Source organism: Morus notabilis, unplaced genomic scaffold (assembly GCF_000414095.1).
Source record: "Morus notabilis unplaced genomic scaffold, ASM41409v2 Scaffold634, whole genome shotgun sequence".
NCBI classification, from domain to species: Eukaryota; Viridiplantae; Streptophyta; class Magnoliopsida; order Rosales; family Moraceae; genus Morus; species Morus notabilis.
Genome location: NW_010359282.1, coordinates 589,093 through 660,448, shown reverse-complemented (window position 1 = coordinate 660,448; position 71,356 = coordinate 589,093). Strand labels below are relative to the sequence as shown.

General features: G+C 34.8%; 5 protein-coding genes across 7 annotated transcripts; 2 read left to right on the top strand and 3 right to left on the bottom strand.

Annotated features, from left to right (window-relative positions):
* Window positions 1-6,045: 6,045 nt before the first annotated feature.
* Window positions 6,046-9,126, top strand: LOC21404034 (photosynthetic NDH subunit of lumenal location 3, chloroplastic). Its single transcript, XM_010094007.2, has 3 exons — window positions 6,046-6,403; window positions 7,184-7,470; window positions 8,900-9,126. Exons 1-3 carry the CDS (start codon window positions 6,115-6,117, stop codon window positions 8,996-8,998), a joined length of 675 nt encoding a protein of 224 aa, XP_010092309.1. The 5' UTR covers window positions 6,046-6,114; the 3' UTR covers window positions 8,999-9,126.
* Window positions 9,127-9,345: 219 nt separating this feature from the next.
* LOC21404033 (kinesin-like protein KIN-14N) lies at window positions 9,346-14,995 on the bottom strand. 2 transcript variants are annotated; one of them, XM_024162929.1, is made up of 16 exons: window positions 14,538-14,995; window positions 14,199-14,343; window positions 14,000-14,109; window positions 13,791-13,910; window positions 13,513-13,695; window positions 12,332-12,541; window positions 12,154-12,234; window positions 11,904-12,050; window positions 11,670-11,808; window positions 11,437-11,546; window positions 11,186-11,347; window positions 10,854-11,071; window positions 10,505-10,586; window positions 10,282-10,386; window positions 10,082-10,186; window positions 9,346-9,991 (listed from the first exon to the last, which is right to left on the bottom strand). In XM_024162929.1, exons 1-16 carry the CDS (start codon window positions 14,730-14,732, stop codon window positions 9,812-9,814), a joined length of 2,292 nt encoding a protein of 763 aa, XP_024018697.1. In that variant the 5' UTR covers window positions 14,733-14,995; the 3' UTR covers window positions 9,346-9,811. The 2 variants fall into 2 exon arrangements, with proteins under 2 accessions (XP_024018697.1, XP_010092308.1); XM_010094006.2 differs by having other exon boundaries at window positions 9,347-9,991; window positions 12,160-12,234.
* Window positions 14,996-25,408: 10,413 nt separating this feature from the next.
* On the bottom strand, window positions 25,409-27,042 carry LOC21404032 (21.7 kDa class VI heat shock protein). Its single transcript, XM_010094005.2, has 2 exons — window positions 26,690-27,042; window positions 25,409-25,798 (listed from the first exon to the last, which is right to left on the bottom strand). Exons 1-2 carry the CDS (start codon window positions 27,000-27,002, stop codon window positions 25,503-25,505), a joined length of 609 nt encoding a protein of 202 aa, XP_010092307.1. The 5' UTR covers window positions 27,003-27,042; the 3' UTR covers window positions 25,409-25,502.
* Window positions 27,043-38,311: 11,269 nt separating this feature from the next.
* Window positions 38,312-38,800, bottom strand: LOC112090807 (putative hydrolase EbsB). Its single transcript, XM_024162944.1, has one exon. It carries the CDS (start codon window positions 38,798-38,800, stop codon window positions 38,312-38,314), a length of 489 nt encoding a protein of 162 aa, XP_024018712.1.
* Window positions 38,801-57,997: 19,197 nt separating this feature from the next.
* Window positions 57,998-64,370, top strand: LOC21404031 (formin-like protein 5). Of its 2 annotated transcripts, XM_024162928.1 has the most exons (7): window positions 57,998-58,723; window positions 59,307-60,018; window positions 60,105-60,882; window positions 60,970-61,172; window positions 61,650-61,885; window positions 62,958-63,854; window positions 63,961-64,370. In XM_024162928.1, exons 1-6 carry the CDS (start codon window positions 58,574-58,576, stop codon window positions 63,834-63,836), a joined length of 2,958 nt encoding a protein of 985 aa, XP_024018696.1. In that variant the 5' UTR covers window positions 57,998-58,573; the 3' UTR covers window positions 63,837-63,854; window positions 63,961-64,370. The 2 variants fall into 2 exon arrangements, with proteins under 2 accessions (XP_024018696.1, XP_024018695.1); XM_024162927.1 differs by having other exon boundaries at window positions 62,958-64,370.
* The last annotated feature ends 6,986 nt before the right edge of the window (window positions 64,371-71,356 follow it).

The window sequence follows — 71,356 nt, the reverse complement described above, 5'->3', positions numbered from 1 at the left end:
TTTTAATAAGTACGAACACGTTTATTAACAATTGTTACAATTTAATAATATTTATTTCCTTATTTTTTTTCCTTCTTATCTACAGCTCAGAAGAAACGACGGCCGAAAAGAAAAAGAAGTGATTACATGAATAAGTCTCTATATATATGTAAATAAGTATGTATATTTTTATGTATAAATGTAATCATCTAAATAAATGTGTATATATGTATATGTATATATATATATACGTGTTACAGATATACAACAACTTATAAACATATATATATATATATGTGTGTGTGATATATGTGTGTGTGTGTTTTTATACGCTTTATTTATTTAAATTACTGTTAATTATACTATTACATACCCGTGCGAATGCACGGGTAATCCACTAGTATAGAGCTATAATTTGCCTTTTTTCTTTTAAGAAATATTAATATCATTCATCTTGATTTTTCTCAAAAAATAAGCAAAACAAGGATATTTCAATCTCGCAATATATGACAATCAATGAAAAGTTTATAGTCTTGTGAATAGTCCAAAAATTTTGGTAAGCAACCTCTGTAGACCAATAAAATTTAATCCTATATTTGTTAGATGTGAAAAGCATAGTAGGATATGAAAAATATATTTGATTATGGAAAATATATGGTAGGATATGAAAAATTAAGTACAGTCGCATTTGATTCTATCTATGTCGCGTGTTTTTTAATACAATTTTGATTGGATCTAATGTTCAAAAACTTATACTGCCTACAGGAAATCCTACTATAAAAAACTACTTTCACTATTTGAGTATATACCAAGAGAACATGGAAAAGCATACAGAAATTAGCAAGGAAACCACAATGTTAAACCTGCATGGAATCTCCCATATATAATCAAGAGGCAAATTGTCTCCCTAATCTCAAGCAAATAAAAATCCAAAATAAGCCCAAATGCATTTTTATTATTATCATTATTATCTGTGTGATATTACATTATAAATTATTATCATTAACATCTAGGTGATATTATATTATAACTTGTATATAGTCATCGAAAACATAAGATTCTTTGCAAGTTGAATGCTTACGCCTTACCAATATTGCGTGATGTTAAAGTACCAACAAGAATAGGATTTAGAGACAGTTAAAAACTTAGGCCGTGTTTGGAATTAGAAAAAAAATAAAAACGTTTTTAAAACGACGTTGAGCACAATAAAGACAAAAAATGTAAATGAAAACGATTTTTTAGTTTAGTGTAAAATGAGGGAGAAATAAAAAACGACTTTTCATTTTTTGTTTTTGTTTTCTCCTCTCTCGAGCAAAGAGAGAGACACACACACACATTAATGGGTTTTTTATACTAAAAATAATCTCTTGATAAAACTAACAAACACATTTTTAAAAATGATTTTTATTTGAGATTGAAAACGTTTTCATTTTCATTTTTACACAAAAAATTAAATCATTTTAAAATGAGTTTCAAACGCACCTTTAGTGTCTAAAGTAATCTAATACTCTGTTTGTTTTGAGGATTCAAGTCTGGTTTAAGATCTTAGTTCTTAATTCGCTATAATATTTTTCTCTCATAAAAAATTAAAATTTTAAAAATTAAAATTATACACTATAATTTTTAAAATCATGAATCAAACGTCACCTAATTTCTTGAGTTACGATTTAATGTGATGAGTACACTTCTCACATCAACAAAGTTAGCACGTCTAGAAAAGCTTTCAAAGTAAATCAGGTTTATTTATTGATAAATTACACCTTTGGTCCAAATCTTCTCACAACCAATAGGTCGTGGAAGGCTTCAAATCAAGAAAGAAGCTACGGTACGTCTTATTTCTTTTGGGATGCGGCGCCGACTCATTTTTAGTCATTATATGATGATGAAAAAAAAAAAACCAATCTGAACCGATAAAGTTTCTTTTAATTAAAAAGTGACAACTTTCTTTGTTACAGATGATATCGTTTCGTATATTATTTTAGTGATTGTAATTGTGTTTAGTTTATAAATTGAAACAAAAATTTAGGAGACGTTTAGTTCATGACATTAGAATTATTTTTCATTTATGTATATTTTTTATGAGAAAAAATATTATAGCGAATTACGAATCATACTTCGAATCGGAGTACGAATCTTCCAACCAAACAACTCATTAAATTTTTTATAAAAAAAAAAATTATGAATTGTGACTCAAATCCTGATATAAACGAAGCATTCAAAAAATTATGACATATAATAGTTTTAGCTTCAAATGTATGGAACCCCATAATTGGAATCTCAAGTTGCCACCAAAATTCATGAAATTCTTCTAACTCTTAGACATATTTCAGGCTAACTATGACCTATTTAATTCGTTAATTTAAATTTATAATTTAAATTTAAATGTAATTTTATATAAAAATTTTTATTATAATAAAAAAATTAAATATAATTATTTTTTAAAATTTTTTACTATAATAAAATTTAAATTTTAGACATAAATAGTGAAGTGAACGGGCGTATGTATCCATTTTGTCATGTCAAATTACTTATCAAGAAGAGCAATCATTGGAGAGTCCGAATACTCTGTATGAGCAAGCATGTCAATGACGCCCTCCATTTTCTTTTATAAAATATAAGGTCCCCATCAATGACCACGTATATTTTGTGCAACAGTTACAACCTGGAAAATGATTGCTTAAACATCGGAATTTCTCAAAATTTTCGTTCATTTCATCGATTTAAATTTTTAATTTTAAATTTTTATTGTTAAAATTAAAAATTTTTAGAAAATATCACATTTAATTTTTTTAGCTATAGTGAAAAGTTCTTAAAAAATGTCACATTTAACTTTTTCAGCTACAGTGAAAAGCTTTCAAAAAATGTTACATTTAACTTTTTCAACTACAGTAAAAAGCTTTTAAAAAATGTCACATCTCAACTTAAATTAAAAACTTAAATATGTGAAGTGAACAAGAATTTTATTTCTTTTGTAGATCTTGGGTTATGTTATGCCCTCCGAAGATTTTTCTATTCAGCTTGATTTTTCTAGTGTCATATATAGTGTATGCCTGTATTCCCCTGCGCTCTATCCGTTAGGTGTTGGCCTTCTCAAATAGGCCCAATAAGTACTTTTTATTTCCAAAACTTACTAGTATGTCCAAAAATAATTTTACGGTCTCGTTCATTTTATCAATTTGAATTTAAAATTTGAGATTTATTACAGTAAAAAGTTTTCAGAAACAGTAACATTTAACTTTTTTTATACAATTTAAAGCTCTCAAATAATGTCACAATCTCAACTCGAATCAGCGAACTAACCGGGCCCGTTTATGTCATTTAGTCTCTCGCTATTTCTTTTGACTTTAATATTCTATCAAAATAGACTTTGAGACTGAAGCTGAAGGTCTCGCTCATTTCACTGATTTGAGTTTAGAATTCGAGTTTTGTTACAGTAAAAAGCTCTAAAAAACAATCACATTTAATTTTTTTACTACAGTCTAAAACTCTTCAATAAAATCACATCTCAACTCAAATTAAAAATTTGAATCAGTGAACTAAACAGCCAGAAGATATCATATCATCTTTACAGAGGAGAAAAAATAATATGGTGAGACATCTTAATATGCCCTTGAATGGCATAGATGGCAAGTTTACATTATTACCTAACATAAGCGCAAAAATGACATCTTTTGAGTGGCATTTTTGTATTTTCCCTCCTTTTTTTTTTTTTTTGTGGTTATCCTTTTGGCTATAACAAGGTGGGGGGTTGGTTCGGCTTGGGTGGCATTTGGTGAAATTCTCAATTGAGTCGAGCTTCTCGATTTGAGAAACTGAAAACCACTTGACTGACATCGGATGTAGCACCGAACTACCACCAACTGTCACATTGCGGTTGCGGATAGTTTCAAACCGTCAATGTGATGGAGAAATTATAAAGAGGACCAAAAAAACAAAAAACAAAAAAAGCCCACACCTCGTATTGGGAAAAGCTCCTGACAGTGAAGAAGCCCATGATGGAGGTGACTTACGAGGCACCAAAAAATAGGATAAAATTATAGATTTTATTTTTTTAAGTACTTAATTGCTTAAAAATATCATTTTTAAAAAATTTTATCACCTGACCAGTTTCAGTCTAAAAAATAAAAATATATAAATTAATATTAAAAGATATAAATAAATAAATAACTCTATTTTAAGGAGTATTTTTAAAAATTTTCCCAAAAAAATCTCATATAAGAGGTCATCACGGAGGAGTAAACTAAAGAGGTAACCGATGAGTCATCTATTTGTAGTTACACAATAGGATTGGTCTGTGATAAAATAGACATGTAGCATACTCCCACCTTTTTAGTCTATATTGGACTCATTAGAGTCGCATAATTTAAGTTTCGCTTGTTTTACTATTTGAATTATAACTCAAATTTTTTGTTACAGTATTTTTTTATATAAAAAATTAAATTTAATTATAGTATTTTTTTTCTTATAAATTTATTTTTTAACTCAAATTTTTAATTCAAACGAGCGAAATTAATGGAGCCTTAATATTTCTAAATAGTTAACCAAACATGTTGAAGTCGTCTAATTGGACTCTTCTTGTTCCGTCAAAGTTAGGGTTGTGTTGTTGACTCTTTCACGGTTAGCTATTCCCCCGGACTTCTTTTGGTTGACTTGACACGTGTATGGCCAAGATTGCGGACGGATAATTAAGGAAGGGAAAGATGGCCATAAAAAGGATAACAATGTATATACCCCTTTTTTAAGGATTTTTTAAAAACATAGCCGAAGTTTGTAAAATTAGCAAAATGGCACTTTATTTTGTTAATTTAGTGGTAAGTTATTAATTAATGATACTGATTAATTAGTCTATTGTTATATTCACTCGATAGTTTTTTTTTATCATTAATCAATATCAGTTAATGATTAACTAAAATTAATTAGTAATTAATTAATTTCAATCAACAGATTACATGTTTATTTTTTTATGGAATAGATTACATGTTTATTATTGATAAATCATTGATAAATTATACTAATAAATATTTAATCAATATCATTGATTGATTATTGGTCATTTTGCTATAAAAAAAAAAAAGAGAAGTTCAACTATTTATTTTAAAAAAATTCGTTCATTTATTTTAAAAATAGTAAAAAAAAAATACTATATACCTCTTGAACTTAATGTGCAAAGAAAACGAGAGGAGAAAAGGTTTCTTTTGCTTAATGGCATCATTCTAACAAGTAGGGGTGTTCAAAAATTCCGCCAAACTGCAAAAACAACTTAATTCAAACCAAACTGAACCAAATTATTAATTATTTTTAGATTATTGGACAGTTTACTCTTTTTTTAAGCTAATTTTTTAGGCAGTTTAGTTTGTGGGTTTGGACTCCTCAAGCCGCCCAAACCGTTCAATAATCTGCTAAAAAAATACATACATAATTTTTTTAATTTTTAAAATATTTTTTATATTTATTTTAATTTCTATTGTTCATAATAAAAGTTTTATACTTATAAAATACACCGTATCATATTTTTTTCTTGATTTATATTAAAACTTTAAATAGTGAACGGTTAGATATTTATTATTTTAAGTTATATTATAAACTTGAATCTTATTTTTATTTTTATTCATTAACGATTTTATAATTTTTATGAATTATTAAAAACTTTTTCAATCTTAAACTTAAGACGCCCAAACCAAACCGGTTAAATCGCTTATAAGTGATTTGGTTTAATTTAATTTTTATTAAAAATATCAAACAATCCAAATTGTCTAAAAGAAAAATTACTTTTAGTTTAGATAGTAATAAAAAAAAAAAAAAAAAAAAAAACCGTCTAAACCGACCGCGAACAACTTATCTCCCAGAGAAACCGGATATTTGTGACCTTTTGATGATTGTTGGTCCTTATCGACTCCAACGTGCACAGCTTTTTACTCTATTTTTTTGCCCCCTCTCTTTGAAAACGTTATTTGGCTGGCGGGACATTACGGAAAATAAGAAACGCCAAAATGACCAAATTACCCTTTACAAGGATATCCTTCCCGTGGTCACAAAGTGGCCTGCACTTTTCCAAACGGATATAACTGAAACTATAAACTTCCACTCTCATCAGAGCGCTGAAGCTCCCCATTTTCTTCACTCAATTCTTCCCCCATGGCCCGTTTGGCAAACCTGAACGGAATCTCGGAGACGCTGGCGGGCGCGCTAAGGCTTCCGAGCCTACGGAGGACCCAAAAGAGGGCAAACATAGTCGGATTTCAAGGCAAGAAAAAGGATGATCATTCTCAATCAGAACACAATGTGCAAACCACAAGAAGAAAACTAGCACTAGGACTTGCCTCCATTGCACTTGTTGGTAACACTACCTGCAACGGCGTCTCTCTCGCCGAAGACAACGGCTTCTGGATAGATGGCCCTTTGCCTGTTCCTACTGTTGATAACAGTTAGTATTCTTTTTCATCAATTCTTTACACAAGAGTTTACTAGTTTGTTAAATGTATCCCGAGCTTTATATGGTTCGTTTAGTTCGCTAATTTAAGTTTTTAATTCGAATTGAGATGTGATTTTATGTGATGATTTTTTACTATAGTAAAAAAGTTAAATATGACTGTTTCAGAGAGTTTTTTACTGTAACAAAACACGAGAGTTGATCATACAAAAAATATACTTGTAGCGTTTGTTTAATGTTATCTCTTAATCTTGTTGTCAATAATTAGTAAGTTAAAATACAGAGAACAAAGGAAAATCGATTTAATAATTGTCACAAGAATTCTTATTGTGTTGGGATTTGTTTTACTCACATTTTTAGCGATAAGATGACAATTTGGCATGAGAAATTAAAAAAAAAAAAGATTAGAAAAACTAATTTAATCATGAAATAGATCATTGCATGTTTTTTAAAGTTATTTTTTTTTAAAAAGTACAACTACAAGTAATAATTAAGGGCCCGTTCATTTTAAGTTTTGCTACAGTAAAAAATTCTCAGAAACAATTAAATCTAACTTTTTTTGTTACAGTAAAAAATTTTCACATAAAGTCACATCTCAACTCGAATCAGCGAACTAAACATACCCTAATTAAATCTGAACTATGATTGACAATGGTTCTTTTATTTGAATAGCTCGTATGAAAAAGATGTAGGTGTAGCAATAAATAATTGAATCCCATTATAAGAGAAAATAAATCATGATTAAAAATGCACTTATATTTTCTTTTGGAATAGATATAGCGAACGAGAAGACGGGCACTCGTTCTTTTCTGAAGAAGGGGATTTATATGGCAGATATTGGAACAAAAAACAGAAAGTACAGGCTGAGGAAGTGTGCCTTTGATCTCCTTGCTCTGGAAGATCTGATTGGAAAAGACACATTAAACTACGTCCAAAAGTATCTTCGACTCAAATCGACTTTCATGTACTACGATTTCGACAAGGTTATCACTGCAGCAACGGTCGATGACAAGCAACCTCTCACTCATCTGGCTAACAGATTGTTTGACAGTTTTGAGAAGGTATGTAAAAATTAACTTCTTTTTTTCACTACGGATAGAAAAAGTGATGGTTAAACTAATAGATTATTAGCTTGCGTTTGGTATAAGGCTTCAAAATCAGGGTGTTTTTAGTTTTAGAACTAGAACCGTGATTTATGTTTTAAATTTGGAGTCCAAACTATAGTTTTGGAACCGGAATCAGAATTAGAGATTTGTACCATCCAAAATCAAGAGAGATGCGGTTTTATTTTTTTGGGTGGTTCTAATTTAAAATATTACATCATGGTTCATACTTTGAACCAAAACCATCTAAACCAAACACTAGTTTTCAATAACCATTTTTTACTTTTTGCAAACAAACAAAAGTTTGAACCAGAATCATGGTTCCAGTTCTAGAACCCTCGTACCTAACGCAATCTTAACTTTTCAAAAGTACGATGCAGAATTGCTCCATGTGTTTTTAGTTTTAGAACTAGAACCGTGATTTATGTTTTAAATTTGGAGTCCAAACTATAGTTTTGGAACCGGAATCAGAATTAGAGATTTGTACCATCCAAAATCAAGAGAGATGCGGTTTTATTTTTTTGGGTGGTTCTAATTTAAAACATTACATCATGGTTCATACTTTGAACCAAAACCATCTAAACCAAACACTAGTTTTCAATAACCATTTTTTACTTTTTGCAAATAAACAAAAGTTTGAACCAGAATCATGGTTCCGGTTCTAGAACCCTCATACCTAACGCAACCTTAACTTTTCAAAAGTACGATGCAGACTTGCTCCATGTTGTAGATCAAGCTGTTGAAGAAAAAAAGACCGTCGCTACCATAAAAATTCCCTAAAACTCATACCTTTTCTTTGTTTTTTTTTTTTTTTTGGTTCCTTTTCTTCTTAAGTTTCTATACAACTACCTGTTGGATAAGTGACTCAAATTAGTTTTGAGAAAGTAACAATTTTGTGTTTTTTAATTTTTTTTTTTTTTTGGTTTCTTTTCTTCTTAAGTTTCTATACAACTACCTATTGGATAAGTGACTCAAATTAGTTTTGAGAAAGTAACAATTTTGTGTTTTTTTAGGTAAGTTATTATTTTTTATTTTTGGGCAAATATTATTAGGAGTTTATAAATAAGTGTTTTGTGTAAAGTTTTATGTGTGCTCGGAGAAAACTTTAGAGACAAAGTGCATCTTTTTGAGAGAGAGAAAAGTGAGAAGAGAGATAGATAAAGGTGTAAGGGGTTTTGGTAGAGAGAGTTTGTTGAGTATGTAACTCTAAAATAGTTAGTTAATTTTTCTCTCCCGTCCGTAGACGTAGGAAATTTTTCCGAATCACATAAATTTTTGTATTCTCTATTTTTTTATTTTAATTTATTTTTTTACTGCATGAGTGTAAGGGTGTGTTTTTTTCCTAACACTACCTAAGAAATATTTGGTTGAAAACTTTTGTTTACAGCTTGAAGGTGCTACTAAACAGCGCAATCTGCCTGAAACAGAAACATTTTACAAAGACACAAAGGTTATTCTACAAGAGGTCATGGACCGAATGGCATAGATTTGTATAATCATTTCTTTTTTCTTTTTTAGATTTGTATGGTCTTGTTTTTTTCTTTGATAAAATCAAAGCAAAAGATTGGTTACTCATCCGAATATGGTCAATAAAGTCTTCTCATTCATATTTAACCCCCATGTTTTTCTTGATTCTTACTCTTTTCTTGATCCTTCGGTGACATCAATGACATTGGAATGACATAGAGAAGAAGACTAACATGGCCGGCGCACAAGGATGGCCGGCGCACAAGGATGACACGCGCAAATCAAGAAACGGCTTGGCTTAGAAATTTAACAAATTGAAATGACTGAGAAATGAGGCAAATGGCACCCAATCTATGCTTCATAGTCACTTCATCAATTATAGAAAAGCCTTGTACATGAAAACTGCCACAATCAAAATAACCGGCGAGGCAAATGACACCAAATTCCAACTAATCCAAGGGAACCGACTGTTTTCAGTTTGAAAACCGAACCAACCGCTACACATGACAGTCGGTTTCGGTTAGGCATTTCCAACTGTCGCAGCTTCGGTTCTGCCTCTGCAGAAAACCGAACTGCGTACAAGCCTAAATTAAAGGCAGCCAAAAGCATTAAGGACATTGTTGAAGAAATTAAGCTCATTAGATTTCCAGAAATTAGAAAATCAAACCTTCCAATGGTATTTAGTACAACATGGTATTTTGCTCACTGTACAAATACACCTATGTTAGAATCACTCTGGAACTTCACTCTCTAATACTAGTGATGCAGATGCAGAGCATTGATATGCTTAGAATATATTTTTTTTCTCTCAATATAACTATACCACTGAAGATCAACCGTAGCTCAATCGCGACTCTGAAAACCGGATGTTGGTTTGACGCCGCGGAACACCAATCTCGCAAGCATTTACGCGAGAAGCAAAACGAAGCGAGCAGAGCGACTCGCCTGCAGAGGAGAGTTCAGGAGAGATGTTCACAAACATGAGAGTCTTTGAGTCACCTCCAAGGCATGGCTGTGAAGGACATTAATTTACAAGAGTTTAGGACAGAAACTCTAGAAGATGAAGAAAAAGAAACACATTACACATTCATAGAGAAATTACCTGAAGAAGATATGTAAGCTTTGAGTTTCTAAAAGGTACGTGATCCTCTTTCTTCGCCAAGGCAAATATGACGTCGCTTAAGGACGACAGACTTTTATTGATTGACTGATAAGAACAAAAGAACATTATTGTTTTAGAAACTGAAAAACTGGAAATGCACAACAAAGAAGATTATGAAAATTGTGGTGCAGATAAGATACTTGGGTTTCTTTCAGACGGTCCCCAGAAGAGCCGCTCTTAGAAAGGCGCTCACTCCCGGCAAGATCAATGAGATTCAAGACACCTTGTACTTGTTGTTCAGTGCTCTGTAGATGAAAGAATAATTTACGTATATGAAATTCATCGGTATAACACATGAAAAGAATAAAACATCCATGTATAAAACACCTTAATTGATTAACAGAAAGAGCGAAATTAAAGTACCTCATTAACACCAGATATGCGTAGTGTGAAAACAAAGTGACTTCTTGATGATTGTTCATTCATTTGGGTCTTGCCTACAGATCTAAACGAAAAAAAAAAAAATACACAATAACTAGCTGAATGGCCTCTCCTAATCACAACAAGAAAAACAAAACAAAACAATATTTTCATTGTGTCAAGTGTTATATCAGAATCAGTCGTTAGTATCAAGTGTATAAACGACACGACCTTAAACAATAAAGCAGACGCTAACAACGCAAAGGACAATATCTTGTGTAAATGCAACGAACTTCCCACTAAACAGGCATGATTACCAGAAGAAAAGTATTGATTCGTGTTATTTTGTTACCTGCTTTGTGCAGCCCGGTCTAAAAGATAGGAGACCTCTCTAGCACTACGAACATCCACAATTGTAAGATCAGATACATGTGTGTTCCCGTTCGCATCATGTTTGATAGTGTATTGCTTACCACCGATACCATTTTCTGATCGCAAAAGATCTAGGGATGATCTATTTGTAGATAGCAAATCGCGAATGGTCTCGTTGTATATCTCCAGCATCGAAACCTGGAAGTATGTTTATACACAAGCATTAGATACAGAAGTAAGATTACAGCCAGATGTTCAAACAATACATAAAACTGGCGCGCACACGGGTACACACATACAGAGTCCACTAACCTGCATTTCGTATTTCCAACCTTGTGACAGAAGTGATTGTCTAGTTTGAAATATTTGTTGCAACGAACGAGGTATCAACCCTTTTTGCTCAGGCTGTCCTGGTTTACCCATCATGGTATAAGTTTTGCCTGAACCCGTTTGCCCGTAGGCAAAAATGCAGACCTGAAGAACAAAACAACAATGAAGCAGCTAAGCCTAAGCGTGCATGACGCAGATACTACGTTTTAACAAGATTTGAATGTTGGAATCACCTTGTAACCATCAAGTGCACTTTGAACAAGCTGTGAAATTTCTTCAAAGACATCCTCTTGTGACGCCTCAGCCATGAAAACTTTGTCAAACGTGAAAGAATGTTTTTGCCCTGATTATTGACATGAACATTTTTGTTAGCGCAATAACACCAAAAGTTCAAAAGCACACAAAAGAAGAAATAGTAATCTGATATCTCTCTGTTTTTTTTTTATTTTTTATAATTGAAGCATACCACTTTGCACCAAATCAATGCCACGGCCCAGAGCTTCCATTGATGCGGGATAAGAGATAACCTTCCCTTCACCAAAAGAACCATAATCGGGCAACAATGGTCGCACTCTACAGAATACCCGAATGTTGCCTTTCAGTTCCTGTAACAAAAGACAGTTCAGAAGGATATAGACAATCTTCCTTACGAATATATATAGTGTGTGTATATATATATATAGCGGGCAGAAAGTACTACCAGAATGGTATTATGTAACTTTTTGCGCAGCATCTCTCCTTCAACAAGTTTAAATTCCGCATCCACCAGGCGACTTTGTAATTCACTTATGAGCCTTTTCTGTTCTTCATATTCTGTTTTTGTCTCCAATACAGATATGTCGGACACCTAACAAGATTCAGGATCTTTTTATGCAAAGTTCTCCAAGTTCATGCATTAAACTCCAAACCTGCATATCCTAAATTAATATGTTCAGTAAAAAATCACATACTGTCACCTGAAGTTTCTCTTGCGCATTCATTAGTTGGTCCTTCAATGTACTTATCTCGTTACTTTGTGAAAAACATTTATCCTGAAAAGAAACCAAAATAACAGTTAAGTTAATTAGCCAGAAAATTTCGATAGTCGCTACACGCATAAGATATGCAGGAAAAATGCATTAGGCAAACCTCTAGTTGATTTGTTTTTTCTGTCAGGGTATCCAATTCAGAACAAGAATTCTCCGTATATTCCTTATATTTCACGACTTCGTCTGTTAAATTCTGCACTTGGAGTATCAAGCGGTCACGATCATCTCTGACCTGTTGCAACTCCATTTTAAGGCCCGCGGCTTCATTGACCAAAGCATCCCTCTGCTTTACAGCCTCATCATGAGATACCTGTATATGATCAATTAAAAAATATTTGCTGAGTTTCCACACTAAAGGATATATTAGAGGAGAAAAGATCAGGAAGAAATAAACCTTAACTCAAAATTACATTTTTTTATTTCATTCTTTATTTTCTGCATAAACTCCATAGATGTTACTAGTCATCACAATGTATGAAGTATGCCCCATTAGTGGGAACCAAAACTTCGGAACCAAAGGCAAAAAGAGCTTCTAGAAACCTTCGTGGACATTTGGTTCACGGATTCAAAAGCATGATTCAGAACCATTCTGGGTTTACGTGTGTGTTTTTTGCGAAAGAAAACACTGTAGCGAGCCACGGACCATGATTCGAATCATGGCACGAATCCTCATCTGCAAAAGTTCCTGAAAATGAATTCCCTAACTCCAGATCTAAGATCTTAATGGTACTATACAACTCATCTTCTCGGTCCCTGTTTTTTATTTTCTAAATTGGGCAAGTTAGCAAGCTAGGAAAGTTGCCACCAAATTTTTCTACCTATAGCTTTAAGCAGTTTAGACTGTAGGTCACTAAAGGCCTATTCTTTCATAGGTTTGAACGGGAATTTAAATTTTTGTAAGAGAAACACTATAACAAAAACTAAAAGGTTGAATTATGGTTTAAACCAATGAAAAGAATGGGCCCTAATATATTTCTAAATTGGGTTCATTTCATTCACGAGAATAAACTTAAATGCCAGTTCATAATCCACAAAAGTTTTCCCTCAAGCTTTCAACCTGCCCAATGTGCAAGGCCTAATATATTTCTAACTCTCAAAGCACTCATCACTAGTCCTTGACAATGTGCAAGGCCTTTGTGACAAATCTAGCAATTTGAAAACTGAATAAGAGCGTTCATTCAATAAGCCCCACTGTAGATCAATAAAGGAGGAGTAAAAAAGGAAACATAAAAGATACAATCTAACATAATGAGAAATAGATCTAGTAAAGTAGAAACTCACTTTGCACATTGTTAGCTGACCCTTTAAATTGTTTAGGTTCTCCGTCATACTAGCCTTCTCTTTTTCTATGCGCTTAAGGTCGTCCTCAACAGTAGAGAGGTCTGTGTGTAGCTTACTGTTGTATTGCTGTAAACTAGCAATGTAATCTTGCAACCGCTTGTACATGTCATTAAGCGACAATATCTGCAGAATTCAACAGCCCAAAACGAATATTTAGGAGCTTATTGAATTTTCTAGGGGAGAAAAGGAAACAGATAAATCTACCATTATATTTCTACCTTTTGATTAGCACTTGAGAGCTCTCGCTGAGCTCGCCCAAGCTCTTCCGAGAGGCTATTCTGCGATCTCTCAATGTCGAGTCTGGCATGCCTTTCTTTTGTGAGTGTATCCATTGCTTCCTAATTGTTATATTCAAGAACTTAATTATCTTACAGAAATCAGCGAAACTAAACAAGACAGAAAAGGATTTCCACCTTCTTCTGCTTACCAATTTATCGCATTCTTCTTGCTCGAATTTCTCTTGCAAAGAAGCATAATTCTTCCTGAGCTCTTGAATTATGGAATTCAGTTCTTCTTCCTTATTTCTCAGTTGGATTTCTACAATCAAGCATATTTATTTTGAATCACTTTCAGAGGAGATTTCATTAAGAACTCAGGTGCAACAAAAGATGCTAATCTAATCATACCGGTTTCGCCGCATTTCATCTCAGCCTTCTCCAACCTATTCTGTAACTTCTCTTGCTCAAATACATAGCTTGTCTCAAGCTCTTGGAACCATTTGATGCAAAGTTTTAGCCTTTTTATGTACTCAGTCAAAAGATCACATTTTTCCTTCAGATTCAAACACCAAAACCTCAACTTATCAGTATCTAAATCAGAATGCAACTCAACTACGCAAGTCAAACTGAAACAAAACCAAAACCCCATTAATTATAACACCCCAAAAACCAAAAAAAAAAATGTTAAAAAAGAAACCCTGATAGTTTTTGGAACAGAAACCTCAAAAAAAAAAAAAAAAATAAGACCTTGAGATTAAACTTGTCCTTCCTTTTGGGCTTCTCCCTCAACAAAGCTTCAACATCTTCTCTAGTAAACTCAGTACCACCACATTCTGAACCAGCATTACTCGGCGGAGCACTACTTGGACTCATGTCGTATCCTCCATTTACCAAAGAAAACGCTTGTCTTGTTCTTCCATTTTTTGTTGCCGTACCAACCATTTTTTCCTTTTCTTTTTTTTTTTCCTTTTTTTTTTCAACCCCAAATCTCACTTCTTCTCAAACTCACTTCATCACCCCCAAAAAAAAAAAAAAAAACAAAACAAAACAAAAAACAACGCAAATGAGGAAAACAAGAGAAACCCAAGAAGCTAAAGAGAATGAAGAATGAGACTGAGGACCAAAGTGGAAAACTTGATGGAGTTTTTCAGTTGTGGTTGTTGAAATGGAGACTGGTTTTTAGTTTTCCTTGGAAGCCATTTGAAGGTGCAAGAGGAGGAGAGAGAAGGGTAGAGAGAATGGTAGAGAGAGTTTAGAAAGGTTGGTGTGGGACCGTGGATTGTATTCAAAGCTAACACACTGAGAGTGAATATCACAGCCGTTGCTTTAACGAGCAGGAAGATGGATTGATCCACGCACGCACAACAAACTTGAGACAGCGAAAGCAAATATTTCATATTAAAGGGCCGTGTTTTTTTTATCGGTAGCATCGTTAGAGTTAATAAAAATTAGATCGAAATGGAAAAAAAAAAAAATGCAGAAGATGCACTTATTAATACGAATTTAGCGCTTAAAAAACATAAACATATCAGTAGTTCATTTTTACACGTCTTATCACGAGATTTCTTATTAAACAAATAAAATTATAAGCATTTTAAGAACTTTAAATATTACACTAAAGAAAACATTTTTTAAGAAAAATGGAATTTACTCTATTTTTTATGTCGTAGCTCGTGGCTGTTTATTGATAAAGTTAAGACTGCCATTTCAATTATCCAAAAAAAAAAAAAAAAGACTGCCATTTGGATTTGAATCTTTTTGAAAGGGGATCTGGCGGTATTATCAATTTCCTATATTGTCCTTATGTCTGTGTTTATATTCTCTCTCCTTTTTTTTTTTATGTGTGAGAATTTTGTGTTCCCATTTCTAACATCATAATTCTCATTTGAAATAAATTGAATATATTTTTTTTTTAAATTGAGGGTGGGAGTTTCAAATATTTCTTTATCATTGGAGGCCATCTGAATTTAACGTTAGAACAAGTTTCTAACCATAATTAGTTACATTTGGATATTGCAAGATATTTTAAGGATTTTTTTATCAATAGTGCCCTGAATTTTAAGATCATCTCAAATTGCCTTCTGAACTTTTAAAACTTTTTTTGTCTCTTAAATTTTTAATTGTTCTCACTCAACCCCCTTATGTTTGAATTTCTATTAAAAATAAACAGATAAAAACCACACAGTCACAGGCTCACAGCTAATTAGGGGTGGCAATTCGTGTCACATGTCGTGTTTTGATCATTTTTTTAAAATTTACAGTCAACTCGAATACGACCCGTGACAAGAAATTTTTTAAAAACCGTAACATGAACACGACACAACCACTTTATGAGTTGACACGACACGACCCGAAAATAACCCGTGACACGAAATTGACCCGTGAATATGAAATTGACACGAAAATTATATACTTTTATTTAGTTTTTTACATATTAGAAATAACTTAAAATTCATAACACACTAAATTACAATAACATCCATTGAAATTAAGCAAATAATAGTATAAGATTTTGAGTATAACTATCATGATATCACAAGTTCATAATAAAATTTAAAATATGTAATGAAAAATATATATATTTTAGTTTTTTACGAGTTTCGTGTCGTGTTCGGATTAGGCGGGTCCAACCCGAAATTGACCCGTATTTCTCGTGTCAATTTAAGGTCGACCCAATTCTGACCCGAGCCTCTTTTTTCTCAACCCTAACCTGTAAAATTCGTGTCATTTTCGAGTCGTGTCGTGACCCATATTGCCGGCCCTACAACTAATTCTCTCTTTTTCATCTGATTTTAATAAAAATTCTTATAAAAGAGCTTAAATAGGACAAATTTAAAGTTTAGATAATAAAGTGAGAATTTTTAAAGTTTAAAGGATGAAATGAAAATGACCAAAGATCCAGAGCTACCAATGAGATTAATTCATATTTTTACTCCCAATGTGGCATTGTACCTTTTTTTTTTTTGGGTGGAATGTAAAGTTGTACTTGAAACATAGTTAGATGCATTTTATGTTCCCAAAATAGAAATGAAATAGCAGTGATGTATTTCTCTTTTTTCCAAGAAAAAGAAAAAGAAATGTATTCAATATTTTTAATGAATTGCATTATTTTTAAAATAACGAATAACTTTGCAGTAATTTGTTTATAAATTTTGGGTCCTAATTTTAGCAAATGCAATGTCAACTTCCATCATTATTTTTAAAAAATAAAATAAAATAAGGTCGCTTTCATACAGGAGAAGTGCAATTTCACCATCCTAAGAGAAGCATGCACCACAGAAGTCCAAATGTAACGATTTCATAAAAATAAAACATATATTTTAATTTTTTTTCTTTTGCCGAAAATATATTATAATTGGTTGGTTTTGAAGACTCGGTAACAATTTCACATAAATTATTATCTTTCTACTAATTGGAAGTCATCTACTTAGTCAGCATTTTATTGGGAAAATTAAGAGTTTACTTGAATTTGTCAGAGTAATATTTTTCTTCCTTTTTTTATTTATTTTACCTCTTTTTTTACTTGATTATTTTAGTAATTTCTCTAAAACTTTGAGTCATGATAAAATGAATAATAATACATATGCATTTATAGTGAGAAAAATATTTTACTCTAATGATAGAAATTATGTTGTAGTCTTTAAATAATTAGTTTTTAATAGTTTTATCTGAAGCAGTAACAGTTTTATTTTGTACGCGCTGTAAAATAATAATTCCTATTAATAAAGTAAAAAATGATTCCTTACATATAATTGGAACACATAATTATATTATTCCGTGCCAGAATTTCAGTATTATAAAAGAAAGAAAAAGGAAAGAAGCCAAACTGTGTCAAATAATGACCAAACTAACTAATTAAAACCGAACCTCCATTATCTTGTATTTGGATTGCGTTGCACACAGCAGTTAATGAATAATGGAGTTAGATCATGATAAAGAAGTCGCATAAATTGAGAAAAAAAAAAGAAAAAAGAAAAAAAAAAGTAGTTAGAAAATGATTGGACGAATGATATGTCAAAGACACTCGTAGAATAATTTGCTGGAAATAAAAGATAAGGATAGTTAGATAGCTCCAAAAGACTTACTAAATTAATATTAAGTACATTTTATAATAATTAAAATGATGTCTATAGTTTAGCTTGGTTTGTTTTCCAACGTCCATCGATCTAATTTAAGTAATGCTTACACACGTTACATTTCTATCCAAAAATGTTGACCGAATTAATCTCGTTTTTATTTTTTTATGTTTTTTGAGAAAGAAAAAATAAAAGCGTTTTCAAAACGGTGTTTGGTGCAATAAAGATAAAAAATGAAAATGAAAATGTTTTTTTAGTTTAGTGTAAAATGAGAGAAATATTTTCATTTTCTCCTCTCTTAAGCAGAAAGAGAGAGACATTAATAGGTTTTTTAATACTGAAAATAATCTCTTGATAAAATTACCAAATGCATTTTCAAAAATAATTTTTGTCTGAGATTGAAAACGTTTTAATTTTCATTTTCATACAAAAAGTAATCATTTTGGAACGAGTTCTAAACACGCCCGCTATTTTTAGTAATGGAATAATAAAAAAAAAGCTAGGATATATTATGTTGGCAACAAAATAAATGAAATCTAGAGAATGAATTGGGTGTCTTTTAAGATGAGAAGACGAATTGGCAGAAATATTAGTGAAAGATGGATTGTTTGGCAGAAATTTAGTTCACATGCCATTGGCAAATCTATATCAAGGAACTTCTTTCATATAAGTTGATACATTTTTGTCATGGTTTTTTTTTTTAAAGAAAAATAATGGGGAAAATTTAAATCCCCAAAACTTTGTGCTTTATAATGATGAAATTCCCGAATAAGCGTAACATCCATTCTCTTCCAACTTAGAAACGGTAACGAATTTGTCCTTTTTGCTAGTTTGTGGATGGAATATGCCACATGCTAATATATGAGCTAAGAAACTACTTTACAATAAGAATTAATAACAAATTATTTTTTACAAAATTAAACTTAATTTGAAAATAAACCTCTAATTGCTTTAATATAATATAATTCTAATTAAAAATAAATTTTAATTTTCATAGCAAACTAAAAGGAATTTAAAAAATATTTTTTTAAAAAAAGAAAATCTATCCTTCCTTTTTTTTTCGTCGTTGTCGCTCTCTTTGTAAATTTAGGGATGATGGACAAAGCATTGTGTTCATTTTTTAGCAAAAATGTTTCATTAAAAAAATATATTTATTTTTTTATAGTCGTGTGCATCGCACGTGACAATTTCCATCCAAAAATTGATAGGAGAATTGTAATTATTATAAATTTCATTTTTTAGCGGGGTATAATTAGTACATTCTATAACTCCGGAGGAAATTGCTACAAGTCCAAAATTTTGGGGACACTCGTCTGAAAATAAATTGTAAAAAAGATGAAATGGTAGTTTTTTTCTTTAACAAAGAGTATTTTTTTATTCAAGCAAAATAGTGAGATACATAAAACTAATATAATTTATTATAAACAAAACAATAGTCAAACCATTGCTTCCATCAAAGAATATAAAGGATTTCATCATGTACTTTTTCAAATTACCATCCTCCTCCAATATAAGTTATTCTGCCTTATATGATAACGAATGATTATTACCAATTTCAGTTTATGTCCACCTAAAAGCTTCTAGATCTGGCTTTTGAAGCTAGAAATATATAAAAAATATACAGAAATACACAAAAAAATGCCAAAACAAAACATGAAAACACAATTAAATCAGGATCCGAATAGATAAAATGGTCCACTACGATAGATCGAGATCTAAATAGACACATATTTATTTATATCATAAAAGTTAAAACTACAAAGAGATGAAAAGAAAAGGAAAAAAAAATCCCACCGGAGAGGTAGTACAATATCACTATCACAACTATTGACTAGATTTACAAATGAGTAATTAAGAATGCGTTTGGTTGGTAGATTCGTGCCACAGTTCAGATCATGATTCATAGTTCGTTATAGTGTTTTCTCTCATAAAAAACACACGTAAATCAAGAATAATTTTGAATTATGATTCTGAATCCATCAACTGAACGTTCACTAAAAGGTTAATTTAGGTGAACTTGTATATCATTAGCGCTTTTCAAATACTTGCTGATCACTCAACTTTTAATTTTGACAATTTATCCCTTAACTTAAAACTATTGCAATATCCCTCAGTTTTTGCCTACAGAGATGGGTAGTTATTTATTTATTTATTTATTTTTTGATAATTGATAGAGATGGGTGGTTGGACTTGGGCTAGTAAAGTCTTTTCCAAAAAAAGAAAAGACAAAAGTAAAATTAATGTCCATATTCCTCCATCCTATTTAAGTATTTTTGCACATCTTAGGCAAAGGCTCTCCAAAACTTTTCCCATATTTTCTCAGTATTAAACAAATATTTTCTCTTGCGTCAGATGGGGGTCAAGAATTTTACACTTTTTTAACCACAAAAACTTTTTCACACGTTTTCCTTGTATGGTACGGTAACAATCAAAAGGGTAACAAGACTTTTTCTGTAAATCCCACATGGTCCAAGCAGTTTGTTGGTGTTTTCTTTTCATTTCTTGGTGCTCGTTTGCAATCCATTTTGCAGTCCTTTTTTTTCTCCAAATCCTTTTGGGGAAACTTCCTCTTCAGCCATGTTTATCAAAATTGTCCCTTCCCCTGTCTTTCTTAGACAAGTCTTATGCCAAACGTGTCGCTCTAATAAAAACAAACTAAAAAAAAAAAAACTAAAAAAAAAAAAAAAGATTATTTCAAGGTCATATTAAATATTATTTTCTCTCACTTTCCAGCTTAATATGCAATCAGAACCTTGCTTTGCCAAATGGAATAAAGACAGCAGAGAATTAGTTCTTTCAGCCTAATTAAAACTTAGCCCCTATTTAGGGGTAAATTGGGTCCCGTTAAGTAGATAAACGGGATCCAATTTAATGAGAACTATTATTCTGTGCTCGTTTAGTTCGCTAATTCGAGTTGAGATGTGACTTTATGTGAGAACTTTTTACTGTAGTAAAAAAGTTAGATGTGACTGTTTCTGATAACTTTTTACTGTAGCAAAACTCGAATTCTAAATTCGAATCGGTAAAATAAACGAGAGTGTGGTGTTTTATCTTCATGAGTATGAATATCATTTTTAAATTTTAATATTCATAACATGGTGGAGTTGCAATCTCACGGATATAGTTTCGCAGTAAATATACACTTACTTTTTATTAAGGTATAAAATTTGAACTCCACCTTCAAAATTTCTTTTGAAAAGATTACATAACATGTCCTTTTGAGATAATAAGTAACATGTAAGAGTTCATTCTAATTTATACGTCGGTGCACATCATTTGTGACACATTTGTGAAACTCTTCCATACTATGATGGTTTATGCATAAAAAAGAATAAGTGAATTCCAGAAGCAAAAAGAAATTGTTTAATATGAAAATGCCATTCGGGAGTTATGGGTCGGTTTGTCATATATATTGAAACAAATTTTTCTATTTAATGTACCACCAAAACACATTAAATGGAAAAAAGAAAAGGTGAGGGCTTTAATGAAATTGGCAATTGCTGGACTTTCAAGCAAACTGGCTGCTTAAGCTTAAATATGATCCAACGTAAAGATGATAAAAGGTCTCACATTAAAGGCAGAAATATTCAGTTCTTTTTACATGGATTTTTTTTTAATTTATAGTCTTTAGGAATTAACTCTTACATATTTTCTTTTGCTAATCATTAACTTATACATATTAGGTATGATGAATTAAAACCTTTAATTTGTTTGGTACGTTTCAGATAGAAAAATTGACTAGGCAGCCACAATAAGTCGATGAAAAAAAAAAAAAAAAAAAAAAAAAAAAAAAAACTGTTAGGATTGTCATTAATTAGGGACACCAAAAAAAAGAGATTTTAAATCTAAGAAATGTATTTGCTGTTGACCAAATCACCATCTAAATCCAACAAAACTGGATCCAATAGTTGAAGCTATATCTAAGAAACCAACAAAAGAATTCAAAAGAAATATATGGTACAATAATTTCTCTTCATTACTTTGGTTTAGTCGATAATTTTAATATTTAAGGGATAACTGAGAAGACATATATTATAATCTCATAATTGATTGTTGGTCGAACAAGACAGTTGTATTTTGTAGGTATTATAACCTGATCCCTTCACATAATTTATTAAAGCATAATTGCTTTAAATATAAAAATTGTAATTTTTTTTTGTTTATTATTTAAGGTCCGTTTGGCATTACTTTTAGAGGCTGTTTTTTTAACTTTTTTAAAGAAGCTACGTTAAGTTAGGGTGTTTAGTAAATCTTACTTTTATCCAATAGTTTTTAAAAATTGTTTTCAAACAGTCAAATTTGAGAAGCAGGTTAGGAGTTACTTTTACAAAGCTGCTATTCTAAATTTACTAAGATAACCTTAATAATATAACTTAATTCTCAATATACTTATTTTATTTTTATCATAACAAATTAAATATATATTTTTAAAATAGGTATTTAAAATTTGAAAATCTTTAATAAACATGCTATGCAAAAATTTCATTCAAATATTTTTAATAATTAACAAAATATTTAAAAATAACAATGATACATATTAGTAGATGAATAATTTTTCTCCTTCACTAAAAGTAATTTATTTTAAAGAACTATTTTAATTAGTAAAATTTAAAATATATGTTCTTAAGATTATGAATATTGACCATAAAAATAGAAATAAAACTAACTATGTATGATAAAATATGTCTACTTTCGTCATTATATATTTCAGTAGTAATTTTATACACAGTTTAACAAATACCTAAATTTCTACTTCTCGTACTCACAACAGTTTTGTAAAAATATTTATTAAACACCTATATGCTTCAGGCCACAACAACTTATTACTAACAGTACAACAATAGTAAAAAATTTTAACAGTACAATAATACCAAACTAGCCCTTTACATTATTGATTATTATTACGGAACTTGGTTTGACCTTTGATGTATGTCAATATTTGCACTATTTTATTATCTAAATTTACGTTTTATTTTATTTAATATTTATTCTTACCTTTGCTGAGGTTATTATCTCTTTCTTTCTTTTTTTTTTTTTTGGCTAGTGGAGATTATTATCTTACAACACTTCCTTTGTTATTTATTTTTTATTTTTAGCATTGTTCCATCCATGGTAAAAGATTTATGTGAAGCATGATTTTCACTTGATGTTGATTGCCAAATCCTAAATTAGATTTACCTTAAAAAGAAGAATAATAATAATAATAATAAAAGAATAAGATCACATTTGAGAGGAGCAAGAAAATTAATATAAGATACTGGTTAGATTTCTACCCCTTATTGTTTAGAATTAAAGAACTTTTGTTGATTTAGGTCTCGTTTCTTTCACCGATTCGAGTTTTTTTTCAGTAAAAAGCTCTCAGAAATAGTTATATCTAACTTTTTTACTAATGTAAAAAGTTCTTACATAAAATTACATCTCAACTCAAATTAAAAACTTAAATCAGCGAACTAAACAGATCCTTAAAATCTCGTTTCTTTGGTTTGCTTCTCTTTGTTAAAATGTTATCACTTTCTCTTTTGTTGTCTAGTAATTAATTAAATAAAACACAATAATCTTTCCTAACAACCCCAGAAAAGTGAAGGGATTTCGTTGATAAAGCATCACTTTCGATTTACGTGTATTTTTTATGAGAAAAAATATTATAGTGAATCATTAATCATGATTCAAATTATAATTTGAATTCTTCAACCAAACGTCCCATTAGGGATTAATGTTTCATACTTTGCACAGGTGTGGACTTGCAAATGTCAAGAGTTCCAAACATGCATAACTATGCAGCAGGTACTGCGGGTGCACAGGAGGACGGTTTATGTGATTTTGTAGAAAGGCGTTTTAGAAAAAAAAAAAAACCCAAATCAAAACCGTCCATTTGGAATAACGGGGGAGCGATTTACGAACGATTTGAGCCTAATCACGCTTTGTTAGAAGGGAAAATGAGACATATACTATTTAATTAAAATTTTTATATTTTAGTCTTGATTAATAACTTTTATAGTCAAATAAATATACCAGAAAAAAGGGTATTAATTAAAAATAAAAGATAAAAATTCAGACTCGTACATTTTTAAAAGTAAATTGTGTAATTTTCTCTTTTTTTTTTCCATCATGGAAAATGCTTAATGAATTTTGTTGGTATGTTTTTTTAAGATTAAAAAAAATCATCAACATCAAGCAATCTTTATATTTCATAATTCATATTTCATACTATTCAACATGAATCCCTGATCATGCATTCTATTTGTAAAAATCTATAATCTATAATATATATAGAAAGGGGAATGACTTTTGTACTTCAACCTTTCATTGAACTAATCCAATGGTTCAAACTTACTTTCTTTTAACTTAATTTAAATCTAATGGTTCAACTTTAATCCACGTGGCTTTTCCATTCTTTCACACCTCATACTTCACTTGGTATTCATGTTTTGTTTCCATCTCCCTCTTTTATCTTGTTGTTTTCTTAAACACTAAACAAAGTTTCAACACACATGCAATAAAGTAAAGTTCTAAAACATAGGTAATAAAATCGAAACAAGCAACGTAGTTAATAGTACTTAATAAAATCTTAATACATGCAATTAAAAATATAAAGGAATTTTTCTAATAAGACAAGAAAAAATGAATTATCGGTAGTTTTCTATTTTTCAATCGTTAAATATGTATCAGAAACTGCATGTTCTACATATTTTTTTAATCTGAAGTGATTTTGACTAGATTTAACAGTCAAAACTAACCCTACCAATAGACCAGCTTACAGTAGAAGGGCCAATTTGGCTTCTTTTTGTTTTTTTTTTTGTTTTTTTGATCAAGATGTATGTATTGTGTTTCTTTTAGACATTTAAATAAAACTAAGATCTTAGCTGGAAAAAGTTACAAATACTAGGGTTCTTGACTTCTTGTTCATCTCAAACTCTTCACAAGTATGATTGTTACTTACAACTAATATTCATGAGCTTCTAACTAAGAAATTGAAAAAGGCACCTTAATTTAATAGAGAATTTTGTGGTAGGGAAAAGGAAAAGGATGAAAATTTTCATTAAGTAGTGCATAGTTTTAAAACATCATAAATATTCATAAAATTCCATTAAATTTACATATCTTTTTAGTTTCATTATGCATAATGATTTTAACACGATCTAATAATAAAAAACTTCGCAAGATTAATAACATGTTTTTTTTTTTTTTTTGAAATATCTCCTAATTCTTCCTAATTTATTATGATATTTGAGATCTAACTCGAGTCTACCACTTTAACAAAAGCTAATATCATTTTGTAGTTGAAAACACTTGAAACAAATTTGTTAGTGCGTCTTTGACTTTATAAGATGCCCTTCTCTCGTTTTATTCGTTTAAATTTAGAGCTTGAGTTAAAAAGTGAATTCATGTGAGAGAAAATCTTGTATTAGAAAAAGTTGAATTCAAATTTTTGTGAGAGAAAATCTTGTATCAGAAAAAGTTGAATTTAAATTTTTATGAGAGAAAATACTATAACAAAAACTTGAATTGTGATTCGAACTAGCGAAATGAATGGGGGTTTAATTTGTTCAACAAAAAGAAGTTAGTTTTGATTTTTAAGCACTCAAAAGGTCAAAAATAGGCTAGTTCTAAGCAGTATTCAGTTATATATGTATACTTACACTTCATCAGAATTTTTAGAAGAAACATGATCACTTCCTTGATTGGAATCACCATCCAAGGGCTTCTTGGGAATTCTAACTTCTAAAATTGTGTCGTTTGTCAAATATGCCTCAACTTTTTTCCAATCTGCATCCTCTGGCAGCTCAAGCCTCCGAACATACCCATATTCCCACCAATTGCCACTTCTCCAGTCCTTGTTCTTGCCCTCTCTCATCTGCTGATTCCATTGCCCACAAATCTCCACAACCTTCTGATTCTCAGCATACACTTGAACATTATTTTTCCCAATCCCTGTTTCAAAAATTGGACGGTTATCTCCAATTCTCGAACGAAATTTGTTGCAGAGTGAACGATTATAAATTGTTCATACTAAATAAGGACGCGACTGAAATTTTATAAAGTTATGCGCGTACTAATTAGAATTTAAAATATAAATTGGGGCATGTGTCCCCACTTTACTTTATATAGAGGTCCATGCCTAATTATAGAGAGTGTATGAATTTTAGTGTCACATCATACGTACCAACATAAAAATTACTATCAGACGTTTGGTTCACGGATTCAGAACCATGATTTAGAACTATGACACGAATCCTCATACTAAACACAGACTAAGAAAAAAGTGGGCTCTATCTACTAATAAAAACTTGACTTTCAAAATATTCACTGTTAATAATATGTGTCTATACCTAAATTAAGAATTTTCCCATACTAGAAACCATTTTCTTTTATTTTGAAGGAGAATTCTAAAGAATACCCTAATTTTAAGACTTTGTTCAAATCATTATATTAATTCTATTAATATTGTATACTTTTGGATACGATTTTATTTGGATTTAACGGTTGGAAACATACGATAATATACCTATTGCCAAAAACTGTTATTTAATTTTGAATATGAAAAACCCATATAAATGCTCATGATGTATCTCCCATCCTTTACATTTTTTTCCTTTCATAAAGTCATCTGATCAACTGGAATCCATTAGAACATATGGTATTGGGGTCCCCTATAATTTCAAAACATTTAACTTGTGACTCAAGAAACAATGATTCTAGAGCCCTTTCTTCCTCAAGTCACTCAACATATATTATATAATAACCATAGTCTTTGTTCATAAACATTAATAACAGTCAATTTTTGATATATTATATATATTTAAGAAGTGTTTAGAAACTTACCTGGGAGTTCTCCTTTGAGCACATAATCTTGGTCAGTTTTGCACCAATCAACACTTGTTTGGCCAGAGCTCCGGAGATTACACAACAAGATTTCAGACTCAAAATCCCAAAGTGGGAAAGCATCAGAAGGGTCAAAAAACTTGCCAAACAACAAGGGGCTGAACAATGAACCATCACCAAACACTTTGTTCAGCGTTGGAATATTGCCTTGTGAAATGAACAGTTTGAACACATCATCCCGGAGAGAAAAACACCATTTCTTTGCATTTTGGTCCTCTTTTAGGACCTCAATCTGTCTCCTAATATTGCTCATTTCTAGACTTGGCCAAAAAAAAAAACCTTATTCAGAGCTTTGTGATTGTGATGGGGAGCGTTTTGTGGTGCTTTGGTTCTTATATATAGTGCAAGATAAGCCTTAGTGAAACAGAGAGAGAGAGAGAGAGAGAGAGAGAGAGAGAGAGATTGCTAATTGGTTAGAGGATGGAACAAATTCCTTTGGAATATTTGGAGGGCTGTAAAGCTAAAAGAAGAATATTTCTCTCTTTTTTATTTAAGCTACTAGAGATTGCTAATTGGTTAGAGAAAAATTGTGGCAGGCAGATATTAGACATGAAAATGACCTTTGGTGATGAATTGGTTTGTGTAAAGTAGTAAGCTGAGGATGTGGAAGAATGGAAAAAGATGACCACCTTGAAAAATTGATAGTTCTCTTGTGCAGAATCTAATATACGAACCATCCAATCCCATGTCTTTCTGTGCACACAAATCCATCATGAAAAAGATGTATGTATATATATGCATACATGTATATATATATATATATATATATATATATTTATTGGGCAATCTCATGTTTTTTCCTTATTGTACAAGTATGGAATAGATCTCCCTTTTCATTTGCCTTCAAGGTTGGGTGGTTTTCCATTGTTAATCATATGCTCAAGTGTGGGTGTGATCGTGAGAAATATATGAAGTTCAATTTTATAGGTTATGGAAGTTTTCCATTCGTTTCATGGGTCCGAATTTTGTGAGTTTGAATAGGTTTTTTTTTTTCGATATGACGTTTAGTAATAGTATAAGATTTAAACAGAGAATAAAGTTTAAATCAACGTTTAGTTATATTATTAGAACTTATTAGAACTATGACTTTTTAAAAAATGTGAGTGAAAATAGTTGGTAGAAACTTTTAAGTTGAGTTTATTGCTATTTTGGGAGGTGGGGGAGATAAAGTTGAGTTCAACCTTCAATTTTGTATTCAAATGAACCCTAAACCCAAATTCAAATTCAAAATGTTATGCAACTAAACAATGGTTTAAATTGACTTTTGAGTTTAGACCCACCCTCAATCCTCCAACTAAACAGGCACTGGTCCCGTTCATTTCACTTATTTGAGTTTAGAATTCGAGTTTTGCTACAGTAAAAAGCTCTCAGAAACAGTCACATCTAACTTTTTTACTACAGTAAAATGCTTTCACATAAAATCACATATCAACTCGAATCAACGAACTAAACGGGCCTAGACCGTAGGGTTTTATTAAATAATCGTCAATCAATCATCAGTAACAATGAGAATACAAATCAAGTGAACACACCAGTACATAGTAATGTAATTTAACTCATTTGTGTTTTTTTTTTAGTTATAAGAATAGTGAGTTTAGATAATGTTGGGGATGCATTGTATTCCCCTATGGCTTATAAATTTCTCTCGAAATGATTGTCTATATACTTGTCCATAATAATATGATTTGGTTGGTGTATTCGTGTCATGATTTGAATAATGATTCGTGATTTACTATAATATTTTTTCTCATAAAAAATACACGTAAATTAAGAATGATTCTGAATTCATAAACCAAACATTGCACTTATTATTCCATTAAATAATTATTGGTATTTTATGTCATATTTTATTTTATTACATGACTTTAGATTCTCGTCATGATTAGTATGTGCAACGATAGCAATTTAGGAGTTGTTGAGCTCATCAATTATGTAGGGTTTCGGTTTAATAATCTTAGGTTCCTTTCTGGGCATGATTATGTGAAAGGAATATTTTGAATTGGGTATCTCTTATCAAGTAGCATCTCCACTTCTTTTAACGTTTCCATTTCAATTCTTTTTCATGTGCCAATAATTTTGTACGGTAAAATTTGTGCGTTGCAATTAACACAACAATAATTAACATATCTACCAATAGCAATTAAAAGTCAAAATTTAATATATGCTATGTCTGGTGTCAAATCATTTAGCATAAAAACCAGTTGCATATTGGAGAGTGATTTTTCTACTCAAATACTAAAATCTGACCTCGGTATTGACATTGCATTGGTGGTTTAGTAGTATCTGCATGATAGATGCTTTTGAATTTCCATCCACGGAAATTCTGGAGTTACTTTGGAGAGTGGAATATCTTTTGTTTGTGTTTGAAAATAGGTTATCTTATCTTGAAAGATCAGAGGCCTTTTTATGGTAGATTAATTTACATTTTACACTTTAGAAGGTGAAGGATGATGCAAAGTTGATGGCTAACTAAGAAAATGCATACAAAAATCTTAGCCGTGTTTAGAATTGATCCCGTTTTTGTTTTTTATGTTTTTCGAGAAAAAAAAATGAAAACGTTTCTTAAACGGCGTTTGGCGCAATAAAGACAAAAAACGGAAATGAAAACGATTTTCTGGTTTAGTGTAAAATGAAAGAGAAATGAAAAGATTTTAGTCGTTTTTCATTTTTTGTTTTCATTTTGTCTTCTCTTGAGCAAAGAGAGAGAAAGGGAGACATTAATAGGTTTTTTTACACTGAAAATAATCTATTGATAAAACTACCAAACACATTTTTAAAAATGATTTTTGTCTGAGATTAAAAACGTTTTTATTTTCATTTTCATACAAAAAATAAAATTATTTTAGAACGAATTTCAAATGCACCCCTTGTTTTTTAAACTGGTTGGGAGTGGGAGAAAGAAAAGGGCCCAAAATTAGATCGAATAGTTGGACTGGAACATATGGGGTGCGTTTGGAATTGGTTCCAAAACGTTTTTATTTTCTGTACGAAAATGAAAATGAAAACGTTTTTAGTTTCATTTTTGAATTATTTCTAAAAATGCGTTTGGTAGTTTTATTTAGAGATTGATTTCAGTTTTTAAAAAAAACTGAAACTGCGTTTGGTGGTTTAATTTTTGAAAACATGTAATAATATATTAAATAATAATATATTAAATAAATATATTAAATAAACATATATAATACAAAAACGGTTTCAGAAAAGAGGGAAGAAAATGAAAAAGAAAAAAAAAAGTGAAATCCGTTTTTCAGAAAACAGAAAACGAAAACGAGAAAATGAAAACACATTTTTTTCGTTTTCTGATTTCCACAAAAAGATAAAAACGTTTTTGGTTTTGTTTTTTAAAAAAAATTGCACCAAACACGTTTTTAACACCCGTTTTCATTTTTTTGCTTTGAAAACCGTGAAAAACGAAAACGAAAACGCAAACAAACAGGCCCATGAGGATTGTCTAGAGGAACACAGGTCCATTTGCATTGCAATGAAATGGGTGGTGATTTTGGAAAATGGTTTTAATGTTGGGAAAATGAAGTAAATAGAGATTTATAGTAAATAATAGAAATAAATAGTAATTTTTAAAATTATTTAAAGTAAATAACAATTTACTGTATAAATATTCTTTTTATGATTAATAAAAATATTTTTTCCGCATAAATTTTGTTTTTTACGACTCATAAAAAAAATTGTCTTTGTAAATAAAAATCTTTTACCACATAAATTATTTGTTACCCGTCATATTTAAAAAATTTACACGTTAAACTATTATTTACTTCAAATAATTTTAAAAATTATTATTTATTTAATTTAGTTTCATAAACTGCTATTTACTACGGCTTCTGTTTAATGACTTATTGAAGATAATTATAGTAGCCGGCAAACATTCATACATTATATTGAAATTAAATTTTTTTAAAAAAATATTATTAAAATATAAAAAGTGATATACTAGTTTTTATATTTGTATCATATTTCTTAATATAAAATATTCAATGATACTAAATTTTATTATGTTTGTAATTTATCAAAAAGTTTGCTATATTTTAATTTTACTATTTAAATTTGGCTATATGTGTAAAGAGCCCTTAATTTTTCTCGTTTTCCGTAAGTCCATAGTTATCGATCAAAACCAATTGATAAATTTCATTATTACATAATAAATCTCATAGTTACCGATCAGAATAATTGATAAATATCAGTAAATATAATGAATAAATTAATATTTATTGACTAAATTTTATTATTTTGTTTATTATCATCAAATAACCTTTTATACTGAATAAGAACAAAAAAAATCACTTAATACATAAAGTATGCATGATTATCATTATATCTCACAAAAGTGCTGTTTCTATTTTGAAAAAAAAAAAAAAAACAAAAAGAAAAAAAAAAGTGCAGTTTCTATAATTGGTGAATGGGCAGATGGAAAAATTGCAGCGTCAAGATCTTAAACCCTACAGAACACACAGGTGGGTAACAGGTTAGGCCTTGGCCCAAAATCTAGTAGCATGGGCTGTTGTCTCAAAACCCGGGCCGTAGTTATTGAAGAACAACAAAGGGAATACCGAAATAGTAAAAAATATGCCAATATGAAAAGTTTAAGAAAGTATATAGATCAATTTTTAGTTATAGAAATTAATAAGTCATAATTTGTTAAGTTATAATTTAAAACCAAATAAGTCATAGACAAACTTGTCAAGTTATGGTTCATAGTCAGATAAGTTATGGACAAAAACTGTGATTTATGGACAATAACTTGTCAAGTTATGGTTCATAACCAGACAAGTTATGGACGAAAACAGTAATTTGGCCTATTTATTAACTTATGTAAACTATTGGCCTATTAATTTTAATTCATCTTAAATCTTGACCTATTTTCCTTTTTCTCCCGAAGGAATATGCAGAAAAGAAAACTTTTTATTCTGAACTTTTTCAGAAACAAGTCAAAACAAGTGTTAGTATTAAGTTATAATTGAAGTTTTTATAACGTAGACATTATTTTATGAATAAAAAGAATAAATACAAAAGAAAAATGATTTAGGAATTTAAAAAGAAAAAAAGTTGTTTACACTAATAAACTCTAAATATATTAATTTGTTTTATTTTGATGGTCGATATTCACTTTGTGATATCTGACTACTACGAGATTTATAAAATATAAAGTTTTGATCCATCATTTAATAAATTTACTATTTTTAAACAAAATATAGCATTAGTATAGCATGTTAGGGCGGTATAAAATATTAAAAGAAACAGAGATCTAAGACTATAATCTAAAAAATAATAATAGACTGGGGGCATAATTTAATTTTTTATTTCAGATTTTTTTTCTATCTTTTTAAAGAAAAACACCGACATGTCATTCATTATTGTATTAGATATTGTCTTAAAAAAGACAATTTATTAACTAAGGAATAGTTTATCAATTATGTAGTCAAAATTGTATATTTCAATAATGTTGACGGTCAAATTTCGTCAACAGGGTTACGCCGGGTCCTCCTGGTATCCCGTGAGGTTACCGGCCAAGAATTGTTTGTATAAATAAAATAATTGCTACTGCATATGTGGTGCACTTTGGTGGTAAAGAAAGGACACGAAAGAAAGTGTTTCAACGTAAGAACACACATAGTTTATAGTGGTTCACTCCGTTAATCAATAGCTACATCCACTGTAATTTTGTATTTCTTTTTAGACTCTTACAATTTACATGTATCGTTATTCTTCCTCTGATTGAATATTAAAGAAGCCAATCCCCCCCTCTCGTGTATGGAGCTTTGCCCCTTTTATAACTCAAGGTTCCTTCGTGGGCAGTTTTCCTTTGTAGGTAGAAGTACTCGAGTGGCCTACCTTTCTAGGCCCAGACCGTAGCCCACTAATTACCTTTTGAACTGTTCACTCAGCCAATTAGTCTTTCATTACGGCTCTGTAGATTCCTGTAATCCTTCACTGTCCACTGTAGGGCGGTTTAAGGGTTTGCAATTAATGCATGTACTGCAGACATCTCCTATCCCTAGATGCAACTTGTGATGTTAGGTTCTTTTTTGAAGAGTATTCCCCTCGCCGTCTGTGCTGTGTAGACCGCATGTCTTTCCTGGCAGTCAACCCTTTCCAGACATAGGAATTTTGTTGCCATAAGATCGGCGGCACGAATGCCGGGTCGATGCCCTAAGTCAGGCCTTCTTTGCAACGTAGAGGGGAAGCGAGCTTCAAGCGGCGAGAGTTGTCGCCTTTCGAGGAAAAGTAGGGCCACGTGTCATGCTGTCGCTATTCCACATGTCACCCATATTTTCCCACACAACAGCTGCCCCCTAGGTCGAGGGTTTCCTTTAGACAGCCTCGAGCTAGGTTCGGGTGTATTTCTATGCCTCGGGTGTGGGAACCTAATTCCGAGCCTTCCTTCGCAATGATGGTCTTGACGCTTTGGATTTCCTCGAGGAACGTAATCATCGCGTCGGTCATTTCACCAAGCTGACGTAAGGTTTTATTTTGGAAAGACGAATACGAACCCTTGGATCGTGCTCCTTCATCTTCCCGCCTTTGTTTGCTGCCATCAGATCTGGGCAAAATACCCTTACCGTTGGATTTTATGAACTTTATCTGACGGTCAGGGGTCGAGGGCTTGATTTCCCTTAAATACTCCTTGAACTGAAGCCATTTTTTCCCAAGCTTCTTGAACTGCCGTTACTTTGCCTGAATTCTTTCTTGTAGATTCCGACTTGCATCCCTTGCTCTTCTCGGTGCCTCGTAAAGCTATCTCGGTTCCCAAATTTTTTCCAGATTCTGACTCACTGGTAAGCTTAACGATTGCTCGTTTGTATTGCTTGATGATTTAACTGGCTTTCCTATTGAACCACACGCATGTTAATATGTGAAATGTAGAGGATAAAGACTTACCATGCGCTTTGTTTGACCCACGTATGCTAATTTTTCTGATTTCTGGCTGATTGTAGTCTCTGACTCTCGGGTTCTGATGAACCTCGATTGTTATGAACATTCACCGTTACCATTTTTATATGAATGGTCGACATTATGTTGTGAGGCGCTAGTGGTAATTGAGCAATCATCATTTAGAATGGTCGTCGTTTACTCTTTCCTTTCGACTTAGGATTTTGACTTAGCTTCTTGTCTTTTTTACCACCAGAACAATGGCCCCAAAACCCACCCGTCGAGAGGACCCGTTCATTGTACGACCAGACTTCCCTTTTGTGGCGGAGATTTCATGGTCATCTTCCCCGTCAGACAGCGACTCAATATTAAGGGAAGTAGAAGAATATGTGGCCGGACCAAGCTACGATTTTGGCGACGAGTTTTACAGCGTCGACCGTATAATTGAAGAAGAAGTTAATAAGATTCCTTTTACGGGAGGCAGCGTATGTGGGGTTGCCGGTTCACTGGTGGAGGCCCCCTTGGTTGCCACGAGCGGAGACCCAGACAAGCCATTTTTTACGGCCGATGTCGTGGCGTCGAGGGTCCGAAATAAAGACATCATCCGGGCTATCAAAGAAGGTTGCATTGACGGGAGATGGTTTGAGTACCTCCTCCCGGATGTACATTTTAGGACCAGTATGCCTCCTATCGGGTATCTCCCTGTATATACTCGGGCTGTCACGGCTGGGATGACCTGACCCGTTCATCCTTTCGTCAAGGACTACTGCCATTTTTATGGTATCTCTCCTGCCCAATTGGCGCTGAATTTTTGGTATTGTTTTGCCAGAGCCTGGGTTTTGTGGAGCCAGTGGCTTGATATGGACCTACCGCTGGGTGAGTTTATGTTTATGTATAGGTTATGCCACATCGCCAAATGTGCGGGGTGGTATTTTTTGAGTGGGCATGGGCGATCCAAGCCTAGGCTTGGTACGCTAATACAAGGTATTCCCTCATCATCACATGGGTGGAAACCCATGTTTTTCATGATACGAGAGCCTTTTAACTTTCACCCTGATGACCGCATGCCCCGCCGAAGGAAGGTGCAAACGTCATTTAGGAATATGGGTGATAATTTGACATTTCATTTCTTTCCCTTTCCTTCTTTTCTTTTTTTTTTTACAGTGCTGATAGTTCTTTTATCCTGCAGTTAGCCACGATTGGCCGAAGCTCGCTGGGAATAGATTGGCGAGGGTTGAAAAGGCTTTTTTTGTACTCAGAGAATGATCGCCATATTAACACCCTCTTGACTGAGTCCAACCTTAGAGGAGCAGGGTTGATTCTTGACCTTCCAGACCCCACTGATCTTCCTGCCATTCGTGAATACTTTCATCTAAACGACGAAGGTAAACTCCTGGGCTCGACGCTTCTCTTAATCTTATCTTGCATAACTGCACGTTGATTGCATTCTGACTTGTCATTTGTACAGAAATGACTTCTTTAAGGATTCAGCTCCCAGGCAACCAGCAGCCTCAGTCCGGCCCGTAGCCTTAATCTAAAGGAAAAGAGAAGGCTAACACCTATTCCCCGGCGCCGAAGAGAAGGAAACCCACGGAGGTTTCTTCGAGGTCAGGGGCGGAAGCTCCTGCGCCTAAAAGGGGACACAAAGAGAGGGTGCCAGTGACCGAGACTTGGACGCCGGCGGTTCCAATCCCCGACGTTGCTGATATTCCTTCGGCGCCTAGGGAACGCGTGCTTATTCCGGGGGTGAAAATCATGGATTCCAACTTCCAAGTTCCGGACATTTCTGACGCTGAGATTGGGGCCATGCTGAAGCTTCCTCCCCGTTTCTCCCTTGTCTTCCAGGCCTTATACGAATCATTTCTTAAGCCGCACTAGATCTCCGCCGCTCATTCTTCTCTGGTGGATCGTCAACGCAAGTAGATTTCCTTCCAGATTCATGTAAGCTTCAACTGTGCTTTTTTCATTTTTAGATTCGTCATTCGCATCTTTATTTTCTGACTTCCAATTTCTCAGGGCCTAGTTCTTGCCATTCTCAACCTCATTGATCTAGTCAAGGTTGAGGAACGTGGTAAGGAGATGGACAGTCTGGAAGCCAAGCTTACATCTCTTCTTGATGAAGCCAAGAATAAGTGCTCGTCTGCCGTCGAGGAGAGGGACGTGGCCGTGGCCAAGCTGGTGAGTTTGGAAGGCGAACTGGGCAAGCTGTCGAGCCTTCAAAATGAGTTGGCCAGTTTGAAGACTGCGGTCGAAGAGCTTACAAAACGGGCGGAGATCTCTGAGAAGAAATTGGCCGAAGCTACTGAGGCCGTGAAGAAGTGCTTTGCCGAGGGAAGGGCTGAAGGGAAGAAGGAAGCCAAAGCCGAGGCCTCAGCAATGTTCGACGCCAAGCGCGCAGAGATTATTGAGGAGTTCAAGGCTTCCCCGGAGCTCATTGGCATTCGCACCAAGGACTTTCAGTCTGCTGGACAATAAATTGTCGATTTGATTAAACAAGAGCATCCCGAGTGGGATTTGAGCTTCCGTTATGTTCCTCCGCCTGCTGCTGACGACGACAATTCTTCCCCGTCTGGCGATGGTGATGACTCGGTGGCTGGCGGCTAGGCTTAGGGCTTTTTTTTTTTTTTTTTTGTAGAGACTGCTATATGTTATTATATACATTTTATATAATATTGGATTTCCTTTTATTTTATTTGTTTTTGAAGATAGTAGATTTCATGATTGTTCATCGCTCTCCTTAGAGGAGCAATTTATTTCTACCCCTTGGGGTCGTCGTCTTAGTAAATTTCTTAAAATTTGCTAAGTGTTCGCCTCTCCTTCTTGGAGGAGACGACGTTAACTTTACCCCTTGGGGTCGTCGTCTTAGTAAATTCCTTAGAATTTGCTAAGTGTTCGCCTCTCCTCCTTGGAGGAGACGACGTTAACTTTACCCCTTGGGGTTGTTGTCTTCTAGTAAATTTCTTAAAATGTGCTAAGTGTTCGCCTCTCCTCCTTGGAGGAGACGACGTTAACTTTACGCTTTGGGGTCGTCGTCTTAGTAAATTCCTTAGAATTTGCTAAGTGTTTGCCTCTCCTCCTTGGAGGAGACGACATTAACTTTACCCCTTGGGGTCGTCGTCTTCTAGTAAATTCCTTAAAATTTGCTAAGTGTTCGCCTCTCCTCATTGGAGGAGACGACGTTAACTTTACCCCTTGGGGTCGTCATTCTCTAGTGATCCGTAGACCCCTTACTGCCCCCATGTCTGTTTAATATACTTTGGTTTTTTAAGCAGACATGTTATTAATGGGTAAATTCATTTCTTATTTTTGAACAATATTTCTACAAACACATCAATTTATTTAAATTGACAAAAATACAATTGAGATGCATAAGAATTACATACACTATTGGTAGTACAACCTTAACTGTTCTGCATTCCACGGGTGTTGAATTCGCTTGTCGGTGAGGCTTTCTAAAATGTAGGTGCCAGGACGCAACACTTTCCTTATACGGTAGGGTCCTTCCCAAGTTGGGCCCAGAGGACCAGTATTTTTGGGTTTCATACTCTGTGTCACCTTCTTCAATACTAGGTCTCCTGGGACGAACCTTCTTTGTCTAACTTTCTTGTTGTAATACCGTGATGTCCTTTACTGATAGGCGGTGAGGCGTAGTTGGAAGTCGAGCCTTTTTTCTTTTAACAGGTCGAGTTCTCCATTCATGGCTTCTGCATTACCATCGTCGTTGTAGACAACAGTTCTTAGAGTTGGCGTCTCAATTTCCACGGGGAGTACCGCCTCGATGCCATACACCATGGAGAAGGGTGTTTCACCCGTGGTGGTTCGGCTTGTCATTCTATATGCCCACAGGACCTTTGGAAGTTCTTCGGCCCATCTCCACTTTAAATTGTCAAGCTTCTTCTTTAGGGTATACTTCAATATTTTGTTGACAACCTCAATTTGACCATTGGACTGTGGATGTATTGGCGCCGAGAATTCCTTTCGAATGCCTAAGCTGTTGCAGAACCTGCGTGTTGATGCATTATCGAATTGTTTCCCATTGTTAGATACTATTGAGTGTGAGACCCCAAATCTGCACACGATGTTGTTCCACATGAAGTTGGTGCAAGCTGCTTCCGTGGTCGTAGTTAGAGCCTTTGCCTCTGCCCATTTAGTGTAGTAGTCTACTGCGACGTTGGCGAACTTAAAGCCTCCTGGTGCGAGGTGCAAGGGCCCGATCAGGTCGATCCCCCATTTGACAAAGGGCCATGGGACTGAGAATAGGGGTTAGGTTTTCTGGGGGTGCTCTAGGAATTGTGGCATATTTTTGGCACTTATCGCAGTGTCGAGCGTATTGGAATGCGTCTTTTTTAAGCGTAGGCCAATAGTACCCCTGTCTCAAAACCTTAAGAGCTAAAGACTGCCCCCAGTATGATTATCACATACTCCTTCATGGATTTCCCGGAGGACCTCCTGGGCCTCGCTATCTTTTAGGCACCGCTGCAAAGGCGTTGAATAGCCTCGTCGGTAAAGAAAACCGTCATACAATAGGTACCTGGTGGCTTTATACCTGATTCGTCTGGCCTCGTCTTTATCATTCGACAGCTTTACATCCGTTAGATATTGGATAAGTGGCGTCATCCAACTCTTGTCTGTCTGGATGGTCAAGGCCTCAATTTTTTCCTCAACGGTCAGCCGCTCAAGTTATTCGATAGGAACGATCCCTAGTATGTCGGAATCCCTTGAAGACGCTAGCTTCGCTAGGGCGTCGGCGTTGGTGTTCTCAGCTCGTGGTATTTGAAGTATTTCATAGCTTTTGAACTTGATGAGTTCTTCCTTTACCTTTCTCAAGTACGTACCCATTTTTTTGCCGCGCGCTTGGTATTCCTCATTTACTTGTCCAACGACTAGTTGAGAGTCCCTGAAGATGCTGAGCCTCTTGATTTTTAAGTGATTTGCCAATTGCAGCCCTGCAATCAACGCCTCGTACTCTACTTCATTATTCGACGCATTGAATTTAAATTGTACTGCCGAAGTAATCTTGTGGCCTTCTGGGCTGACCAACAGGACGCCGGCTCCTGACCCATTTTCGCTCGACGCTCCATCCACGTAAAGCTTCCACTTCGTCATTTCGACTTCTTCGCGTGTGGTGATAGTCAGTCTATGAGAGAATTCGGCCATGAAATTAGCCATCGCCTGCCTCTTGATTGCTATTCTCGGTACATACTTAATGTCGAACTAGCTTAACTCCACCGACCATTTGAGAAGTCGACCAGAAGTTTCGGACTTTAGTAACGCCTGTCCTAACGGGTGGTTTGTAAGAACCTGTATTGTGTGGGATTGAAAGTAATGCCGTAGCTTCATTGAGGCTACCATCAGGGCGAGGGCCAGTTGTTCCATTTTAGTGTATCTTAACTCGGCGTTGAGGAGTTTTTTGCTTACATAGTATACCGGCAGCTGGACCCTTTCTTCCTCTCTTATTAGCACAGAGCTCACGGCGTGTTGTGACACGGAGAGGTATAGGCTCAGCTCCTCGTCGGGGATGGGTTTTGATAGGATCGGGGGCCTGCCCAGGTGCTCTTTTAATTTTTGAAAGGCCTGCGACACACCCTGTTTACCTTTACACCTCTTTTGGTTTAGTTGGAGACCTCAAATCCTGCAAGGCTTTTATCTTTTCAGGATTAGCCTCTATCCCCTGGTTATTGACCATGAAACCAAGGAATTTCCCTGATCCAACTCTAAAGGCGCACTTCAGGGGGTTTTGTTTCATGTGGTATCTTCTCAACACGCCAAACATTTCCCCTAAATGGTCGACGTGTTGGGTGGCCCTGGCACTCTTTATAAGCATATCGTCGACGTAAACTTCCATTGATTTGCTAAGTAGTTAAGCAAACATTTTATTCACGAGCCTTTGGTATGTAGACCCTGCATTTTTCAAGCCAAAATGCATTACCTTGTAGCAGTAGAGGTCCCTATCGGTTATGAAGGATGTGTGCTCCTTGTCGGTCGGATGCATAAGGATCTGATTGTATTCGGAGTAGGCATCCATAAAACTCAGCATTTCATACCCCGCTGTGACGCCGACCATTTGGTCTATTCGAGGGAGCGGGAAACCATCTTTTGGGCAGGTTTTGTTGAGATCATTGAAGTCGATGAATGTTCTCCATTTTTCGTTAGGCTTGATCACCAAAATGGAAGACCCATCATGGGTAATGGGTCTCTCTAATGAAACCATTGTTGATTAACTTATCGATATCGACCTCTTCTTTCAATGCCTCATACCTCTCTAGGTTCATTGGTCGGCGCTTCTGGCGTTTAGAGGGATATGAAGGGTCGATATTTAGATAATGGCATAATATCAGCATGATTCCAGGCGAAGACATCCATGTTATTCTTGAGGAAGCCCTTGACTTCCACCCTAAGTGATGGGGTTAAGTCTGAACCTATTTTTAGCACTCTGGTTGGCTCGTCCTCGTCGACTTGGATCTCCACCAATTGCTCGACGGGTTGAGACCATGTGACCTCCTCTTGGACCTTAAGGTCTATGTCCTCAATGGCGCCTTGACAGACCATTCTGGCCTCCTATCTCCCCGGCTGGTCATATTAGTACAAGGCATCAGAATACGCAACCCTAGCCTCATACTGGTTGCTCTTTATTTCACCTACACCATTTAGGGTAGGGAATTTGACCTTCTGGTGGTAGATGGAGGTTCCCTCAGCGCTTGAAGGGTCGGCCTCCCAATGATGACATTGTATTGGGAGCCTCCCTTTATTACGACAAAATTAGCCATTATAGTGGCTTGTCGAGGTTTCTCCCCTGCGGTTATAAGTAGCCGGATTGTCCCTTGAGGGATGACAGAGTCCCCAGTGAAACCATACAACGGCCTGGAGGTTCTTTCTAATTGCTCCTTTGGGATCCCTATCTTTTCCAGGTAGTCAGAGTATAGAAGGTCTACCGAGCTCCCATTGTCCTCCAGGATTCGGCATACAGTGTGATTTCCAATTACAGCTTCTACCACAAGGCGTCGTTGTGGGGGAAGTAAACCCCGTTGGTGTCATCCTCATTAAACGCCACGTCAGTTCTGCCGAACCTTGTTGCTTTCGTGGCGGAGACACTCAAGAACCTTTCCTGGTAAACCCTTTTGGCTTCGTGGGCGTAGTCTTTCTGAGATCTCCTCGAGTATCCTCCAATATACGGACCCCCGAGGACGGTTCATATGACGCCGACGGGTTCTCGGTCCTCTGGTCGCTAATTTTCCTCTCGGTGTCGACCGTCATTTTGGCCACCGTGGCCATCATTTCTTGGTCTCTGCTCGGCCTTGAACTCCTGCATTCTTCCCTCACGAATTACCCTTTCGATCTCATCTTTAAGATTGGCGCAATCATTGGTGTGGTGGCCAACATCGCCGTGGAACCTGCAATATTTTTTCTGGTTCCTTCGGCTAAGATCTGACCTAATTGGCTCTGGGTGGCGCAGCAAGTTTCCGCGACCTACCTGATTAAACACTTCCTCGACTTCTACTGTTAATTCATGGTAGGAATCGTACCTTTGAAATGGCCGAGGCTTGCGGTTATCCTCTTGCCTAGGCTTCTTGGCTTCTGGAGCGTTCGGCGTGGAAGCAGGCTGCTTGTCCCTGCTTCCTCCGCCTCTTCATTTCTTTCCATCCTGCTTTCCTGCAGTCGACCCTTGCTCAGTCCCTTTGTTTTTGTTGGACCTCTGCTCAGAGTCGTTCGCATCTGCTTCCTCAACGTTGATGTACCTTTGCGCTCGTGCAAGGAATTCTTTGTAACTAGACGGGGGCTTCCGGTTCAGCTCTCTCTTGAAGGGAGTAATCTTCTTCATGCAAGATAACGGCCCCATCAAGGCCTCTCTGTCAGTTATGTCCGTCGTCGCGGCGACAGCTTCCCCATACCTTGCAAGCCACTCTTTTAATGACTCGTTTAGCTTCTGGTATCTGCTTTGGAGGGACATATTTTTTCACTCCCATAAACTGGAGGAAAATGCTTCCTTCATCTCATCCCAGCTTGAGATTGAGTTTGGTTTTAGCGTTCGAAATCATATCCGGGCAGAGTCCGTTAGATGGTTTCGGAAGGCTCAGCACATGATCTCCTCGGCATATCCATGTAAAAGCATATGCCCTGTGTACATTTCTAGGTGATCGTCGGGATCCCCTCTGCCGTCATACGGTGGGATCAACGGTGACCTATATTTATCGGGGAGAGGTGGTGCCATAACTTCTGCGGTAAACAGGTGGTCGTGCGTCCGGCTAGGTGTGATGTCGACGTTCACCACCTCGGCCACTCGCCCTATATTTTTCTTTAGGCCGGCGACATCGCCCGTGAGCTTTTGCTCTAGGCTGGCCATGCGCTCCATAATGGCTCGTGCCTCCTCCGTTGAGATTGCTGAGCCGGCTGCTCTCGAAGCTTCTGCCCTTTGTGCGTTGGGTCTGCCCCTTGCCCGTCCGCCCACTTGCACCGACCCCGTATCTCCTGGAAGGTTTCCACCTGGGTTCTGAGGTGGCGCTTTTGGGTTTCCCAGGCCTCTGGCTATTCGGTTCTCATGAGTCCGGAGTCCGGCGGCCCTTAGACGACTGCCGGAGGATTGGGAAGGTCGAGGCCTGGGATCACCTATAAGATTTTCACTGCCCCCGATTCCTTCTGGGATATCTTGACGGTAACCGGGGTTATGGTTTCCAGCTACAGCAGCTCCTAGTGGTCTCGGGACGTCTTCTAGAGGCGACCTCAACTTTCTTCCATCCAAGCGCTCAACGACAGTCATCAGCCCCCGCACCAGGTCGGTCAGAGTAGTGAGCTGGGCCTGCATTTGCACAGGGTCCGGTCGCAGCACATCTAGGGGTGGGACTTCATTCCTAACCAGAGGTGGGTATTCTTCCATCCCGTCGTTCGCCGGATGTGTGGCAGTTTCATCCATCTGGATGCCTTTGTTGATGGCCTCAATTCTTCTTCTTGGAGGCGTGTTTGCTGACTATGTTGTTGTTGGGGGTCAAACGTATGAACCAGAGATACTGGGTTTGTTCCCCAGTGGAGTCGCCAATTGTTGACAGTCAAATTTCGTCAACAAGGTTACGCCGGGTCCTCCTGGTATTCCGTGAGGTTACCGGCCAAGAATTGTTTGTATAAATGAAATAATTGCTACTGCGTATGTGGTGCACTTTGGTGGTAAAGAAAGGACACGAAATAAAGTGTTTCAATGTAAGAACACACAGAGTTTATAGTGGTTAACTCCGTTAATCAAGAGCTACATCCACTGTAATTTTGCATTTCTTTTTGGACTCTTACAATTTACATGTATTGTTATTCTTCCTCTGATTGAATATTAAAGAAGCCAATCCCCCCTCTCGTGTATGGAGCTTTGCCCCTTTTATAACTCAAGGTTCCTTCGTGGGCGGTTTTCCATTGTAAGTAGAAGTACTCGAGTGGCCTACCTTTCTAGGCCCAGACCGTAGCCTACTAATCACCTTTTGAACTGTTCACTCAGCCAATTAGTCTTTCATTACGGCTCTGTAGATTCCTGTAATCCTTCACTGTCCACTGTAAGGCGGTTTAGGGGTTTGCAATTAATGCCTGTACTGCAGACATCTCTCATCCCTAGACGCAACTTGTGATGTCAGGCTCCTTTTTTAAGAGTATTCCCTTCGTCGTCTGCGCTGTGTAGACCGCATGTCATTCTTAGCAGTCGACCCTTTCCAGACATAGGAATTTTGTTGCCATAAGATCAACAGCATGACTGGTCGACGGTATGCCAGGTCGATGCCCTAAGTCAGGCCTTCTTTGCAGCATAGAGGGGAAGCAAGCTTCAAGCGTTGAGGGTTGTCGCCTTTCGAGGAAAAGTAGGGCCACGTGTCACGCTGCCGCTGTTCCACATGTCACCTATATTTTCCCACACAATAAATAACAATAGAGAAATTTAATAATTCTTCATTTCAAAGACACCAAAACACACACATACATAAAACAGAAAATTTGACCATAAAAGGAATAAAAGAAGCTAAGTGTAAAAGAAGACAGAATTAATCACAAGTAACGAGATTATTTTTCAAAAAGTTGAGATTATAGTTTTAATATATCTATGAGAGAGCAATAAAGTTGAAATGGAGAGAAAATTAGTGAGGAAAAATAAGAAAAAAGAAAGGAGGTTATAGTAAACAAATGGGCCAAAAATAAAAGAAGGAAACAAAAAGAGTAAAGCGAAGAAAAGAGAGAGAGGAGAAAAACGTAAAGCGCTAAAAAAAATAAGAAAGATAAAAGTAAAGTACCATTTATAAGGGATAATGGTAGACAAATAAGAAAAAAAAAATTAAAGCACCAAAATGGTGGAGTTAAAAAGAAAAAAAAAAGATTCAAGTGGTTTTAAAGGTAAGGAGTTGTTTGGTTGAGGGATTCGTACCCCGATTCGAATCTTGGTTCGTGACTCGCTATAATGTTTTCTCTCACAAAAAAATACACGTAAATAAAAAATGGTTATAATCTCATGATTTTAATCCATGAACTAAACGTCTCCAGATTCTAAAGATAAAGGAAAGGAGAAAAAAAAAAGAAAAAAAAAAAGAAAAAAAGGGTAAAAGTGTCAAAAAGAATAATAAAAAATAAGAAATGGAAAAAAAGACAAACACCAAAATAGTGCGGAATGGAGGATGAAAAAGGGTAAGAGACTGCGCTAAATAAATGAAAGAAAAGAAAAAATAAATCAAAAAGAGAAAATATAATAAGGTAAAATGTCAAAACAAAAGTGAAACGAAAAAAAACACACAAAGCACCAAAACGGTTTGTGTAGGACGACTACAAAATGAACGGGGGGATTTTTCCTCTCTTTTATATATGTAGGTTATAAACACTTGTAGAGTGTGTTTAGAGGATGGGTTTAAACCACTATGGTTTGAATTCAAAAAAATGTTTGTTCTCACAAAAATTTTGAATTTAAAAAATTATGTTACAATATTTTCTCTTACAAAATTTAAATGTTGGTTCAAACCACGTGATTTAAACCTACATTCTAAGGGGCCCTTATATTAGTATTTCAAAAACTAACATCTATAGATAAAACTTTCTCAAAATTGACGTGAACGTCATCCATTAAGGCAGTTTCAATGAGCACGAGCAAAGTTGCGACAACCCTTGTTCCAATAAGCATGAGCTGCTTCTTGTCGCGACAAGGAGCTGGCAAGTTGCATAGCTCATCGTGACAACACGAAGAGGCTCAATGTCTCCAGAAATGGTTTCAGGGAAGGCCTACAGTGGTGGTGAAAAGAGTAGGAAGAAGGAATATGGTAAGTGGCGTGAGGTAGGGACAATGTTTGAAAAATTGACATTTCCACCGATATTTTCACAAAATTTCTCGTGTTTCCCCATTTTATTTATTGAAAACCTATTACCCAAATTGAAAAAAGTAAATTGAAAAACCCTAAATCTTAGTGTTGTTTGGTTTGTAAATTGAACCATAATTCACACATTTTTACTATAGTATGTTTTTTCTTATAAAATTTTAAATTTTTATTCAAACATATGAACTAAACGGGTGATTTTTCGAACTGCGATGTTGAGTGCTCTCAACAATGTGAGCATGCATCCCTCCTGATTGCAACAGGGGAAGAGTACGAACAAAATTAATTTCCTCGGTCATATTTACAGACCGAATTAATTGAAAAATCTTGTATTTACTAAGTAAATCCAATCATTTTTAGTATTATTGTAAGAAAAAAATAGATCATTTATCAAAATATTTCAAGAAATAAAGGGATAAAATCAATTCAGAACTTAAAATATCAAAACATCTCGAAGGTCCCTTTAAAAAAAAAAGTCTCATAAGTACCTTGTCATTTTAATAAGATTAAATAGGTACTTTTGAGTTTTAGAAAATATCTTATGGGTACCCTAAGATTGTTTTCTAATATATAAAATGTCCTTGCTACTTTTCTGCTTCTATTTAATTAATTAAAAATATTTTTAAAAAGTTCTAAAAATATTTTAATGCATTTTAAATTAAAAAACCTAAAAAAAATTATTTTTAAAATGTTCTTAACACGTGAATTTTGAAAAAAAAAAATTTAAAAATATTTTGGTAAAACTTTAAAATTTGTAGTTTCAACTAACTAATTTGAATGGCAAGAGGATCATTTATATCTTAAAAAAAGGTCTTAAATACTCATAATATATTCTCTAAAGCTCAAAAGTACCTATTAAATGTAATCTAACAATGCATAAAAGAGCTAAAGGCTTATGCAATAGTACTTTTCTCTTGCGCTGCTACGCATCGGCCTCTTCTCTTCCGCTTGTTTTCTTTTCTTTTCTTTTCACTTCTTTATTTTTTTTATCTTTATTCTTTTTATTTTTTAAAAATGTTTTACTCTTATATTCTTTTTTGTTTTGTGAAATTTATTATAGTTCAATTTTCCACGTGAATTTTTAGAAGTAAATTTTGTTCACTTTATTTCTATGAAAGTAATTTCTTTTGCATATGTTTCTATTTAATTTTATTTTTATCAATAGTTGAAATAAGTTTTTTTCAAAATTTGTCTCTTGATAAGTGCATGAAAATGCACCTTGAATACTGTTTTTGATTTATATAATTTTAAAATATTTAAGCTTTAACTAAACAATTCTATTATTTTTTATGTAAAATATTTTTAATTAGAATTTGTTTACTTTTCGCTTAATTATTTGTAGATGAAAAGTAGTGTGAAAAGCTACACAAGAAGAAGCCAAGAAAGTCATATTTTCAGCCAATTTAGGTCATCAAGTCGAGCCACACAAGCCAATTAGATAGAGAGAGAGCCGCGTTAGCCGAGCCAAGTTTTGGGTGGGCCCTAGCTGTCTCCTACGTTCCCCAGCTTTCCACGCGCACAGCACCAGCACCGTGCAACCACCAGGGCGTGTTCCTTTATGCGCAATTACCAGCGCGTTCCAGCCCAGTTCCGCGTGGGTGATGCACGACAGCGACAGTTCCTGCTAGCCTTCTCCGTGCGGGCCAATTGTCAGCATGGGCCAGCTTTCCTCCTCTCTGTGCGCGCCACTTGTGCAACGCAAGTCCTAGTTGTCTCCAACCGCCAGTGCCCTCTTCCTCTGAGTGCGCGACACGCAGCAATTCAACTCCCTTCACCCAGTCTGTGCGTGAAACGTGGCATTCGCAGTACATCATTGTCTACAGTTATTTTTCTTCTCACAGACAATAAATATGCTCCAAATACCCAGCCTCCTAATCTGTAACGACCCCTCATGAGCCGTCACAGTTATCGTAACTTTCAAACATTTACCTCTTAAAGAATGCAGAAAATCATTAAACTTGAAATACTTTACTTTGAATGACTTAAAGGAAAGCCTAGATTTTTTTTAAAACATACTATCTTTAAATTTTTGAACTTCCTCAAAAAAAAAATAAAACAACCTTCGGTTCAACTTAGTTATTAAAATCTATAAAGTCTAAAATATTCTTCAAATCAAAACCACCATAAACCGAAGTTTCAAAACAATAAAAGTAAAAACCAAAAACCTTGTTTAACCTTAAACACATTAATCCCATGATCGTTTCTCCCATTTTCCTATCACGCATAGCTCGCATCCACTCCAATATTCTCCATGGCCACATCTTACCCTTTAGATTGTCTGCAACATGAAATAACTTATATAAGCAAGGGCTTAGTAAGACACTTAATTCTCACAAATTTAAATGAACATTTTTATTCATCAACAATAAACATCATCATGAGAATAATTATTTTTGAACATGTTTAAACTTTAAAATCCATCATATATTGGGCCCGACGTTGTACCATCATAGCGCGCTAGCCACGGAAAGCATGGGGTAGCAAATCTCATACCAACCATGACAATAAGACCGCTCACCGGTCACCATCAAGGGTGTACAACACCATTTAAAAACATAAACATACATATATACATTTTTCTTCAAAACGTCATCATAAGAGGATTATTAAAAACGTCATAACATCATCATAAACATCAAAATCATATACTTCTCAATTCTTTAATTCATGTTGCAGGTGAGAGTGTACTTACTTGAGCGCCTTACTTACCATTTTAAAATTTCACAACGGTGACGCGACGAATGAGGTTCTCGGGTGCTTGCTTCTAGAACCGTTCATGTCATAAATCATAAATAAGAATACTAAAAAAAAGCCTTAACATCTCATCAAATACATTATTCATGTTAAAACAGCGTTTAATATACCCTTCTCACCATTCATTAATATCAAGACATAAAAACCCATTGGTTACACAAAATCACAAAACTTAACAAAAACTGACAGCCTGACCTTTACTAATTTAAAAACTCATAACAATTCACATATAACTCCAAATGACCTGAAACTATTTCAAATTAAAGTAGACATCTAAAGCTTTCCAACGATATCTAATTTGTTAAAAACAGAGTTCGTTTGCTCCCTAAAACCCTGTTTAAAAATCAGACATGAAACCTGGAGAAATTTCAGCACTCTATAATCCGAAATTAACCAAGAAATTCCCTTTAAATCATCCAAAACTCATCAAAAATCATGTATGTCAGCCTATTATATTAACTACAACTCTAACATGCTTCCAACATAATCATATCCGAGAATTATTAAAACATGCATCATACAACAACTCTCATCAACACCTAACTAGAAATCATATATAACGCAAATAAATCATGGAAACAACCTAAACATGTTTCTAATATTATCCACCATAAATAAAAAAACAATAAATAAAGAAAATAGAGGATTAACAATCACGTAGGCGTAAAAGAAATTCTAAACATGCCATTCTATCAATCAATCAAAATCATCATCGTGACAAAATTTAAAACTTAGCGATAACAATCTCATGACACTTTCCTCAACAATAACGTCACAACCATCATACACAGAACAATGAAGATATATGAACATATCTTGCCATCAATAACAAAAACACGAAATATCATGATAGGAACACATACCTTTAAAACAATTTTTCCAATATTGTGTTCTTCTTAAAAGAATAAAGGAAGATAATGAAAAATTCTATGGTGGCTAGGGCTCTTGAGAGAAAGTGACAGAGATAGGTAATAGAGAGAAAGATAGAGAGCAGGAGCTTGAGAGAGAGAAAGCGTAAAAAAATTTTCTAATGGGATGGAGGTGAAAACGTATGATTTAAAAGGAGTATTTTTTTTTCCTTACTTTTCCCTCCTCTGACGTCCACGCTAATCCCCCTTTTCTTGCATTGACAATGTAAATGGCTAAACTATATCAAAGGAAAAGCTATATATATCCAAAGCATGAATCTGCTAATTTTACTTCTTGTTGTACGAGTATGAGTATATTTGCAAGTTGTCTACTTACTGCCACTAAGCCAAATGCAGAAAGAATCATGCAATATATATCAACTCAATTAAGAAAATTAATTGACTTGAATTGGGTGATTTATGGGCTTTCAATGAGGTAGAAATCGTGTTGCAAACCATGGTCAAAGTTTCTTTATACGGTCATTGACTCCAAAGACATTAACTAATCCTCACCCTTAACAATTCATCATAGAACTAATCATCACCAAAAAAATGTAATAACATAAACGGTGGTTGGCTATTGATATTTTACATATATAATATATATATATATATACACATAGCTATATAATATGTATTTTGTAAAAACCATATATCCATATAATCTATCAATGGTATTAAATCAACATACATATCCATCAAATCATCATATAAAATTTAACAATTTGGCATGAACTTGTTCTTACACCACGAGTCCTCGTCGCGTTCACCTGCAGAATATAACTCAACGTGATGTTAGAATTAACTAATTATAACAACATAACATCATTCATGTTAATTCCTAACGTCTATTTCTACAAATTTATCAGTTAGAAAAATGGGTGTTACAACCCCTCCCACCTTTAAAAAGTTTCATCCTCGAAACTTAGAATAACTCTGGGTAATTCACTCTCATAGTATCTTCTCGTTCCCATATAGCTTCTTCTGTCTTATGATTACGCCAAAGAACTTTGACTAGATGGATCTCTTTTGCTCTCAAGGTCTTCATCTTACGATCTAAAATCTCAACTGGTTTCTCTTCATAGCTCATATTCTCTTGGATTTGAACTACTTGCGGCTTGATGACATGTGAAGGATCTGGTACATATTTCTTCAACATTGACACATGGAACACGTTGTGGATAGATGCCATCTCCTGAGGTAACTCTAGCTTGTAAGCTACTTTGCCTATGCGCTCAATCACTTCGTAGGGTCCGACGTACCTCGGACTAAGCTTGCCTCTTTTGCCAAACCACATCACACCTTTCATTGGTGCGACCTTGATGAACACCGAATCCCCAACCTCAAACTCTAAGGGTCTTCGACGAACATCTGCATAACTCTTTTGTCTACTCTGAGTTGTGGCAATCCGTTGCTGAATCACCTTCACCACCTCCGATGTCTTATTCACAAAGTCAGTTTTCTCCTTGAAATTGGTATTCTTCTTAAGTTCTGACTCCATCAACTTCTTCTCCCTAGCCTCATGCCAACAGATTGGGGATCTGCAATGTCTCCCATATAGTGCCTCATAAGGAGTCATCCCAATCATTGCTTGATAACTGTTGTTATAAGCGAATTCAGCCAACGGTAGAAACTTACACCAACTCCCTTTAAAATCCAAAGCACAAGCTCGAAGCATATCTTCAAGTGCTTGGTTGGTCCTCTCCGTCTGACCGTCTATCTGTGGGTGAAAAACTGTGCTAAATTTAAGCTTCGTCCCCATAGCTGCCTGAACTCTCCTCCAAAAATGTGAGGTGAACCTATTATCTCAGTCTGAAATAATAGATTTGGGGACACCATGAAGCTTCACAATTTCTTTCACATACAGCTCTACCAATTGTTCTATAGAAAATGTCATCTGTGTAGGAAGAAAATAAGCTGACTTGGTCAATATGTCAATAACAACCCAAATAGCATCAAATCCGTTTGAAGTCCTTGGCAATCCAACAATGAAATCCATTGCAATGTCTTCCTCTTTCCATTCTGGAATCTGAATCGACTGAAGCAACCCTCCTGGCCTCTGATGCTCACCTTTGACTTGCTGGCATGTCAAACATTACTTCACATAGTCTGCTACGTCCCTCTTCATTCCAAACCACCAAAAACTTCCTTTAAGGTCCACATACATCTTGGTTGAACTAGGATGAAGCATATATGAAGTTTTATGTGCCTCCTCAAGAATCTTCCTCCTCAGTTCATCATCCTTAGGGACGCATAACCGTCCTTTAAACTTCAGCACTCCATCATCTGCTATGCTAAAACCATCACACTTCCCTTCAAGTACTTCATTCTTGATCCTCACTAGACTTGGGTCAAGGCACTGCATGCTTCGGATATCATCAAAAATAGTCAGAGTCAAGGTCATTGCGAACAACTGCCCCACGACAATTTCTAACTGAAATTTTTGAATCTCTTTCAGAAGAGGCTTAGACATTTCTTGCAACGACATTAATGCAGCAGGAGTCTTCCTACTTAAGGCATCAGCTACCTTGTTCGCCTTCCCTGGATGGTAAAGAATTTCGTAATCGTAATCCTTTACCAGTTCTAGCCACCTCCTCTGCCTCATATTCAGATCCTTCTGAGTGAAGAAGTACCGCAGACTTTGATGATCGGTGAATATTTGGCATCGAACACCATACAAGTAGTGCCTCTAGATCTTCAATGCAAAAACTACGGCAGCCAACTCTAGGTCATGAGTGGGATAGTTTTTCTCGTAATCCTTCAATTACCTTGATGCATAAGCAATTACCTTCCCATTCTGCATTAAAAATGCGCCGAGTCCCATCTTAGAAGCATCATTATATATTACAAAACCTTCGTCCCCATCTGGAATGGTCAAGATCGGGGCACTGGTGAGTCTCTTCTTTAGCTCTTGGAAGCTCTTCTTACAGTCTTCAGTCCATTCATACTTCTTCCTTTTGCGAGTAAGCATCGTAAGTGGCATGGCAAGCTTCAAAAAATTTGCTACAAACTTCCGGTAATATCCAGCTAGACCAGGGAAACTTCTGATCTCACTTACATTGGTTGGTCTTTTCCAATTGCTAACGGCTTCAATCTTTGCAGGATCCACCATCACCCCCTCTTTGGAAATCACATGGCCGAGGAATGCCACACGATCCAACCAAAATTCACACTTAGGGAATTTTACATACAACTTGTGCTTCTTCAATGTTTGCAACACCGTTCTTAAATGCCTCTCGTGTTCTCCTTGAGTTTTTGAATAGATGAGGATATCATCAATAAACACTATCACAAACTTATTCAAAAACTCCTTGAACACTCTGTTCATCAAGTCCATGAATGCAACAGGGGCGTTGGTCAATCCGAATGGCATGACCACAAACTCATAATGGTCGTAACGAGTTCTAAAGGCGGGCTTAGAAATATCTTCTTCCTTAATCTTTAGCAGGTGGTAACCGGACCGTAAATCAATCTCGAGAATATCATCGCACCTTGCAGTTGATCAAACAGATCATCAATTATTGGCAACAGGTATTTATTTCTTATAGTCACCTTGTTGAGCTCCCTATAATCGATGCAGAGCCTCATTGTTCCATCCTTCTTTTTTACAAACAACACTGGAGCTCCCCACGGAGAATGACTAGGGCGGATGAAACCTTTATCCAACAGCTCTTGAAGTTGCTTATGCAGTTCTTTCAATTCAGTAGGTGCCATGCGATATGGAGCCTTAGAGATTGGCCCAGTACCAGGCGCCAGTTTAATCTCGAATTCAATTTCTCTATCCAGTGGCAAACCTAGCAAATCATCTGGGAATACCTCACTAAAATCTCGTACAATAGCCACATCTTTAATTTCTAACTTATCTTCTTTCTTTTTATCAATGATGTTGGCTAAGAAACCGGTGCAACCACTAGCTAGCATCTTTTGGGCCTTCATTGCTGACAGAAATAACTTCGTCCTCTTTCTCAGTTCGCCAACGAATTCGAATTGAGTCTCTCCTACGGGGCTAAATATGACCTTACATCTTCGGTACTCAATAGACGCGTTGTTTCCCCAGGAAATCCATACCTAATATTAGGTCATAGTCATACATCTGGAGCACTATCAGATCACTATATAGTTCCCTATCAACAATCCTCATAGGCACAGCTCGTAGCCTATGTGTAGACATCATCACTTCCCCAGAGGGTAGTGTCGTAGTGAATCCATAACTCAAGACATCTAGGTCCCATCCTATTCTTTTGGCAAAAGAAGTAGACACAAAAAGAGTGTGTGGCTCCAGTGTCAAAAAGAACAGTAGCATGTTGGTTATTAACAAGTATCTGACCTGTAACAACGGTAGAAGTTCCTGCAGTAGCTTCCTCCTTTGTCATTGTAAAGATTCTGGCATTTGTGGTGATGGGAGGGGCCTCAAGTCGGCCCTGGGAAATATGAGGCCCATCAATGGCGGCCTGCATGGTGTAGAGCTGAGCTGGTGGGTTCTTCTGTTGGTTTTGCTGGAACAGCTGGTAAGTCTTGTTTTGACAGTTCTTGGATAGGTGACCCTCACAACCGCAACTGTAGTATAGATTTGTGCCTTGACGACACTCTCCTAAATGCATTTTCCCACATTTAGAGCAAGGTGGAATGTTCTTGACTTGTTTGGACGGCTGACTTCCAGGTTGGCGGTCATTTCGATTCTTTTGATTAGGAAAGTTTCCTTTCCTCTTGTTGTTATTCCACTGCCCTACTTGGGACTTGCCATGATTTCCAGAGTTCCCATGATTCTGGTTGTTGTGGCTCTTAGTGGCTTCATTCTGGTGGGCCTGTTCTTCCTTACGCTTGTTTAAGTGGTACTCAGCACGAAGGGCACCTTTGACACATTCAGCTGTGGTGGTAGGCGGAGTGATTCCATTGTCAACAATTAATGCAATCTCGGGTCTAAGCATCGTGATCATCCTCCTTAGCCGCTCCTCCTCAGTTGGCACCATAGTGGGACATAGTCGTGCCAGTCAGTTAAACTGATTAATAGCTTCATTCACAGATAAACCCTCTTGGCGAAAATTGTTGAACTCATCATAATACTTCCTGGTCACAGACATGTTGAAGTACTGCTCGTTAAACTCTTGAAGAAAGTCTTGCCAAGTCATCTAATCTACATCTCTGCTCAGTTCTACTCCTTCCCACCAAATCCTAGCATCATCCATCAAACAGTAAGAAGCACACTTCACTTTCTCATTCTCATTTAAGTCCATGAACCCTAGTACCAACTCAATAGACTTCAACCACCCTTGAGCTACTAAAGGGTCAGTTGACCCATGGAATTCTTTAGGCTTCATCTTCTTTAACCTCAAGAATAGAGGCTCGAGATTTCATATAGCATGAGCTCCTCTATGTTGCCCTGGTTGTGGAACCGGTGAATCAGCTGGAACACAAAATATCATGATAGGAACACAAACCTTTAAAACAATTTTTCTAATATTGTGTTCTTAAAAGAATAAAGGAAGATAATGAAAAATTCTATGGTGGCTAGGGCTCTTGAGAGAAAGTGACAGAGAGACGTAATAGAGAGAAAGATAGAGAGCAGGAGCTTGAGAGGGAGAAAGCGTAAAAAAATTTTCTAATGGGATGGAGGTGAAAACGTATGATTTAAAAGGAGTATTTTTTTTTCCTTACTTTTGCCTCCTTTGACATCCACGCTAATCCCCCTTTTCTTGCATTGACAATGTAAATGGCTAAACTATATCAAAGGAAAAGCTATATATATCCAAAGCATGAATCTATTCATTTTACATCTTGTTGTACGAGTATGGGTATTTTTGCAAGTTGTCTACTTACTGCCCACTAAGCCAAATGCAGAAAGAATCATGCAATATATATCAACTCAATTAAGAAAATTAATTGACTTGAATTGGGTGATTTATGGGCTTTCAATGAGGTAGAAATCGTGTTGCAAACCATGGTCAAAGTTTCTTTATACGGTCATTGACTCCAAAGACATTAACTAATCCTCACCCTTAACAATTCATCATAGAACTAATCATCACCAAAAAAAAATGTAATAACATAAACGGTGGTTGGCTATTGATATTTAACATATATAATATATATATATATACATAGCTATATAATATGTATTTTGTAAAAACCATATATCCATATAATCTATCAATGGTATTAAATCAACATACATATCCATCAAATCATCATATAAAATTTAACAATTTGGCATGAACTTGTTCTTACACCACGAGTCCTCGTCGCGTTCACCTGCAGAATATAACTTAACGTGATGTTAGAATTAACTAATTATAACACCATAACATCATTCATGTTAATTCCTAACGTCTATTTCTACAAATTTGTCAGTTAGAAAAATGGGTGTTACATAATCACAGAATAACTAGCTCAAATTTTCCTCATCAACAAATATTTGATTTTTTGAAATTGATTATAATTTTATTTTGTTTCCATTTCTTTGTAATTTTCCATTTTTGTGAATTTGTTTCCTTATTCGTCAGGTAGCTCCTGAACACTATAAACAAAGGGGTTGGCTTAAGTAGAGTATTTTCATATTCAATTTTCTGAGGCCTTGTTGTCATTCTCATATTTTCTTTCTAGAACTTGTGAGAATGTTTTGTAAGCTAGGCTAGAGTTCTTTTGGTGTGGTTAGAGATAAACTTTTATTAATGAGCTAATTCGGGTTTTAATTTTTTGTGTTGTAATGTTTACTATTCGAATGAATTAAATCTCATCTATTTTTCATTTATTTTTCAAAAACAAAAAAAAAAGTGATAAGAAAGAAAAGAAAATATTTTCCTTTGCATTTTTGGCTCTTTGTTCATTTCTGTAAATTTCTATTTGACTTGAATAAATCCCAAAAGCTGGATTGTGGTAAGAATGGTGGAATGTTCCGAGGAGCTGATTAACCTATCTTTGGATCAATGTTCGTTTGATTATTTGTCCTAAAATTTTCCTTCTTCACACTAAGTGTTGATTGTTCCATGTCCAACTCCATGAGAGAAAAACCTCTGTACTCAAAAATTGTTGACACCCGTGAGATCAATGGAGTTGAGACTTCTACTTGGTGAATTTTTTAAAGATGTATGTGTTATGGTTTGTGGTAAGAAGGTTACGGTTTGGAGCACATACACGCTCCCTTTGTAGTCTACTATGCGAGCAGAACTCTAAACAACGCTCAAATGAACTACTCCACTATGAGAAAGAGTTGCTTGTCGTCGTCTTCGCTCTGGACAAGTTCCGTGCATATTTGATCGGTTCTCCTATCATGATTTTCATAGAACATGCAGCCCTTAAGTATTTCCTTTCCAAAAAGGATGCCAAGGCACAATTGATTAGGTGGATCCTTCTTTTGCAGGAATTTGATTTGACAATAAAGGATAAGAGGGGAGTCAAAAATGTAGTGACAGATCACCTGTCTCGACTTGAGTTTAATGATTCTGCCAATGAACCTGCCATCAGAGATGACTTCCCCGATGAACAACTCTTTGTTGTCACAAAGCTATCGTGGTATGCACACATTGTCAACTACTTGGTGACCAATGAAATTTCATTCACTTGGAGTGCACAAGATAAAGGGAAGTGTTTGGTCGAGGTTCGCAACTTTTATTAGGATGATCCGTATCTGTTCAAGTACTATTCTGATTAAATCATGAGGCGTTGCATTCCTGAGGATGAGGTTACTAGTATCCTGAACTTTTGCCATCTCTACTTGGTTGTTCTCCTGTTATATTAAAAGTTATCTTTACTCATTTTTTTCCTTCAGTGCTTTCACAGAATATTTTCAAGTGGTAACCCTTCTCACTCCTCCTTCTCATTTTATTTTTATTTTTTTACTTTTTTCTATTATTATTATTTTTATTTCTTAAATGTTTTGTCTTTTATTTTTTTTTATCAGAGATTACGCGTTTTGATGCGCTATCAAACTTATAAAGCTATTTCTCACGGGCATAGCACGTAACTCAACTAGTATCATTAAAAAAATAACATATGATTTTATCCCAAGAATGAATGAAACAAAACAAGTACTAAATCCAATTGTCTTCAAATTAGGAGAACGAGCAAAACCAAAACAAACACAAAAGGCATCCCGTTGTCAAATACGCGTTAAGCATTATTGGGGCAGAGGCCTGGTATAATGTGCCACTGTTGACGCACAGGGGACTTATGAGACAGAAAGAAAGAATTTAAAAGTCGTCACCGCACGCAAAAAGAAATAAGAACACATCCTAAGGAAAAAAAAAAAAAAAAAAGAAATAAGAACAAAGAAAATGTGAATGAAAAAAATACCCCTTCGAGAACAACACTCGTAAGGAAAGAATATAAGTAATTTTAAAGGTGAATTCCTACAAATGCTGCCTTTTAAGCAAATGGGAAGAAGTCTTTGAAAAACAGATGGTCAATGTTGTAGGTTGACTGGCATATAACATTGTCATTGGGTTGAATTAGCAAACCATTTTATATTAGGTTAATTTTTCAACACTAAAACCAAAAAAAAATCCTTCAAGAGTCTTAAGACCCGTTTAATTCACTGATTTAAGTTTATAATTCAAGTTAAGATGTGACTTTATATAAGAGCTTTTTATTGTAGTAAAAAAGTTAGATGTGACTGTTTCTGAGAGCTTTTTACTGTAGTAAAACTCGAATTCTAAAATTAAATTGGTGAAATGAATAGAACCTTAAATTTAGAGGTTAAAATTCTAGAACTAGTCGACAAAATCCACCAAAATCAATATGCAAAATCTGATATTTTTAGATTATATGGGGTTTGAGGACTTTTTTGTTTAGCTTGGCTTGGGTTCGACAAATATGAATCTAAACGTTTTATGTTAGTTTATTAATTGACCTATAATTTGCATACCTAAATCCACCCTAATAAAACTTAGGCTCCGTTCATTTTACCGATTCGAGTTTAGAATTCGAGTTTTGCTACAGTAAAAAGCTCTCAGAATCAGTCACATCTAACTTTTTTGTTACAGTAAAAAACTCTCACATAAAGTCACATTTTAATTCGAATTAAAAACTCGAATAAGCGAACTGAACAGGCCCTTAGACTACACTTACCAATCGTGCAATTTTTTATGATCAAAATTTTATTAATTTGCTATCGACTCGACGTTCAACAATAGGGGAGTTGTAATGTGAATGACAAATTTTTGGAAAATAGACTACGAAGAATACAAGTCCCTTAACTAAAGAATTTGCCAAGCAAAAAACACTCTCTAGAATCTCTACCTATTTTATCATGTGTGTTTTTAATTATTTGTCAAGAAATTCCCTTGTTTTCTTCCCCATTAAGTCGTTACCGTGATGCCACCATACCGCGGCGGCCAATAAATAATTAAAAAAGAATTTACAACAGATAGCAAATAATAACAACAACAAAATTAAACAAAAATAAATAGATCAATAAAAGAAATCCTTTTCGGCAGCTTTCTCACGAAACATTTCCAAGAAAAATCTCACTTTTTTTTGGACATGTTACATGGTAATGGTCAACACCTGTAATATGCTTGTTGTACATATTTGAGTGCTTATTCTTTTTCCAGCTCCTTTTGGTGGATCTGGTCAGAAGCAAAGACCCATTATTTTCAAGATTGAAGATTTCGCAGAAGGTGCTAATATTTTTCTTAAAATTTTACCTCCTCAATCATTCAAGATAAACCCATTATTTTTCTTTCTTTTTTTTTTTTTTTTTTTCAATTCATTTGTTCTATTCCGTTCCTAAGTTTCAATTTTTGCTGAAAAAAATTTGGTGGGTCTTCGAGAATTTGCTTGTACAAGCTCGGAATATATCAAAATTGGGGGTTTATTTGGGAAAGTCGAATTGGGTCGGTTTCAGAGGAGGGAAATTTGAAAGCTTTGGCGGGGTTTTGGCGACCAAGGCTTTTCTGGGTTTTTTGTTTTGTGAGAGGGGTTTTTGGTTTTGATGAAATGTTAAGTGTATTACGATTGAACAACATATGGGTGTTTTAAGGACAAGTTGTTTCATAGTTTTGGCTATTTTGCTATGTGCTTGGTCATCAAGAAGCTCGGATGAAAAGAAGAACTCAGAGGAAGTGCTTCTCAGGCAACTAGTTGATCCAGCATCTGGGGAAATTGATGGAAACTTGGTAAGAAATCATATATTTTTTTTTAAATATTTTTTTATTGTATTATTTGTAAAATGATTATTACAGCTAGTTATACATTTTGAGTAGTACATTTGATGAGTTTATTTGTATTAGGTGGCTTGATTATTATTTTCGAATTTGAATTAACAGCATAACTCAGGTGGGAATTTTGTGGGACCACATTCTGTTTATGCTCCAATTTTTATATGAGAAATCATTGTAAATGTGTTGGGTGAAATAAGCTATAAGTTACTGATTGCACCAACCAATTAGGACGTCTAAAGAATTAAGGGGAAAAAGAGGAATTGTTGGAGATCATATACCGGCTGACTCAAGTTCTATTTCTTTTTTGGTTCACTTTTCATTGTTATGAAATGCTTTTGAATATAAGTCTGTTATGCTTCTTTTGAACGTCCATTTTTATGTGTCATTTGTGTCAATACTAACTTTGAGTCTAGAATGAGAAAAGCTGGTATCTGTGAATTCATGCTGGTATCTGTGAATTCATGCTTGCATCGATGCCGTAGTTCTTAGGAATTTGCATGAGTAGACAGGGAACTTATCACGATTTTGTGGATTTCAGGCGGAGGAATTGTGGTTTTATTGCAAGTTGGATGTGATCCATTTGAAGGAATTTGTCAAAGAACTAGACTTAAGGTTTCCGAAGGAAATATTCAGCAGAACATATGGAATTGATCCAAAGGGCCTGTCACTGGCAAGAGAAAACATCGAGAAATCGATTAGTTTTCTACATCCTCAGGTGAAGCACACCCTTTTGGAGTGTTTACAAAAGCATAATATTCTCTTACGCGATTCCGGAGAAGATAGCGGCTCAAGGAGTTGGTATTCCAAGTATTTCGAGTCCATATTTCCCGGAGATAATGTTCCTAGAAGATATCTCCAGACCATCTCAGGTGCCCCTGCCCCCTCTTCTGCAACTGGATCACCTAGTCCTAGTCCAGGACCAGCACCTTCCCCTTCTCAACCTCCTAGTTCTGATCCTCCTGCACCGTCTCCACGAACACAATTTTCCCCCCCTGTTGTTAATGATCCAGATTTGGGTGTTCCGCCTGCTGAAAACTCTTCTTCCAGTCCTGGATCAGATGTACAGCCAGATAAGAAAAGTAACAGCCACAGAGCAGTTATAATTGCTGTTGCTGTAACTGCATCTGTGACATTTGTAGTTGTAGCGCTGTTCTTTTTATGCTGTGGTGGATTCTGTAAACCTGGGTCTAAAGTAGGAAGAAATGACGAGAGGCCCTTATTAAGCCTAAGCTTAAGCGACTTCTCTGTTGGTATGCATTTCCCTTGCGTCTTGTAATCACAATCTATTATAGTCCGTCACTGTTTTGATAATGATTTCTAACTTTCGGTCTTGCAGGATCATCACCTAAGTTTTATGCATTTGGGAATTCAACAAAAGAAGAGGGGCTTGGGCAGCAATCATTTGGGAATAACTCAAGTCAGAACAGAATGGGGTCTTCCTTGGATGGAAATTTTCATATGGCCTCTAGTGTTATCCATACTTCATTCAATAATACCGTGTCTACCACAGGTGCTTCTGAATTCAAAACATTTGATGTATTTAACAATACTAATCCGCAGGTGCCAAATCCTCCTCTAAAGCCTCCGCCGGGAAGGGTAGTCCCTACCCCTATGGGAATGGGTCCTCTTAAGCCTCCTCCTGGCAGGGCCGATCCTCTCCCTCCCGAGCCACCTTCTTCATTTAAGCCTCCTTCCAGCAAGCCCAGTCCTCCTCCCCGTCCTTCTAGCAAGCCCCCTCCTCCCCCTCCTGTACCACAGCCCTCCCAGAAACCTGCTGGTAGCCAGGGTCCTCCTCCTCCTCCCAAGCCATCTCCGCCTCCACCCCCATCTCCGTTGCCTTCTGGTTCCAGCACTGGTCCTCGCCCACCACCACCACCACCTCCAAAAGGTGGTGTTCCTCCTCGACCTCCTCAATTGCCCCTAGGTCCAAAGGGAGCTAGGCCTCCGCCACCTGCTCCTAAACACCCATTAAACGCTTCTTCTAGTGAGGGAGCTGACTTGGAGGGCGAAGCTGATGCTCCTAAAGCCAAGCTGAAGCCATTTTTTTGGGATAAAGTTTTAGCAAACCCTGATCATTCAATGGTTTGGCATCAGATTAAATCCGGATCATTTCAGTAAGTTGCAAACTCTTTTTGCCCTCGCTTCATGTGAATTATTGGATTAAGTATTTTTCCTGAATTTTTCATATTCTCATTATGCAGGTTTGATGAAAATATGATAGAGACTCTTTTTGGTTATGCTGCTACCGATAAGGGTAAAAGTGAACAGAAAAAAAATTCTCCATCCCAGGATCCTTCACCCCAGTTTATTCAGATTATTGATCCAAAAAAATCGCAAAATCTGGCAATTCTTCTGCGGGCATTAAATGTGACAATAGAAGAAGTTTGTGATGCACTCCGTGAAGGTAAAACTTCTTTCCTTTTTTTCTTGACAATCCAATGCAATAGGACAGCCGTATGAATGGATCAAGGAATAAATTATGAGACTACCGAGATAATTTGAATAATTATTGTTCCACGTTCAAGATAAAGAGACGCAGGGCAAATAAATTCCTTTTTCTGTTCACTATTGAGAGAGCATTTTTTAGCAAATGATCTGTAATAAATCTAAGACGTGGAAGTGGATCGTGGAAAGAGAGGCTATAATGATTTTGTCCTGGAAATTCTGATTTGTGCTCATTGTTTATTGACAAAATTTAACATCAGGGGAGTGGTAGTAATATTCATTAATGGATATACTGAATATAATGAAATTGCTTTCATTTCAAAAGGAGCAATTATTAAGAAAAAGCTAACACAATAAAGATTGTACAGAGATTGCATTGGTTGTTGTACTTTTAAGCATGTTTTGAAGTGTTTTATTGTACTTCTTGGTGAATCAGGAAACGAGCTTCCCTTGGAATTCCTTGAGAGCTTGTTGAAAATGACACCAACAACCGATGAAGAACTAAAGCTTAGAATGTTCAATGGAGAGCTTTCTCAACTTGGGCCTGCTGAGCGGTTCCTTAAAGTGTTGGTTGACATACCATTTGCTTTTAAACGATTGGAAGCATTGCTTTTCATGTCTACGCTTACCGAGGAGGTTGCCATCGCTAAAGAGTCCTTCGCAACTCTAGAGGTAGTAAATTTGATTACTAAATTTTGTCTTTCGAATTGTTTTACTTTCATTTTGTGTTTTAATCTTTTTCTCAACCACTGTTTTGCAAGTTTCTCATATTAAGTGCCAGAAACTGTAAAGTGAGAAAATATGGTAACACTAACAACTATTCTTATAGAGGCATAAAAGGAATTTTGACTGTGTTAATCTAGTATGAAATATTGATTACATGCATAATACATGGACATATACGTTGTCATGACGTATTGCACTATGCTACTTTCAAACCAAAAGTAAGAAAAGAAAGAGAGGGGAAAAGGAGAGAGAGGCAAACTATATGAACACGGGAATAATAATTTTGTCAAAGCATGATGTGGAGTTGGTATTGACCAGCTTACAATAGAACTTCTGATAGAACGAAGAAAGGAAGAAAAAGAATACAAAATTAGTTTCCAAACTGGAAAACCATAATCTACTTCCATTTTTAACACAGTCCAATCCCTGTAGTCCCAGGTTCAAGTCTCCAAACGTTTTTATATGATTTTAACTGACTACTCGGCTGAAATTGTTGGAGGGAACAATGTTATTAGCAATAATTTCAGTATATAGTTACAAAGATCAGATTAGGTACTATAATTAAGATATTCAAATTCATTTGGTCACATTGCAAATTTGGTTGCCAGTTGGATGTGGAAGCGGCATATGATGATTCAAGCCACATGACATTATATATATGGAAATGCTCTATTTAATTATTCTAGAAAAAATATCCATGGCTTATGTGGATCCTTTATGGCCTTGTCAAACGAGAATATAATCTTTGCATTTGCTTTTTGTTGTAGAGTTTCTTTACTTCGCTTTCTTTGCTTAAGTTGATGTCTATAAGAATGACAAACATTTAGGAAACAAAGTAGATGAGACTCTGACCATTGTGAAGTATCTCATGCATAGATAAATTTTCTCTGTCAATTTCCTTCTAAATGTGCTCGCCTTAGTGGCACCTTTGGTTCTACTTCACACCGAATTATCTGCTTGTAAGTTATTTGCAATGAATAGTATATGTATCACATTATGTTTCTTTGCTCTGTTGCAGGTAGCTTGCAAGGAACTCAAAAACAGCAGACTTTTCCTCAAGCTGCTGGAAGCTGTTCTCAAAACTGGAAATCGCATGAATGACGGAACATTTCGTGGCGGTGCACAAGCGTTCAAACTTGACACACTTTTAAAATTGTCAGATGTAAAAGGAACAGATGGAAAGACAACACTCTTGCACTTTGTTGTTCAGGAGATTATCCGCTCCGAGGGCATAAGAGCTGCCCGTGTAGCCAGAGAAAACCGGAGCCTCTCCAGCATAAAATCAGACGATCTTCTTGAAGAATCTTCAAATGATGTGGAAGAGCATTATAGGAGTCTTGGTCTTCAAGTAGTTTCGGGTTTGGGAAACGAACTCGAGTATGTCAAGAGAGCGGCACTTTTGGATGCTGACAGCTTAACAGGAACCGTAGCCAAACTTGGTCAGTCATTGCTAAAAACCCGGAAATTCTTGAATTCAGAAATGAAGAACTTGGAAAAAGATGGTGGCTTCTGTCAAACACTTGAAAACTTTGTGCAGAATGCCGAGGTGGAAATCTCAGTGCTTTTAGAAGAAGAAAAAAGAATCACAGCTCTAGTGAAGAGCACCGGTGACTATTTCCACGGAAATGCAGGGAAGGATGAAGGTTTGCGATTGTTTATCATTGTTCGAGATTTATTGATAATGTTAGATAAGACATGCAGAGAGGTGAGAGAGGCACAAAAAAAGCGCTCAAAAGTACCGAAAAAGGAAACATCTTCCTCAGATGTACGCCAGCTTGCAGCTCCAACATCTACCTCTGATACTCGCCAGTCTCCTGTCGATCTACGTGAGCGTCTTTTCCCGGCTATCACAGATCGACGAATGGACAGTTCTAGTTCGGATGACGAGAGTCCATAGGTTTTGATTTGGAAAAAGGTATTGAGATTAAATGCTTGGTTGAGGGAATTATTGTTGATTACTTAAAAGATGTCTAATATGCGAAGATGTTCTCTGATTGTTCTGGCTGTTGTTATGATGATAGAAGATTGAACATTGTGAAAACCCGTCGGTTCTTTCATCAACACCGCTCCATAATCGACACCGCTCCATAGTCGATCAAGAGAAGTCCTTCGAGACGATTTACCCGTTTCACCAAACATCAAAAGAGGAAGTGACCATTGTGGACCTCATGGATTTCGTCTGTAGGAAGTCCAACATGTGATTAGTCATTAATTTTGTCTCCTATGATTCTTTTTTAGAAGTTCCTTTTGTTGATTCTTTTTTTTTTTTAATGTAAAAATTTGTAGCTAGACAGATGAGATTTAGTTGGAACTTTATGTAGTTGATTTTATTCCTTTTCCCTTCGAGGAAATTCGATCTTTTAGCCTTGAAATTCGAACAAACAAGAAGGAAAGTACCGTTTTTACACATCGCCAAAGTACTTTTTTGAAAGCGAAAGCCAAGATTTATTTATTTATTTATTTATTTTAATAGACTAGTCGATATATATGTGTTTGTGTTGTTTTTTTCAACTGGTTTTTTCTTTGCAGCATATTCTCACTCTTTTTTTCTTTCTTGATTTCATGGTTTCTCCTTTTCTTCACTTTTTTTTTTGGTCGATACCAGTTTTTTAGGGTTTTTATATTGCCCTAAATTCTTCATCAGAACTGCCACCAAGGCAATCTTTCTAAACCAAGGCAATATAAAACAATAAAGGAATTGCATTCCTCTAATCATTAAACATATGCTTTTAGCTATTATATTATTTTTTTAGCTTTTTATTTTTTTACTTCAAATTTTATTCGAGGGTTTCAATTCAATGCAGGACGTTCATCCCCACCGTCCCTGTCCTCTAGTAACAAAGAGAATCACGGAGTCCAAAGAACACAAGCTAACTGTAAGTGTATTTTGGGATTGCTTTCGAAACTCCTAAAAATACTTTGCAAAATAAACGATACAACTATCGTGTTTAGTAAAGGTGTACAAAAACACTTTGTACATAAATCAATGTATTTTTTAAGTTATTTTGAGAAGTTAGAATGTATAGGTTTTAGATTCTTCTTTCTGTTTTTGCTTTTGTTTTAAGTAAAAGTAGTGCTTCTATTAAAAGCACAGCAATTCCAAGCAACCCCAAACTGGCTTTATATCTCATTGATGATCTCTGCATCAGGCTGTAATCCATCCAATTCTGACTGTGGTCTGCATATTTTTTCAACTTTCTGGGAAGAAAACATTTGGAATACATTAGACATGTTCAAATCAAAGTAACCTGGGGGGGGCCCCAAAAAAAAAAAAAAAAAAAAAAAACAAAGGCACCTCATGAATTTCTTCAACGTTTTTCAGTTGGGTGGTCGGTTCTTCAATATGTATCTCGTCACGTGAACGAGATTGCATGATCTGTGGAAAAAAGAATAATTATATAAATGATAACATATCTTTCTTTGTTAAACAAATTTGGTACTAGCAGATGGTAGTAAGAAAAATTCTCAAGACTAACATCCTAATAAACAAGAGCACTTTGGAGAATCTTATTTCTTTAACAATATTGCTCATTCTAATTTGGCCACGGTATATCAAAATAAATTGGTCAGATGCCGTATTTATCACTTTAGAATCTTTTAGGCCCCGTTTGGTAAGAGGACTCTAGAACCAGAACCATGATTCTGGTTCAAACTAGCATTTGTTTGTAAAAAATAAAAAGTAGTTCTGGTTTAATCCAACAAAACCAGTGTTTAAACTCTGATGCAATGTTTTAAACTAAAATCACCATAAAAGATAAAACCACCTCCCCCCTTAGTTTTGACTGATTCAAACCCATTGTTCTAATTCACATGGTTTAAATCTAAAGATTCATGGTTTGAACTCCATTCATGATTCACATGTTTTGTTTGATAATGATGGGAATAATAAAGTAATGAAATTGAAGGATATTTAGATCATTAATTTTTTTTTTTTTTCATTTTCTACAGTTCATTATCAATCTTATAATGATATTTTGTTTTCATTATCATTCTCGTGTATATTATGGTTTTCATTATCATCCTTAATGATTCACTATCATTCTTTCTCATTTTTTTTGTTTATCCTTAATGACGTTTCCCTTTCTTTCTCATACTTTGCTCCGGGGTTTGGCTGTGGATGTCCGGTTGAGTAGCGCTGTCTAGGGATGCCGGATGTAGGGTTTTTTCGGTTTGGAAGAAGAATGAAAGATGAAATCTTTTTTTTTTTTTTTGGGAAATGAGTTTATTGGTTTTCTTTTAATCAGCATTCAAAAATTAAAATGCGCCTTATACTGTATATGGTATGTTTCATTAATTGTATTTTTTCAGATTTCATTTTATGATTTAAACTTGGTTGAACAACTTTATGTCATATTTAGGCTATGTTTATTTGAGTAATGGATGTTGTAAACTTTTAGATGTGATAAATGATGAATATTTCATGTTGTGTTTTGTTTTATATGAATGTCTATTAATTTGTAATTTTAAAGGTCGTAATCTGTGGAATCTGTGAATTCAATCTGCAAAATTTAAAAAGGTTTTGGATCGGACATGGATTGAGATTTTTCCAATTCGAAGGCTTTGAATCAGACACAGATTGACCTCTAATCCGCGGATTCCAATCTATGAACACCCTTAATAAAATTTGTTTTCTTGTATGTTTGAGAGAAATGAGACAAAATACCACTTAGAGGGCATGAGTTTTAATTTTTACCCTTACTCTTAATTAATTTTTTTAATTAAATAATTATATTAGATAAAAATAGTATTAATTAAGAGTAAGAGAATCAAACTAATGCACTTTAAAAACTGATTGACTTTAAAAGTAAGTTAAACAATTTTCTCAAATTATTAATTACATTTAGTTTGGACTTTGTTTTTATGCATGAAATCATAATCAATAAAACTTCATTTTTCTATAATTTTTAAAATAAGAGACCTTTTATTTAATAGTTTTCTTTTTCTCTCTCTGTCGGGTTTGAAAATTTTAATGTCTTTTCATAATTAAACAATGATGAACGTTTCAACAATTTTATTCGAGGCGTTTCGTTTAAAGAAAAAAGTACAAAAGCCATTAGATATCGATTCAAAGTTTCCCCTAAACAAAAAAAAGTAGCAAATAAACATATAATAACTATCGAGGATGTAGTAAATAGCGTATTTATAAAAATTAAATTAAATTAATAGTATATTTTATTTATTTAAAATAAATAATAGTTTATTGTGTAATTATTTTATTTATAATTAATAAAAAAATTCATGTAAATAAAGATTTTTTATCAGTCTTAAATGAAATATTTATACAATAAACTACTATTTATTTTAAATAGTTTTAAAATATGTGATTTAGTTAATTTAATTTCAAAATTCTGCTATTTACTACAATTTCCATAATAACTATTAAAAGAGTTGTTTGGATTAATAAGCATTAAATATTTGTGGTAGGCCTTAATACTTTTAGTCTCTTTGTTTCGATGGTGTTTTTGGTATGTCAGTCTCTATCGACTGGAGTTACCTACCGGCTTTTGCGGTGTTTGTAGTGTGTTTGAAAGAGCCAATTTTGTGCTCGCTTCGTTGCGTGCCTCTTCGGTTTCTCTTTGTTGAAACTCGGTGTATGTGTTACCTCCTTGATCATTTCAATCGAATTTCCGTAGTCGTTATTGAATCGGTAAATGCATTTAGGTCTTACGCGTCTGAATTAGTGAGTGTATTTTTAAGTAGAATGCATTATAATAGGTTTTGTTATTATAAAACGATAATACCTAATAATTAGGTGATCATGATTCCTCCAAGTTTCAATCTCCAAGACTGTTGTGGCTCCCAAAAATTACTGATGTTGTTTCGCCTTTATATAAAGCCTTAGTTAATTGAGCATTAACTTAGAAATAAGAGATGTTTAGTTGGGGCCTTGGCTCAATTGAGGCCTCAGGCAATTGCCTCCCTGAAATGGTCTTTTTAATGCGTTAATAACATAAATTCTAACAAACTGTGTGATCGCATTATCTCTTTTCTCTATGTGTTTTAATAAAAATTCTAATTAAAGATGTTAAATTAGATTAATTTAAAATTCTAGAGGAAAATAAAAATTTTTAAAATCAACGCATTTTTTAAAATGTAAGGGGAAAACAAAAATTATCCTAGAAATTAAAAATACAAATAAGAATAGTCCTTATCGTTATCTTTATATTTAAATAATTACAATCACAGATAACAATAATTGAAGCGAAGAATCGTAACTTGGTTGCCTTGCAATTCAACAAGGAATCTTACAAGCAAGATATTTAATCCACTAACACGTATCTTAGTGGCTGGAGACATTTATGATACGTATTTAGATGAGAATGTTTATTTGAGAAAAGTGATAGTAAGGAAAGGATATCAATCACTACCGATAAATGAACTTCAATTCATAGTATATCACCACACAGTGAGTTGATAGTGAGTGAGGCTGCAGAAAATATAAATTTTCGCTTTATATACTAGAAAGGGAAACCAATTTTGTAAGAAGGTACAGATTTTTCTTAAGGGACGTTTGGTTCATGGATTCAGAACCATGATTTAGAATCATGATTCAGAATTATTCTCGTTTTACGTGTGTTTTTTGTGAGTAAAAATATTGTAACGAGTCACGAACCATGATTAGAATCATGGCATGAATCTTCCTTCCAAACGTCTGATTGGGGTGATCATAATGCTGTCATTTATTATTGAAGAGGAAATTGAGAGGTAGGAAAAGTTGCACTTATTCTAGATGGCAAAGTTCTTAGTTCTTACACCATTTAAAAAAAAAGATTGGGGTGATCATAATGCTGTCATTTATTATTGAAGAGGAAATTGAGAGATAGGAAAAGTTGCACTTATTCTAGATGGCAAAGTTCTTAGTTCTTACACCATTTAAAAAAAAAAGAAAAAAAAAAGTTATTCACATGCCTTCATCTTCGGAACTACAAATTTTTTCAGCTTTGACTCATCCAGAATTTCGTCAGTGAATGGCGACTTCGCCATCCTCTTAGCTTCTCTGATCGCCAGCTCCGCCGCTGTCCTTCCAGACAATCCTTTACTTTCTTCATAATGTCTTCTTCATCTTGAACCGCGAATCTTGCGCTTGGGCTTATAATTAGAATCTTTTTGGGAACAGATTCAATGACATCTTGTATTCGATGTTTTATGCTCTTTTCTTCTTCCTTACACGACTTTTCAACTAAAATCCTCACTTCGTCAAAATCAGCTTCTTGCTCCTCCAATTGCTCTGGTTGTTTTACTTATTTCTTCCATCTGAGCCATTAACTTTCTGATCGAAGGATTCCCACATACGGCGCCAAATTATTAGAGTCAAAATCCCCATCTCAACCCCAAATCAACTAAAATGACCTTTTTTTCTCATTGAAACGATGCTCTCTCTCTCTGAATTCTCAAAGTTTCTATGAGTTTGTGTTTAGATGTGTACATATAGGTGGGATTTTATTCGTCTTTTCATTGTAAATGCATAGAAAAAAATCATCTCAATCAGAATTAAAACGAAAAAGTTGACATTTTTAAGCATAGAAAAAATACTATTAATTAACTTGAGTTTGAGTTTATGAACTCGAGTTAAAGGGAAAAGTTAAACTCGAGTTTAGCCTCAAACTCGAGTTCAAACTCAAATTTTACAAAAGAACATAAATTTAAATAAAGTTATAACTCGAATTTAAACTTTTTCTGAGTTTTGTTGTAAAAAAAAACCCATTAGGGCCTGTTCTTTTAAAGTGTAACTTGAGTATAGTTTTTGAGTTGAATTTGAGTTATAATTTGAGTTGAAGTTGTAACTTGAGTTTGTGTTTAGTTGTGTACATTTGAGTTATGGTTTGAGATAAGAATCTTTTTTTGACTTTGTGTTTGAGTGAGTCAAAACTTAAATTTGTATTTAGATAGTATTTTAATAAAAACTCAATGGTGATGAAAAATTTTAATAAGGTATATGGGTAGCATTTTATTCGTCTTTTCGTTTTATTCGTCTTTTCGTTGTGAATGCATAGAAAAAAAATCATCTTATCTTGGAGATTCGCTAATAAAAATCATCTTATCTTAAAAAAAATCATTTTAAGAATAGAAAAAATATTGTTCATTAATTTGAATTCAAGTTTCTAAACTCGAGCTGAAGAGACACTTAAACTCAAGTTTTAATTCCAAACTCGAGTTCAAACTCTTATTCGTCTTTTCATTTTATTCGTCTTTTCGTTGTGAATGCATAGAAAAAAAATCATCTTAATCAGGATTAAAACAAAAAGTTATAGTATTTTTAAGAATAGAAAAAATATTGTTCATTAATTTGAATTCAAGTTTCTAAACTCGAGCTGAGACACTTAAACTCAAGTTTTAATTCCAAACTCGAGTTTAAACTCAAATTTTATAAAAAAAATATAAATTTAAATAAAATTATAACTCGAGTTTAAATTTTTTTAAAATTTTGTTATAAAAAAACAACCTATTAATTTCTCTTCTCTATTTCGCTTTTAGCCATGTCAGCTTTATCTTGGAGATTCGCTATTTCATTTGCTCCACTTTTCCGTTCTACAGTTCCCTCGAGACCCTTCAAGTCTCACGAACGTCATCGTTTTCTCTTCCATTCATATTTGTCCCGACACGTTCCATTGAATCCCACCTCTATTTTCAATCCAACGGATTGAGATACTGCCGGATGAGAAACGGTATTGTTAAAGTGCCGGATTGAAGAGTTATCCTAATACTATAAATGCTCTTCTTATTTAAAAATAAATAACTTGAGTACATGTTTACCTTTCATATCTCCACTCCAAAATAGAAAGAAATATATATCTCAGCTAAAAATAATAAAAACAATTTGTACCGATTCAGCAATCTTGTTAATGGACAAGATTTCAAATGCAGATATAAAACGTCCAAAAAAAAAAAAAAGTCGTTTTGGCGGGAGAACATCGAAGTAACATTTAACACTAGTGCCGCGGATTTGGCATTCGAACGACAGGCTTTTAAGCCCCAAAACCCATAATACATACCAATACTCGCTCCTTTAAACCACCATCTACAACTTCGGTAAACCTTATATGGAAAATGTTCCAAATGCAGTTTTTATAAAACGTAAACAAAAAAAGGTTATCATTTTGGTGGGAGATCATCAAATTAACATTTTAACACTAGTACCACCAATTTGACGCAAATATTCTTTTCAAAGTTCTAATACTTTCTCTAACAAAAACGTACCAAGGATTAAAATTCTTTAACTTGGGTTGAAACAAACATACCCAAAAAAACTTTGAACGCCTGATTTCAAATGAATATTTTCCCCCAAAATTCATAATACAAATTAATAAGATTTAAATGGTCTTCCATAATCCATTAAAGCCTGAACTTGAAAGTGTGATATATAGTATGATTGACATCTAAAAGTAAAATGGTCGTCCATTTAATCCAGATTAACAA

What these genes read in the sequence shown, in the direction of transcription:
- LOC21404034 (XM_010094007.2), top strand. Translation starts at nt 6,115, where the DNA reads ATGGCCCGTTTGGCAAACCTGAACGGAATCTCGGAGACGCTGGCGGGC. An exon ending in TGTTCCTACTGTTGATAACA is followed by an intron (nt 6,404 to 7,183) that starts GTTAGTATTCTT and finishes CTTTTGGAATAG; the next exon opens with ATATAGCGAACGAGAAGACG. An exon ending in TGTTTGACAGTTTTGAGAAG is followed by an intron (nt 7,471 to 8,899) that starts GTATGTAAAAAT and finishes TTTTGTTTACAG; the next exon opens with CTTGAAGGTGCTACTAAACA.
- LOC21404033 (XM_024162929.1), bottom strand. Translation starts at nt 14,732, where the DNA reads ATGGTTGGTACGGCAACAAAAAATGGAAGAACAAGACAAGCGTTTTCT. An exon ending in GATGAAATGCGGCGAAACCG is followed by an intron (nt 14,110 to 14,198) that starts GTATGATTAGAT and finishes GCTTGATTGTAG; the next exon opens with AAATCCAACTGAGAAATAAG. An exon ending in GCATATCTGGTGTTAATGAG is followed by an intron (nt 10,387 to 10,504) that starts GTACTTTAATTT and finishes TTTCATCTACAG; the next exon opens with AGCACTGAACAACAAGTACA.
- LOC21404032 (XM_010094005.2), bottom strand. Translation starts at nt 27,002, where the DNA reads ATGAGCAATATTAGGAGACAGATTGAGGTCCTAAAAGAGGACCAAAAT. An exon ending in GCTCAAAGGAGAACTCCCAG is followed by an intron (nt 25,799 to 26,689) that starts GTAAGTTTCTAA and finishes TTTTTGAAACAG; the next exon opens with GGATTGGGAAAAATAATGTT.
- LOC112090807 (XM_024162944.1), bottom strand. Translation starts at nt 38,800, where the DNA reads ATGGCTAATTTCATGGCCGAATTCTCTCATAGACTGACTATCACCACA.
- LOC21404031 (XM_024162928.1), top strand. Translation starts at nt 58,574, where the DNA reads ATGGGTGTTTTAAGGACAAGTTGTTTCATAGTTTTGGCTATTTTGCTA. An exon ending in ATTAAATCCGGATCATTTCA is followed by an intron (nt 60,883 to 60,969) that starts GTAAGTTGCAAA and finishes CTCATTATGCAG; the next exon opens with GTTTGATGAAAATATGATAG. An exon ending in TTGTGATGCACTCCGTGAAG is followed by an intron (nt 61,173 to 61,649) that starts GTAAAACTTCTT and finishes TTGGTGAATCAG; the next exon opens with GAAACGAGCTTCCCTTGGAA.